Source organism: Papaver somniferum, chromosome 7, assembly GCF_003573695.1.
Source record: "Papaver somniferum cultivar HN1 chromosome 7, ASM357369v1, whole genome shotgun sequence".
Taxonomy (NCBI): Eukaryota; Viridiplantae; Streptophyta; class Magnoliopsida; order Ranunculales; family Papaveraceae; genus Papaver; species Papaver somniferum.
This window is the reverse complement of record NC_039364.1, coordinates 174,754,354-174,826,442: the sequence shown is the minus strand read 5'-3', so window position 1 is coordinate 174,826,442 and position 72,089 is coordinate 174,754,354.

Genomic DNA, 72,089 nt, shown 5'->3' with positions numbered 1-72,089 from the left:
TTGTATGTATGTTTTAGAATTGTTTTGTTTGAGTCTAAGTGTGGGGGGATTTGATAGGTGTTGTAAACGACTTAATATTTATCTATTGTTTATGCTTTCTTTGCGATTTTTCTTGTGAATTATTATCTTATATTTTCTTTTGAGTGTTATAGGTACTTTGGAGTCATTATGAGCAAAAGAAGGTGAAAAAGTCCATTTTGAGCGAAAAGGGAAAAGAAGGTCAATTCACTGGCGAGTGGTACTAGAACCAGCGAAGGTTATGCAACAACAGAGTAAAGAATGAATTGCCAGTTCTGTGAAGCCGACAGGCCAATTGAAATATGGGCAACCCTTATCTGATGAGTGGGTGTCTGGAGTAATTTTATTTCCTACAAAAAACTTAGAATTCAAGAAGATATTATTTCTTTCATCATTAGCCGTTATCTCTCCTTCTCCGCCTGAAACTTTGAGGGAGGCACCATGACTGATCAGAGACAGGAAGGGAGGAATTATTCATGTGAGATATTGAAGACAGAAATCAAACAAGAAGGAAAGATGGGTTACAGCCGGTGTTGTTTCTTAGTCGAGATTGAATCTGAGAAGTAAAACAGAACAAAGAACAAACCAGGAAGAGTTAGGGTTTGTAGAAGTGAATCTGTGGCTGTTGTAGGTGGAAAGATGATTGAGATGGAGAATTAGAAGGAGATGTCGGATTTTGTGGTTGTTGGGATGAATTTATGAACGGGTTTTGCCTGAAATTGAAGTATGGAAGAGGATGATGATTGAATTTAAGTGGGGGTTTCTATAACTGAAGAATTTTGTGTGTTTTGCTGCTGGTATATGAGCTACAATTGAAGAACAAGGCAGTAATTGGTTCTGGATTTGGCAAGCAGAAATGGGTTTGTTTGAGGCCTGAGCTTGTGAATCGAAGATGGAAGTTGAGGAGCAATTTTGAAGCTACAGGGGTCCTGTGATGTTCATTTCAGTTGTGGTAGAAGATGGCTCCGGGGTTTGTGGCAAAGGGTATTGCAGGGACCCATGGAATTGAAAAGAAGATACGAGTGGAATCGATGCTGCTTAAGAATGAACTGAAGTTATGAAGTTTGTGAATTTCAGAATGATGTGCAAGTGAAGTTATGGTTGCAGCTTAAGGAAATGTATATCGCTGAGCTATGGAGGGAAGTTGTTGTGATTCGAATGAAGGGATGAGTGAAGCTGCTGAGATATGGAAATTGCAGAATGAGCCCGTGCAACTGGACTGCAGTGAGGTTCTGGTATTAATGAGCTGAGCAAGGAAGTTACAGTGGTATATAGGCGCAGATGATGGGGTTTGTGAACTAGTGTGCAATGGATCTGATGTTGTTGTGCGGTGTTAAATGGGATAAGCTGAGAAATGGATTAGCGACAAAGAAAAGTGTACTGTTGGCTTGAGGGCTTGAGGTTATGGTGATTTTGGAACCGAAGCAGGTGGTTTAGTGATGTTGCAGTCTGTAAATTGAAGTTGCAGGTGCTGTTGTGTTGTTGAAGTTGAAGCTGAACTATTGGTGATGCTGTAATGAAATGGATTTGAGGGCCCTGGTGGTGTTGTTCTGATGGAATGGATGTCTGAGAAGATGCCAGCTGAAATCAAGGTAGATGGATGGTTGTAGGTCTTGGTTTGGTATTGCAACGAGATGCAAATGAAGGCTGGAGTTGTTGGAGTATGGCGATGAACTGAAGCGGGTAGGGAAGTGACAAGTTTTGTGTTGCCATGAGCTGCATATGTATGAGCTAGATATTTTAGCTCTTCCGCAGATGAGGAAGTGATGATGCTATGGAAAAAACAAGGCGGTAGAAGGCAGTGAAGATTAAAAAGAGTATGGACTGAATGGAGCTGATTGTGTGTGCTGGTGTCGCAACGAGAAGGAGAAATTCAAGAACTGAAATTGCGGAATGTGTTTCAGCTTAGTCATGAGATGGTGGTGCTAGTAAAGGGATTATAATGTGCAATTGTAAGATGATGTCACTGGCACTGAGAAGGAAAAATCTGTTTGTGGCAGCAGAGAATCGAACTGGGAGTTGCAGCTGCAGAAAATTGGTGATTCAGTGAACAAGAAAATGGCAGCCAAAGCAATGGCTTAATGGCGTGAGCTGGTGCTATAAATAGGAGATTCTATTGCGAATAAAATGTGGTACAAAGAATGATTGTTGCAATGAATAATTACAGTGAAAAATGTTTGGATGAATATGCAGGGAAGGAGCTGCTTATTGGCGGAAGTATGGGGTGCTAGCTCATGGTAAGTTTGCTTGTCAGTTTCACTGGCACATCAAGTCATGGACCTGTTTTGGCTGGGCTTGACTCAGTGGGCTGTGAGAAACTAATTTCGGCGATAGGCTTACCTAGATTTGGAAATTGGCCGGACAACACAACAAAGGCTATTCATATAAAGAGCTCTACAGATCCGATGGGAGACATCTCTTGGAATCTTCTCTTCTATTTTTTCCTAGGGTTTAGAAACATGATATGTTTTCTTTTCCATCTTATTATGAATTCCACTCACATGTTTAGATAATTCTCTTTTGGTTAAGAAATAAGTTGGAGTTCCAATCATGATATTTATGAAATGAATTAGTTTTGTCTCCATATTTTGTTGATTATGATTCACTTTTACTATTGTTATATGATTTGAATGCATGTTTAGTCGAGTCGCGAATCGATTGAATTAGTTTTCATCTCTATTGCTAGATTAGGGTTATTATGCGCAAAAGTGATAATTCCTGATTGCAAGTAGCATAATTGTGAGTATTGCTTGTAGTGATACATCCTAGTAGTCACAAGTGGATCATAACCTTTGTTAAAACGGATTAGTGCTTTTACACGTTCGTTTGCATTGATTAGTCTTATTTCATAGAACTTAGTGCTCTTAGGGAGTTCAACTTAATTGTGCTTTTACACTTTAGGTTGCTTTCTATGAAGAATTCACTTTCGCATCTTTTAATGTCTTTGTTGATGACAAGAGGAAATTAGCGGGATATTCTTGCTATCAAGGTATCCTAGGACTTTTGATAAAAGTTGAGATTAAATATCAATTCTAGTTATTGTTACAAATTCATGTTTGTGAATGAAAACTAATCCTTGACCAATATCTTCATCTTATTGATTTGCTTGTTTATTTCGTTATTTGCTTTTAGTTTATTTTTCCTTTACTTAAAAAACAGAAATCCCCCTTGTTTATATAGGAAACTGAAACAACTTGACAACCTAGATCCTCTCTGTGGGAACGATCCTTTCTTTCCCTAGCTATATTTTATATATTGAGTAGTGAGAAAGTAATTTATTTTTGACGCATACGACAGCGATCATTCTACATGGTCTTTCATTCTTCTTCTATTGTGAAATTTGCCTTCCTTAATATTTTCTTGAATCAACATACATAGAAATGCAATTTTTACTAGACATAATGCTTTAGAACATATAATTTGTGATTACAATACATTTAACAAACTTTTTCTGTTAAATATGAGTTTATCTAGTTTACGATTTAGTCTCAGAAATCAATTTCCGACTTATAACGAAGTGTGTAGACTTTTTTGAGTCAACGTATATAAATTTCAAAAAATTTATGAACTCTTTCTTTTTGTGTTGGCTTTGTCTTACTATTTGATTCAAGATAGATGAAATTTATTAGGATTTGGATTAGTTCTGCATGGTCTTTCATCCTTCTTCTATTGTGAAATTTGACTTCCTTCATATATTCTTGAATCAACGTACATAGAAATGCAATTTTTACTAGACGTAATGCCTTACAACATATTATTTGTGACTATAATAAATTTTTCAAACTTTTTATGATAAAGTTGAGTATATCTAGTTTACAATTTAGGTTCAGAAATCAGTTTTAGACTTATAACGAAGTGTGTAGACTTTTTTGAGTTAACGTATATAAAATTTAACATTTTTATGAACTCTTTCTTTTTTTGTTGGATTTGTCTTTCTATTTGATTCAAAATAGAAGAAATTTTTTAGGATTTGGATTAGTTCTACATGGTCTTTCATCCTTCTTCTAGTCAGAAATTTGACTTCCTTTATATTTTCTTGAATCAACGTACATAGAAATGCAATTTTTACTAGAGATATTGCCTTAGAACATATTAATTGAAATTACAATACATTTTTCAAACTTTTTCTGTTAAAGATGACTTTATCCAGTTTAAACTTTAGTCTCAAAAATCAATTTCCGACTTATAACGAAGTGTGTAGACTTTATTGAGTTAATGTATATAAAATTCAAAAATTTTATGAACCTTATCTTTTTGTGTTGGCTTTGTCTTTCTATTTGATTCAATATAGATGAAATTTGTTAGGATTTGGATTAGTTCTTCTTGGTCTTTCATCTTTCTTCTATTGTTAAAACTTTTGATGTAGATGGGGATCAAATGATTGTTTAATTAGGCATTATCTCATTAGTAAAATATGTGTCTCAAACTCTCAACCTTTTTATTTCTCTCAATTGCAGGGGAATGAAGGTCAAAGCTGATAAAGATGGGTCCTCGCCTCATGCTTCTATGCATGGCAGGGGTGTACACATTGGTGTACCTGTGTCTTTTCTATGAAAAAGTAGGTTTCTCGTGTTTTACAGCGGTGTACCTATGTAATTCCCATGAAAAATAGGTTTGTGTGTGATTATGAATGATCCGCTTTATGCATGTTTTGAAAGTTATGTTTTTTTTTTTTGTGGACGTGCATGTATTGAACTCTAGTATGTTCCGATTTGGTTTGCAGCATGTGACTGATTTGTCAGGAATGGAAACTTGGTTCGTATTTGTTGATATTAAGTTTGTGCAGTTAGACCCAAATGGATTGTGTCTCTTTAATTTATAACTGCCTAATTTTTTATTTTCATCCTTTTCTTTGCTTTGTTTCTTATGTGGTTGTCAGCAAAAGGTTATCACTTTTTGTTTTGTGGTTTCTTATGTTTTATTGTTTTTTCTTGGATTCAGGTTAACTGCTAAACCATCCAATGCAAATCGTACCATTATTTAGCAAGAGATTGGCGTGTTTGATATTTTTGTCAGTCTGTGTAGACTAGAGTCGCAGGCTGACTATCATGAATATTGAATGGTTGAGGTGTTGCAGCCGGCTATGAAGCAATTGCAGATGATGCTATGGGAAATTTGGAAGAATGGGTTTGCTTGAATGTTGCATTACAAGGAATGGTGCAGCTGAGTAAGTGATGCTAGAACTCTGAAGTGGTGATACAGTGAATAAATATGAAATGCCGATGGAATTGCAAAGATGAAATATGAAATGTGTGATGTTGGTGGTACTAAGGAGCAAGAATTTATGTTGTTGTTGGATGGGTAGTGTTGCTGCAGAGAAGCGCAGCTAAGATTGGAAAGTTACATAAACGGATAAAAAATTTGAGTTGAATAGTTGAGGTGCTCTAGTTGTTTGCAGCAGCAGGGTTAAGAGTGGTTGAGTGTTGGAGCTGGTGTTGGTAATGAGTTTGGGTTGTAAACAGGTTGTATTTTTGTAATGTGTACATGTTTGTACACCAATGTAAACTAAGTTTTTTAAAAACGTGAGAATTATATAGTCATATGGGTACTCTTTTTGTAGCTCTCGGAAAGAGCTTTCCGAATATATGAAGTTTGCGAATTTTGGACAAACGGTTTGAAAGATAAATTGATTTTAATTTTTTTTATACTATTTAAAATTGCTGACATCATCATGAGTCACTTTGGACTAAATTGCAAATATTTGGGCTAAATTGTAAACTAGAAAGGTTATTTATGTACTTTCCATAAAAAGGACTAATTTGTACCTAGTTGAATGGGTTAGGACTAACTAGTATATTTGGATGGGATTTTGGACTAAACCGTATTTTTCCCAAATTGAATTCTGTAATAATACTGCACTTGGCTCGACCTAGTTTTATAGAGGAAGAGGTGCCCTTAACAAACAGTAGTCTGTCTTTAGCGAATCTCTCATATGGATGCCCCTTATCCTCAACTGGGCTCCCGCACTTGCCTATGAAATGACAATTTTGCCTCTTTTCACCTAGTTCTTCTTCTTTTACTCCAATGACTCCAAAACACCTACAAAATGTAAAACAAAGCATAATACACAAGAAATAAAAGAAAAATAGTAAAGAAAAGCATAAAAAATTGATACTCAATAGATGTATTTTAGACAAGAATCAGTCTCAGGAGGGTTTACTAGAGATATACCCACAAAACCTTTACACCAGACCCTATCTATCTACACAGAACCTTGGAAGGCACTAAAGAACCTCCTTGGTTGGCATACTCTCATTGACTGCAAGAGGAAGTACCCTGATGCGAAATTACAATTGTTGTACACGAGTTTGCACTCAAGTATACTAAAATTCATATATAAGTGACAGAGCTCTACTCAGATAGTTGCACTATGGACATCAATATCCGGAGTCAACAAATCACATGGATAGATTAAGAAGATGGATATAGAGAAAAACATATATGGTTTTGATGTTGACTAAGGTGAACGATGTTTCCCATATCTGTCTGAAGGCCACTGCCAAGATGAACCTATCCTAATGGACTGAGATACTAGTCTGACTAATATCAACAGAACTGGCATATACAAGGGAACCAATGGTCGACAATCCTAATTCTAGATCAACTCGTCTGGCATATACAAGGGAACCAGCGGTCGATTTATTCATTGAATTCTTTTTTTTTTACAACATAATTAGATCTTTTGGATCCAAGCGCATGCTTATTGTCAGCAGATTACATGGTAATTCCCATGGATCCTGCATTCCACGCTTGTTTAGGCGACGGAGACAGGGAGAATACCCATATATTGCTATCCAAGTGTTAATTATTTCATTTGGTCTAATTGGTCTGGTCTTTTTTTTCCTTTTTTATTCTTTTTAGTAACTCAATCACTCTGCTTCATCCCAGCAGTGGTAACAACTCGATGCGTGTACCCCACCAAATCACTTAGAGAAACATATTTTAAAAAGAAAGAAAATAAAAACAGAAAGTGAAAAGGACTCAACGAGATATGGCGAAACTACCATGTTATTTCTAACACCTGAGCTCTGTTCTTTTATGAATAGACTCTATTTAGATGTTTCCATCTACTCAGATTGGTTCCTCAACTCCTACAACCAAGATGCCTCCATCCACTTAGATTGGTTTGTGCCATCCTTAATAAGCATAAATTTCTAGGCTCTGGAGTTTAATAATGCAACTAAAAATTTTCTCCCATATCCCCAAACTTAAATCTAACATTGTCCTCAATGTTCTAAAAATAAAATTAAAAGCATGAACAAGGAGAAATTGTTACCATTTGAAGCAAAAGAGTTAAGGAAAGATATTACCGTGTTGCATGGGCATGGGTTACCTCCCAAGAAGTGCTAAGTTTAACGTCTTCAGCCAGACATAAGAAATAATTAATCACCTCGAATCACATAGCAATAGCCGGAACAACTGTGGGTCGTCTGCGTCAAAAAATGTTACCTCAGACAAAAGGAAACTGCAACAAATCAAGAATAAACATAGTACACCCTTTCCTAGTTTCTTGTTTAAGACAACTACATCTAGTTGTGGTTCAGGCTCAGGTTCTATAACTGGGTCTAAATAAAATATTTTCATGGGCTGCACCTCCTCATAAGTAAGATCCGAAGGTTCAGGTTGTAAGGTATGGAAAAATTTAGAAGCACATAATAATAACCTGAATAATTGAGGATCCTCTAAGTCAATCAAGTTTGACTCAAACAGTTGACCGCAATGAAAGTGGTGGTCATTCTTAAGCATATGTGTCGTTTCGAATCTCCTAGAGTACTTAGGCTTAGTTTCAAAACTTAATAATTGACACATTTCAAATTCAAACATTCCCACATTTGGAAGAAAAATATTTGGTGGGAAAACAAAGTCAATATGGGTATCATATCCTGGGAAAACCACGTCAACCAGAGGATGGGTTTCTAACAACTGGACTTCTTCCTGGACACCATTAGGTTCAGGAAAACGTGTTTGAAGATGATATTTTGAAATGGTAGAGGTACATATGTCAATTACCAAGTGAGGGATCTATGTATGAGCTAAAGGTTAGGTATATGGAGAAAGATAATCACCCCCAAACTTAGAGTTTTTGGTGTCTCTAGATAGACTAGCTACAATTTCCCTAATTTCTAGATCGTCGGAATCCTGAAAATAGTTAATTGCTGCTTCTAGGTTATACTCAGGTGATGCATCCTCAGGAAAATTTAAAAGTTGTTCATCTTCTTTGTCTAAGACTATAGTTTTTAAATCATTGGACTCTGAAACAGTATTCTCAGAACAAACTCGTTCCTCTAAACCATCATCGGCTTCGTAATCAAAAGGAAATACTACATCGTCTAAAACGGGGGTATCCCTAGTTAAATCCTCGTCCTTTTGAATAGGTGAATAATTATTAAAATTATTTGGATTTGAACTAGAAATAATTTTATCATTATAAAGCTCAGTTGGAGTAACAAATTCCTGATCACTATGACTAAATATTTCAGATTCTTCATCAATAATATCCTCATCATAATCATCATTGTAATAAAATGAAATGGCCGAACCTCGTTTAAAAAAGTAGTGTTACCAATTCTAACCTCGCCATCTTGATTATGCAAATAACTATCCTCATTTTCAAGGGTACTATTGGAAACACTATATTGGAAATTAAGATTATTTCGAGCAGTTCTGTTCTGGGCCTCTAACAAAAGCTTTTGAGTCGACTCACATGACTTCATTATGGTATCGTGACTCAAATCACATGACTTCCTTATGGTATCGTGTATAGAAGGTTCACTCATGGGTGCATTTTGTTTATTCATTTCTAACACAAACCTATTTGTATTCTCAATTAATTGTTTGAGAGACTCTTCTAGAGGAAGAACAGGTTCAGAAGGATCATAATATGGACTAGTGTTAAACATTTTCATTATATTGTCCAAAGACGAGGAACTAGTACTATAATATTCCTTATTTTCTTGCTCGTATGACCGGTGCGTGTGTGGATAGTAATAGGGATCACCATGGTATGAGCCATAACCTTGAAAAGGTTGATGTTCCCAACCGCTATTCACACTATGGTCAAAGTAATTTCCATTTTGAAACTCAGTCGGATATTCATTGTATTGGCTATTGTAATACCAGTTCGATATTTTATGTGCTCGTGCAAATGCAAATGTTGGGGTTGACTATTTCGGGTAGGCTTGGGTTACCTTTAGAAGAATATACCTACAGTCAAATACTGGTCAAAGGTATGAGGCTAAGGATTGTGGTGTTTCGGATGATAACGCCCAAAGGGTTCATCGTACTATCCCACGTGTTTTCCTAATAATCGGTTCCAGACGATGCAATAATGTTGTGCACGTGTGTGTTTGTGTTCGTGCTTTCAAAGCTTCAATACAAAAAAAAACCTACTGACAGGGGATTCGTGGGTGGAAAGAATTTTACCTCCCATACTAGACGGGCGACGAATCGGTTTTAGTCGACTCAGGTCACCGACTCCTATGTCAGTGTACGAACCTGAGGAGCTGAGACAGTGTCTTAACTGTCGTCCTTCCCTGCAACAGTTTTATATTTAATCTTAACCCTTCCTTAGGGTTTCAAAAATAATATCCAAACGAATGTCCCAAAAATAAAGTCCAAAAAGTACAAGAATAAAAAGATTACAAAAAATAAAACCCTATTTACAGTTTCTAAAAATAAAATAAAATAACTGTATACAAAAATCTTCTTCACTCCTTTTGGATTCCTCTTTTCTTTCCTTCTTTGGCTTCGCTTTTCTTTTCATCACTTTCTCTCTTCTTTTTTTTTAGCTCAGCTCCAAATCTGAAAGCAAACAAGAACTACCAAAGCGCGTAAAAAAGAACAAAAATAATAAAAACAAAAACAAAAACAAAACCTATAAACAAGTCTGCATCGGCGGCGCCAAAAATTGATGTGATTTTTTATAGTGGTAAGTAGGATGTCGTTCGCTCGGACTTATAAAGATTGATTTTAGACTTAATATATATACAAGATTGTCACAATAATATCGAGAGGTACTGGGACTCCGGATTCCACCAATTTCCATAACATAAGGTTCAAATATTAATTCTTTTAAACAATTATAGCTCAATAAACAAAGACATGGACTCTTATTTTTGCCAAGGAAGATTCTCAAAATATTAGTTGTAAATCCTAAGCATGGGACATCAAAACATCTAAGAAAGCATGACCCATCAAATGAAATGACAACTAATTAATCAAAATCATAATTCAAGTTTAATTAGTGCAAAAGTCATAAATAGAACTAATAGAATTACCACAGTGATGAAAAAGGGCTTCCTCCGTCATCCCAGTGTTGGGTTTTAGCTCTTCATGGTGAAAACACACTCAAGATAATAATCCATAGCTCAAAAGGTGTTTTTATTGAAGAAATTAAATAACACGGGAATTTGTAACGCTGTAACAGTGTTACAGACGTCACTGTTACAAAGAATAGTTGCTAAAGGTTTCTGCAGTTTCTGAAGGTCTTTGGAAAGCACTGTTATTACACCACAGTTTCTGCAACAGAGTATTCTTGAGAACGAAACTCTGTATGTGTCGAATGCAACCTTCTTCTTCCTCTTCACCTGCTGCTGTTACTTCTCCTCTGCAGCGTTTCGTTCTTCACAGAAACCTCCCCGAACTCTCCACGTAACTTCCAAAATAAACACATGAATCCCAAATATTTCTCTTCTTCCCTGTATTATCTAAATCTTCTTTTTATTCAACTTTAATCCAACTTCCATCCCTGTTTTATCTCCACTAGTAAATCCAAATCAAATCCCGTGAAAATCTTCGATAAAAACTCACCATAAATAATGCAGAAAACTCCATTCTTCACGTAAATACCACCTCCCATGTTTTCTCGTGATTACACATATATCTTGTTTTTACTTCAAACTTCAACCTATTACCAACCCTGTTTAGTTGTCACGGGTTAATATAAATCGATGCCAGCTAAGAAATCCGAGAAAAACATGCCCAAAACAAATGCAGGGAAGTTCGCAAGTGAAAATAATATTCCGCCAAAATCCATGTTTGAATGGTGAATATGGGTTGCCTCCTAACCATACAAGGGGTGCAAATAGGCATGGGGTGTCCCTTATCAATTGGGTGCCCCTTATCCAAACCGAGAGTCCACAGAGTAGGTGTCCTCCGGGTGCCTTTACCAACTTTTCGAGCCGATTTCTCCAATAACGTTTATTTCTCCAAGAATACCTACAAAGACATAAAATACCAAAATAAGTACAAAATGGGTACTAAAAATATAGAAAATCGAGATCAAAATAGACACATAAATGTGTCTATCAATACCTAAGAGACAAAACGAAGCCAGGGGCAGAACCATCTCTCGGGACAAAAGATCAAAATACGGAGATGGCAAAGACAGAGGAAAAGGAAGAGAAGAGTTTGTAGATACAGTCTACACAAAGCTGAACACAACGTTTTCCCACATTCTAAGCAAGGAAGGAGAGAATCCGGGCTCTCCTAACCCTAATACTAGAGGAAAACAACCAGATAAAACAAAGGAGGCTAAGGAGTACTATGAGTACCACCAGTAATACGGGCATACAACTGACACATGCTATCACCTACGGAACACGATCCAAAGGTTCTTAGACGAAGGCAAGTTCATGGAAATATGTGTAAATACAACCATCAGATACAAAGGTAATACCCAAGAAAAGGGTAGAACTACCTCAGGACGGCAAATACATCTACATGATCACATTTTCCAGTGGAGGCCAGGAAGAACTACTCGAAGACATCCTCGAGTTGGCTCGGAACATAAGAAATCTAGAAGCTCACGAAGTGTTCAAGCTAAGTGGACCACCTACTAGCACATGAGAAGAATGGATGGCTACACCATTAACATTCTCAACAAGAGATGTCAACCAGGAAGTCGAGATGCACAACGATCCAGTTGTGATCACTCTTCCAATATATGGATGGAATGTTACAAAGGTCCTCATTGATGGGGGAAGCTCGTTGTATTGTTCTACGAACCATACTTACGTATGGGTTTGACAGCTGAGAAGATGGATTCATCCACTTGCATAATATACGGTTTGAATGGAGCAGTCTCTAGACCAAAAGGAGAAATTGTCTTGCAGGTAAGCGCAGGACCCTTAGTAACCAATACAAGGTTCTGCGTTGTGGAAGCACCTTCGCCCTACAACGTCATTATGGGACGACTATGGATCCATCGGTTAATAGGAACAACTTCGACCTATCATCAGTACCTTTGATTCCCTACACCCATGGGTGAAATGGAAATCAAAGGTGATCAACAAGACGCAAGGCTAGGCAATCTAGCAGAGGTCAGACTCAATGAAGAAAGAGTTGTTGCACAGCAACACGAAAGAAAAAGACGAAGGGCAAATGCCAACGAAGTAAAAGACGAAGGCTTCAAAGTCCCCGAAGCCCCCTCAATTCAAAAAACGAGCTCCTCCGCCACTCAGGTAGTGGAATTCTCCGCCAAATGAAAATTACAGAAATGCACTCTTCCACGACCTCTGAAACAAACCTTCTCACCGGTAGAACCAACAAAGGAAATCAACATCGGAATGGAGACGGAACCAAAGATGATCAACATCGAAACTTTACTAGAAGATGACGAGGAGATGAAACTACAGAGGCCACTACGGGACTATGCAGATGTATTTGCGTGGTCAACGGAAGACATGCAGGAATTGACACGAATTTAGTCTCCCACCACCTTCGGCTCAAACCAGAAATGCCACCATTCAAGCAACGTATCCGCAAGGTGGCAGATATCTACCAAGAGGTAGTAGAAAAGGAGTTTCAAAAGCTCCTAGCAGCAGGATTCATAAGAGAAGTCAAGTATCCCACTTGGATATCTAACATGGTCATTGTACCTAAGAAGAACGGAGGTGTGCGTATTTGCATCGACTTTAGCAATCTCAACAAAGCGTGCCCCAAGGACAGCTACCCGCTGCCAAATATTGACCAACTGGTCAATGCAACCGAAGGTCAACAAAGACTATCCTTCATGGATGGCTACTCCGGTTATAACCAAATCGCCCTTGCAGAAGAAGATCAGGAGCATACTGCGTTCTTTACCCCACGAGTCTTGTATTGCTATTCAAGGATGTCTTTGGACTAAAGAACGCGGGGGAAACATACCAGCAATTTGTAGACAAAATCTTTAAGCCATGGATATGGAAGATACTAGAAGTCTACGTGGACAACATGCTCGTCAAGAGCAATGTGACTAGTCGTTTTCCCGTAGTCTATGTAATGTGTACAACTCAGAGAATCAGTTACTAAGTAGTATTGATGTCTTTGTTGAACTGATAATGCTAAGTAATAAAAGGTACTCAAGATCACAATAACAACTAAGAACACAAAGATAATGTAAAAGATGTTAAGTTATTATGAGACACAAGAGATTACGTGGTTCGACTTTCGTCTACGTCCACGGGGTAATGAGTGATTGTTTTGTGTTAAGTTATGGTGGTTACAAAGATCTTAAATGCTTACCAAAGTAATAGAGAGAACCCAAGTTGAAGGCATGGTCGGCCGGTCGTGACCACGTCTCGTGGTGCCTTTTCCTTAATTTTATAATATTTTGATAATTTTTATGAAAAATTCATGAATTTTGAGAAATTTGATGAATTTTGGGAGTTTCCATGAATTAAAGGAGTTTTCATGAGTTCAAGGAAGCAAAAGTATTAAAATAATAAAACAAGGGCGTGTGGGACCGTGGAAAGCATGGCCGGCCGGCTAGGGCCTGGTTCCCACAAGTTTCCCTAATTTTATAATGATTTTATGAAAAATTCATGAATTTTGAGAAATTTGATGAATTTAAGGAGTTTCCATGAACTAAAGGAGTTTTCATGAGTTCAGGGAAGCAAAAAATATTAAAATAATAAAAAAAGGGTGTGTGGGACCGTGGAGGCATGGCCGGCCGACTTGGGCCAGGTCCCATGAGTTTTCATAATTTTTTTTATATTTTTTAGGTATTTTTGATGATTTGAGGGAATTTTTCCTAATTTGAGAGAAATACCATGAAATCAAGGAATTTGATGAATTCAAGGAAAACTAATAATAAAATAATAAAACAAAGGGGCGTGTGGGACCGGCTAGGGCATGGCCGGCCGGCCAAGGCCCGGTCCCACAAGTTTTCATAGTTTATATTATTTTATTATTATTTGATGATTTGTGCAAAAATACCATGAAATCAAGGAGTTTTTTTCATGAAATTAGAGAAATAATAATAATAATAATAATAATAAAATAATAAGGAACCGTGGGTGTGGGGCCGGTTGGGACCAAGGCATGGCCGGTTGGCCATTGGTCACGCCCCACACTCCTTTCCTTAATTTTATATTATTTTTTATGGATTTATTGAAGTACCATGAAATCGAGGAGTTTCCTCAAGACGAAGAAGATTTGATAAAATGAGAGAATTTTCATCAAATCATGGAAAATAATACAAATGCATTAAAAATATAAAACTGGCGTGGGATTGACCATGACACGGTCGGTCGGTCTTGTGTCCGTGCTCCCAGCACCCTGGTCAATATTTTTAATTATTTATTATTTTCTTCTCTATTTTGCATAGGTTCATCGTTTCGTTTTATTTTTGAAATACTCGTTCGTGCGGTGATTGTTAGTGTATCATCGTTGAATACACCTTCACCATTTGAATCGGGGCTTACTTAGAGGTAGCTCAGACGCCCGGTTGTTGATTATTTGTTACTAATTGTGGAACTCAATGGAGAATAATTCACAAAACTGAGTAATAAGATGTTTATTATTAATTCATAGGATCAACTGAGGATTCGACTAAGAATTCAGAATAATAAAGTGATCATTACCATTCCATGTGATCGTAGATTCGACTATAGAATCGGAGTAATTAAGGTTTATCTATTACCATTTATGAGACCAGTTGTGGATTCGATCATGAAATCGGAGTAATGAGATAATATAGTAATTGCTATTCTATGAGATCAAGTCATGGATTCGATCATAGAATCAGAACAATTGTTATTGTCATTCCATGGGACCAGTCATGGATTCGACCATGGAATAAGAGCGATTGCAATTAGGAATAATTAACTTTGTGGCTCTATACTAGCAGAGCAAGCTGTCTAGGAGCATTAATTATCCTGATACGAGCTTGCCGGTAAGTCATATCCTTTATATAGTTAGGGTAAACTTGTTGTTTGTTCCTGAAGACGTCATCGCTCTATACTAGCAGAGCAAGCTGTTTAGGAGCCGTCCATCTCGTGATGCTATATAGAAATTATCACTGAAAGTATTCAGTATTCATGAGATATGCCGTTGTCCAGTCGTGAGACTACATATCTACATGTACTCTGAGAGAAAGTACTCTCCGTTGAGAATTCGATGAGAGACTTGTGTCTCGATACTCACGTCTGATTGCTAAATCACAGCTTCGTATAATTATGAGTTTACGAATTTAGCCTTTGTCGAAAATACACCATCTACATTAAGTCCCCTGCTTACTGAGGAAAGCTGTGTTCCTCGGTCAGCATTAAATGGTGATTTTCCGGCCATAAATAATAATACCAGTAATTGAACTTAGTCGTAAGTTGAGATGTTACCGGATTTAGAGAGCATGAGAAAACCACGACTTGGTGAAGGCTTCAATGTCATGATTGGAGCATCGTTTGATGAGCGTAAATTGGCGTTGGACCGCTGGTTTGGATGACGAGTCCGTGGTCGGTTAGGATTCACGGGTCGGGCCCAATAAGGAAATCCTTGTGAAATTAGGTTTTGGAAATAAAATTTGGTATAAAAGGAATTAATCCTTTTTTTTTATTTCTCCTTCACACACGGACAGCACCTTCATCACCTCTCCCTCACCTTCACGTCAGCAGCGAGTGGAGGACTTCCCGCCGGAGCCGATCGCCGCCACCGTCCGGCCAGTTTCCGGCCGGCGCCGACCATGTGAGAATTTTTTTTTTTTGATGTTTTCAGTTGTTTACATGAATTTCATGAAGGGATCATGTTAAAATCATATACATGTGTATACAATTGATGTGAGTTTTATGAAAAACCCTTGGTTTTTGTAAACGTATGTTTGTTCGATCGTTAGTTTTGCAAACTAACTATAATCCCTGATTTAGGAGAGATTTTTTTTTAATATGAACCTAGGTCCAGTGATAAAACTTAGTGTGTGAGCTGTCATGTATACCAGGGTTTCATCATAAAAGAAGTGAATTTTCATGAAATTGGAAAAATCCTTTGTTTTAGAGACAAATAATGATGACACGAAGGAAAATATGTATGATGAACTTGTGTCCAGTGATAAAATTTTGCTTATGAGATTTCATGTAAATAAAAAACTTTATCATATGTATTAGATGTGAGCTTTCACAATATTTTTTGAAATAAACCTTCGTTTTAAAGACAAATAACGACGATACGAAGGAAAAATAATTTTTATATATATATATATGCAGCCGTGACATATATTGTGCAAAATATGATGATATATTTTATTTTCATGAGTTCGTTTTCATTAAATAAAATCCTTGAGAGTTTATGTATGCAAGTTGCATTAATTGTTGTTTTTTCGAAAAATCAGAAACGTGGGTTTTGAGGAACCTTCGAAGATAGACAATATATTTATGATGAAATATTTATTGTTGTAAACTTCATAGGTCAGTTGTGTGAATGTTCACATTATGAAAATTGTGTCCGTGATTTTATGAAAAATCAGTTTTGAAATTAACAAAGTTTCGTTCGTTTTTGTAGTTTTCGAAAAGACGAACGATTTTGAGGTGTTAACTCTAGTATTACTATCACCATTGTTAGTGGAAGTATAAAGGTAAGAGTTAAGAGTTACCATTTTTGCTTGTATTTCCTTGATTTATATCTGGACGGCATACTGAAGTAGAATGTAGTGTGAACCTTTTCAGCTACTTAGCAAAGATGTCCAATTCCCAAGCTGACGACGCCTCGAGGGAAGAGATGTGCGTTGATGATGGTATCTCCAGAGATGAGACATGCATGGATGAAACTTCCGTTGGGGGAGACGAAGACGAAATCCCTGGGATTAAGAATGTCCCGAACATAGATGATGCATTCTTTGAAAAAGATATCCCAGGAGCTGAGCAACATTTGAAATCCCCAGTGTATCGTCTTTTGATAAATCCCAGAACTGTTACTCAGAAGAATTGGTGACTCCTAAGACAGTGATTCGATTTTGTCTTGAACGAGGGGTCTTCGCCTCATCAATCATAGAGTTTAAGCTTTCTCGACGACCTTTGGAGAAATTTGCCGGCTGGGCGAGGCATATTGGGTTTTCCTCATGTGAGGACTATGCTCGACCAGGCGCAGGTGACGAGAGCTATTCAAGCTTCTGGAGAGTTGTTCATTTATCATGACGCAAGTGGTATTGTGGCTCTGTTTGCTCGCTGGTGCATTCCCACTCACACTTTCATATGTAGATGGGGAGAGTTTACCATTACCTTGGAAGACGTGGCGGCTCTGATGCATCTCCCGATCACGGGCAATCTTCCTGGGGATCTTTCAGATGAGGAGACCGTCGTTTCTCATGTCTTGACAGCTGCAATGGAGAAAGCGAATAAGGCTGGTAGTAAAGGATGCTATGCTTCCTGGTTGACACACTGGTGGCCCAAAGACGAGGTTTCTGATAAACCCATCGACGGTATGTTACCCATTGCTGCTTTCTTATGTTTATGGTTGTCCAGAGACGTTTTTGAAGACAGTGGAAACTTGTTGAAGCCTTTTGTGATTCCCTTTGCTATTAAGATGGCTCAAGGTGAGCAACTTCCGATAGGTAGTTTATTCTTAGGCTCCTTGTATTAAAACCTGGACTCCCTGATTATAGACTCCAGTGTGTCGAACGGCTCTATGAAGATTAAGTGTTATGCCAACACGATGTTTCTTCAAGCTTTGATGTGGGAGCATTTTAAGAATTATGCACCTACTCCGTGTAATGTTCTGCAAGGACCGAATACTGATGCGCGCCATACTTTCCCTGAGAAACATAATGCTAGGATCATGCGTTGGTCCACCAAGCAGCCTCGTTCTAAAATACGTTTTATTGATATGTTAGATGAAGAATCTGAGTTCAATTTTCGCCCCTGGGTGTCAGTCCCTGATTATGTTTCCCAGCCAATGACTTTCAATACTGGAGAAGGCACGAGTTTGACGTCTGGTGTGCATCTGAGTGATGGAGAAAGATCTTTCATGTTGAGTTGCACTCCTGGTCATTTGCTATCAGTCACGTTTGGAGAGCTTTTAGTGGACGAGTACAATATTGACAGAGCAGCTCGACAAATGGGTATGGATCAGTGTGTTCCAACCATACGGAGAAGGAAGCCATCAATTGAGCAACTCAGGACTCATTTGGATCATACTCACGTGGAAGGGAGTAGCTAATGGTTTCCTGGTTCTGATAGATTCGCCTATGTAACCCCAGGTTATGTAGAATTCTGGGACCAGTAACTTGGGCATTTGCGTGGCTTTGTAAGATTCCACAGACCTCCATTCAAGGATCTTCCTTCGGCTGAGATGATTTCCAATCGACCAAGATTGAAGTATCTTTCTGGTGATAAACGAGAGTCGTCTCCAGGATGCTCTCAGGTATGTTTCTTCATATAATCTTCACGAAATCATAAGAACTGTATTCTGATTATATTACTGGATTTCACCACAGGACGGTCGTAATATACGACCTCGAATCGGTGTAGATTTCTCAGAGACCGAGGAGGTTATTCATGGCGGAGAAGGCAGGCATAAAGGTTATAAGTTGTTACCTAATACCGTAAAGTCCCCAGTTGGTTCTTTGGTGAGTTCCCAATATTTCTCACTGTCTTTCATTGCTATTAGCATTAGAATCATGAAGCCAACGTTGTTAATTTTGTTGCAGAATTTTACTCCATCAAGTCTTGAAGGTCTTCAATTTTCTGCTACTGAACAAGCAATTGCTGATTTGAGTGACGAGGAAACTGTAAGTATTTATTCACATGTTCAAATGTAGTGCTTCATGGATGAAAATATTGATTGTAAAGGACGTGTACAGGAGGATGTCGTCATGGAGATGGAGAATTTTGGAACTCAATCATCCTCTGGGAAGGGGAATGGAGGCAATTCCCAAGATTCGGAGCCGGATGGAAGTGATGTTCCTCTTGTCGTTGATGTGGACAATTACAACCCCTTGGACACTTTGGAGACTCCTCAAGTAAGTATATATCCTGTATATTCTTCATAGAAGTATGAAAGTGCTGACTTGTGAATTAATGAGAACCCATGTGAATATATGAAAACTTAGTCGAACTTCGTCGTCAGAAAATTCAGAACCCAGCTTTTAGCAAAAACGCTGTAGAATCTTCGTCCGGAGTCGGGTTTTGATGATCTGCATGTGCAAATTCAAGCCCGGAAATTTCCAAGCTTTAGCAAATGAAGTTTTTTAAGTTTTGAGCATGTTAAGATATTGAAAAAGGCGAAATAGTAAACTTCCAGGAGACTTCCAGAACGTTTTCAGATTGCGCATCACTTGATATTTTGGCCACATCTACCCGCTCGTTCATCGGATTGTCATGAAATTTTGATAATTCATAGAGGACATCCGTACGAAGAGAGTGGCATATGATCCATCCTAAGATTCCTTGTAGATTTCTCCCAGTACGTCTGTTAGTACATGGCAGAGTTTAGTTTCTTCAGACAGACTCATCGTAAAACGTGTTTTCATGACTTTCATGTTATTTGCTCGTGTCTTGAATGTATTATGATGAACTTTGATGATATTTCCTTGCGGGTATACTGTGTTTCATAATCTCTTTTGGCTTCGTGACTCTAACCTCATGTAATCTTCGTATTAGGTGTTAAATACCGAAGTTGAGGATACTGGAGCCAATGATGATAACTCTAACCCTTCCGAAATTATTGATGAAGAGACGACCATCCCTGCACTTCGAGGCTATGAGAAGGTCGCTGCTGATGTTATGGAAATCCAGATGGTTGTTTCCTCAGTGATAGTAGAAACCGAGATAGCAGTGGAGAATACCGAAGGAACTGTTGCTTTGGTCGTGGAAGCCACTCCAGTGATTGAGAACCGTATAATAGTGTATGAATATAAAAATGCAGGGGTTACTTTCGATCCTCCCTTTAACACTTCACTCCCGTATCATGAACTGGTTGGTGGATTCAACGTTCCCATTGGATATGCACGTTTGTACGAGACTATATGGAAGAAGTTCGGCCACATGATCGTTGATAGGAACCCTGGGCGTGCTTATGCTTTAACCATGCAAGTAGGCATTATCTTGCGTGTCGTGAGTGATATGCATACGAGACCCAGGAATACCGTGACTCCAGATATACTCTTTGATTGGGAGTTTAACTTGGAGAATTCAGAAAGACTTGGCCTCAACGTGAAATGGCTTCGTAAGCAAATAAACGTTTTCAAGGATTCATGTGAGAAGAACATACCCTTTCCAAACGATGCTGTGAAGGAGAAGGAGGACAAGATTGCCAAGCTGACCGAGGAGTTGAACAAGGAGAGGGCGGCTTTGCAAATCTTGAAGGATGCTGATGAGCGAAAGCCTTTCTTGCTGATTTCTTGAACTTCTGAGAGATGTGAGGTTTATACTTGGGTTTTGATTATTTAGATGGTTTTGGATTGACGGATGGTTAAGGATTTTCTTGTAGATTTGATAGAGATTTTATTTTACGAAATATGAACTGAATTTTGATAAATTGCTGAATTCAAATACTGATTGCAAGTATTGCAAATGTTTTGGAGGAATTGAAATACAAATGAAAGAAAATCCTAAGTGTTAAATCCCAGTGCCACGAGTGCTTCAAACGCCCAATACCTTAAATATCCAATAATTTCAGATAAACGCCTTGAGCCAATTTTCGTGAATTACTGGTAGGGTTCTGCCATCTATGTTGGTCAATTTGTAGTATCCTCCGGCCACGGACTCAGCGACCATGAATGGTCCTTCCCAATTGGAGTTCCTTGTAGAATGAAGACCGCGCTGAACTGCTTTGAGAACCAGGTCCCCTTCATGAAACTTGTTGGGCTTGGTCGATCGCGCCTTGAATATCTTCCGTTGATTCGGAATTCCTTGTTTGATGGAATTCCTCGATTGTGCCCCGTATGGGCACTCGCGCCGAAGAGAGTATCCAGCATAGTGTTGATCATGCTTAGCCAAGTCTTCAGTAATAAACCTCTCGATGGAGTGACCGATTTGAAGAAGTTCTGAACCCAACCATTGAGTGTAATATTGCTGAGGTGAAGTTACCCACTCGTAGCTTTTGATGACTGCTAAATTATTCATGGGGAGAAGTCCCTGGACCATAGTAGCGTATTTGAACATTGGTAATATTGGAGCAAGAGGAGGAATAAGACTTTCCTGAGCTCAAAACCTTCTGACAAAGGTGTATGGATTATCTCCAAGTTCCTGCGTAAGTCCCATCAGACTCGGAATCCTTGTCGATGACAGGATGTGTTGAAGGCATCGTTGTCCTTTCAGTATGAATCCAAGTTCTCCCAAGGACCATGTCGTATTCAGGGTATTCCCGAATTATGAAAAACTTGGCCTCAGTGCAGATCGATCTTTCCGTAACTTTGAGGGTGATGAAGCCTTATGCGTTTCTGGATATTCCTTCGTGGTCCCTGATTTCTATGGGAGCGTGGGTGGCTTCCCGTCGAGTAATACCAGCAGCTCTGAGAGTTTTCAAAGGGATGATGTTGATGGCGCTACCAACATCGATGAACGCCCTCTTGAACTCATTTTCTTTAATGTGCACTGTGGTGAGCAGTCCCCAGTCATACATTTCTATGTCGGTGGCTGAAGGCCGGTGGTAGTCTCTTGGCTCAGCGGACATCTTCCGGACACGATATGGTTCAGTGCAGCAAACATGTCTTTCCTTTGATCTTTCGAAAGATACAACAACTCACAGACATGTTCGATCAGAGATTGGACCGTTTCCTTGACAGGAGGTCGGAGATGGTAAAAGTTCTGACTGGGAGGGGGTTTTGTGCACCCCCTCAGTCCCCAGGTTGAGCTCTCCTGATTCGACCCTTTCTTTGAATATGCGCTTCAAAATTTTGCAATCACTCGTGGGATGGCTGACGTATCTATGAAAGCGACAATACCTAGGATTTTCCATGGCCTCTTTAGTTGGTTCCTTCTTGATATAAGGCAATTTGATTGCGCCATCTTGAATCCAGGCATTGAGTAGTTCATTAACTTCTTCCATTGAACAGGGAAATCAGGTGCTTCTGGATCTTCCGTATGCTGAATAGGGATTTTCGAATTCTCCTTCTTGTGTGACTTTGAAGGGGTGGAGGAAGTCTGCTTGTGTTGTGATTCTGCTTTTCGCTTACTCCCTTTCGCGACAGTATTTGTTGAAGGTTGCAGGTTATATTTCTTGTTGATCAGACGCCTGCTTCCTCGAGTGTCTTTGTAGACTTTGCTCTTTCCAGAAGAGCGGGTGCAGTGGTTACCGGCCTCTTCGCAGCTTCGTGAATCTCTGAGAAAGTCTAGAATCGAAGGTTTTCTAACAAGGCCCTGTAGACCGGGAGCATGCCATTGATGCACAAGTCCACCAGTTGTTGTTCCGTGACGTTTAGGTCATGACAATCCAGGGCTTGGACTCTGAACCTCTTCACATAATCATTGGGATTTTCACTGACCCTTTGAAACATTCTTCTAAGGTCGGAGAGGGTGACTTTTTCTGACACGAAGAAGTATTTCATGTAAAATGCGTTAATCATTTCTCCCCAATTATTGATGGTCCCTGGTGTGATGTTGTTATACCAGGTGTATGCCCTGCCTTTCAGAGATTTCGAGAATTCCTTGAGACGGACGACATGATTATGTTCATGTTCTCCCAAGGCTTCAAGAAAACGAGAGACATGTTCCCGAGCATTGCCAGTTCCATCATACAAGGTGAAAGTTGGAGAAACGTAACCTTTGGGGAGTGGAATCCTCTGCGTAGTGGCAGGATAAGGAGGTTGATGGAAATGGTCATGCGATGTCTTGCCTTTTTCATGGTTCTCTAAGAGGTGATCCAGATCCTCGCGAGTGATGAAATTCGGTGATCCCTTCCATGGTTCTCTTTCCGTCGTCCGAGGATTTCTCCTTCTCCTTTCCCTTATCTTGAGTCTTCTATGACATCTTGTTAGTAAGAGTTTTGAGATAATTACACAGCTCCTTCTGTGTAGCTGCCATGTCAGTCTGGTTCTTTGCAAGAGTCTCTTGCGCTTTGATAAGATCAGCAATGGTAGGCGATGGACCTCTTCTGACTTCTTCAGGGTATCGTCCGGACAGTGGATGACCTTCGGCATGAGGAGGAGTAGTGTCACCACCATCAGTGTTGGAGGTCGAAATTGTCTCCGGGATATTCTGATTATTTTTGTTGCTAGTGCTAGCACGGTTTGTGTTAGGATTCGTAACTTAACCTGACCTGAGATCAACCATCTTGTTAAATTGTGAGATTGCAACCAAGATAATGATCTCCCACTGTGGTCGCCAATCTGTAGATGGGGAAAAACGATTTGCTGGTTTTTAAGGAATTGAGGAGACGATCGTACGAAGGAGACTCCTTGAACCGAGCGAAATGTTAAACCTCACACAGATGCAACGCTGCAAAGGGGGTGCTTTAGATTCGAGAGATCAATCTGTAGTACTCCGGCCTAAATCAAGACAATGACCGTTCCAGAGTAAATTCGGTCACAAGAGGGAGATGGGTTAATCTGTAGGAGAGAAGCTGAGAAATGTGTGGAATCAATGGTAATCAAAGATTGTGGGTGTGTGAATTTTGAATATGATAAGCTCTGAGTGATTGAAATTGCTCAATTAAGAGTATTTGCTCAATTGATGAGTTGATGATCTTGTGTTGTCAGTTTGACGTGAGATTGATGATACCGCTGATGCCGATTCAATCATGCTTCAGAGACTTATTTATATTGCTGGAATTGTAGACACCATGATTCCATGAAGTGTGACAGTTGATGGAATCAAGGAGTGGGGAAGTGGAGATCGTGTTTGAAACCAGTTGCTCAACGTGTGGAGACTTGGTCGATTCTCCACCCACTACCTCGTGAATTTCTTCAACTGATTGCACGACTTGCTCACATTCCATCGTGTGTTTGAACACACGTGCCGTAGACCGCCAGACCAAAACCCTAAGTGATATCCCCCCAAGTGACACGATTGAAGTCTCGTGGTTTGTTAGTCAATTTATGACTTCTTGGTTTGATGGGACGATGAGTCCATGTAGTCGTTGAGTTGAACATGATGTTCTGAAACTCATGAATTGAACATGTCATGAGACAGAGGTATAGTTCTTACGATGAAGTGAGAAAGTATTGCTCATATGGATCGTTGAATATTGATTGTTGAACCAATATTGAGCAAATATTCCTCATCTGAGCAAGTGCTGCTCATGTGATGAATTGTTGAATATTTGATCGTCTGAGAATGTGTTGCTCATCTGATGGATTATTGGCAGCGTACCAAAAATATTAATTAGAATATTGGTCGTTGAACCGAGCATAATTAATAAAATTAATGACCATGAGGTCGTCATAAAATTATTAAGGTTAGAATCTGGAATGATGATCCTTGGATTCAGAAACCTTAATTTGATCGATTGATGATCAATTCATGGTTCGTCAGAATTTCAACCATGGGACGAAGGAGGGAGTGACTACATGGGACCGTGGATCAACCATGTAGTGTCCATATGCTCATGTGAGCAAATACGAAAAACTCCTGAAGAGTTGACTATTTGTTGGTGAAAGAATGATTAAATGCTTTCGAGCCCCACGGTGGGCGCTGTTTCTCTACCCGGCAATGGAACTTTGTTTCAAGCCATTTCTTAGCCGATGTGCGATTTTTTCTCTCCGAAATTTTTTTTGGCGTTTTTTCTTAGGGTTTCAATTTTTTCCTTCATCCTTGATCATCTTTTGGTGATTTAGGATGGGGGAAAACCCTGTTTCTTCCACGAAATCTAATGGGGTTCATAAGGATACGTTTGCTGATTTAGTCAAGGGGAAAAAACCATATATGTTCACAGATTCTGATTTGTTATCCCTTCCAGAGGCGTCTTCATACCTTGAAGAACCAGCGTTAGTTTTACCTTTAGAACTAACAAAAGAAGGGAGGGATATTTTCCAGTTTAGTCTTATTGGAAGACTGAACTTTAAAGGTTTGAAACTTAATGAGGTCCAAAAAAGCTTGGAAGAACAATGGGGTTTTGGTGATGGAAGATGCAAGCTTGTTCCTATGACTAAGGGGTTTTTCATCATCAAGTTGATTTCTGCGGAAGATAAAGAGCGTGTATGGCATGGAGATTCATGGAAGGTTCAGAACCAAACCCTTAGGGTTATGAACTTTTACCCTAATTTTGATCCTGAAAAGCAAACCACATCTCATGCTACAGTTTGGGTGAGTTTCCCTGGCTTATATGGACAAAACAAATTCTTCTATCTATTGCAAAAATTCTTGGTAAACCAATTGCTATTGACCAGAAAACGTTGGATCATGATGTTGGTAATTATGATGCTGTTCTTATTGACATTGATTTTGCAAAAGAGATTCCTAAAAGAATATATCTTAAAGCCAATGGTAAGGAGTTCTGGCAATATGTGGAAGTTCAAGATATGGAGAATGTTAAGTTTTGTTCTCATTGCAAATTTATGGGTCATAAATTTGAGAACTGTCAGGCAGCTCGTAAGATATTAGGGAATTCAGTTATGGATGGGAAACGAGTTTTGAATGATACAGCAGATAGCAATCCAAAAAAAAAAAAGATGGAAAGTTAAAAAATATCAAACTGACGATATTATTTCCCATGAAAATCATGCAGATAACGTCTGTAAAGAAGATATTGCAGCAAATACAAAAACTACAGTAGACAATGTTCAAAGAAATATGGTGAGTAATGGTAATGATAATGAGGTTATTGATCAGTCTGGGAAGGAGATCATTGATCTAGTTCATGAGAATGCTGAAGCTAAGAAGTTGGAGGAGCAACTAGATAAAGCCTTTATTGATTATCGTGAGGCAAAACTCAATTTGATTCGGTGTAAGAATGTTATTGCATCAAAAGCAGACGTTGTTGTACGTAAAGTTGCAAGTTCTGGGACGTCAAAAGACACCAGTTTGGATTCATTGTCTGGGACTAAGAATGATACAGCTCCAGTTCCAAACCAAAACTATGAACACAATTCCGTGTCTAAGAAAAATTTGGAAGGCACGTCAGTTGTGGTTTTGGAAGGAATATCCGTAAATCCTAATATGGCAGGAAATTCTAAATCTGGAAATTCCGTGTCAGTGAACAAGTCTGAAAATATGTCCGTGTCTAAGCAATCTCAGGCCAAGCTAGTGGATAGACAGTCCGTGTACAACAAGGATTATGATCGTACATATTTGGATACTTCTTCAAAGCGTGAATCTATGACCAAGAATAAGTCCAAGAAAACTGATCTTCAGGCCGTTATACCAGGGTCTATCTCAGTTTTGAATTCTACTTCTGCTTCTAATTCTAAACCAGGATCATCTAAAGAGGATTGGAAAACAGTAAAGAGTAAAAGCTCTCCAAACAAAGGTACTCCTTTTAAATTTAAATCTTTTGAGACTACATTTGTGGATGATATTTTTCAAACAGATTTAGTGGTGAATAACAAATATGGTGCCCTGGCATCTGAGTTAGGCCTTGCTAATGATTCTAGTAAGGCTGTGGTGGAGGAGGAACAAGATGGTTCTAGTGACTCGGATATTAGTATAGGTTCAAAAGATTGAGATGAAGTTGATGCAGATATTCTAGCAAGGAAACAAGCTAGAAAAGTGGACAAGCAGGCTGCGAAAATCATGGCTACGAATTCTAGGTCCAATGAAGAAAATCCTAGCCTAATCGGGTTGGACGAATGTGTTTTTGATATGAATAATATTTTGACAAATGAGGAACTAGAGGAGGCAAGCACCATTCAGATTGATGAAGTGCGTGCTAATTTCATTAAAGATTCAACCTTTAGAAAAGAGTATTTCAAGGAAAAAAAGAGCAAATGGATAGAATGTCAACTAAGAAGAAGGCACAATCTCCTATTAAGCTTGTTCCGGGTGGTAATTATGCTTCAGATGAAAATGGAGAGGATTATGACTATGATGAAACCTATGATGATTATGAAGATGTTTACAAGGAGTCTTATGGAGACTATGATTTGACTCAAATTATTGCTGGTCTCATTCCCAAGAAGAAGAAATTTAGAGTTGGTAACAAGGGACGAAAACGTTTTTAATTTTCTAGTTTTCTTCTTTTTGCATGTTTTTTTGTGTTTAGGGGCTTATTTTATGAGTTTTTAGAGTTTTTTTTCCCCTTTGGTTTATGGGGGTGGGGAGGCCTAGAGCCTCCTTTTTTGTAATTCTTGTAATTACGTTTTTTTTCTTTAATAAACCATTTTGACCTAGCAAAAAAAAAGATTAAATGCTGGTTTAATCATTTATTCGAAAATGCTCGTCTGAGCCTTAGGTGAGAAAACCTAATTAATTATGACGAGGAAAGGGACCGACCATGGAGTCATGAAAACCGGCCCTAGGTTGTCCCGTGACCGCCTGATGATCACTTCATGAAAATCCAAAGTGTTTGGGAGAGTTTTGGACCTAATACGAGCAATTGTGCAAATTAGGTCAAAACTGTGAAAATTGATGGGACCGGCTTCCGTGAGCCAAAGAGACAATCTTGGTCGGTCAAGATAACGTGCTCGTGTCCCCAAGGCGTTCGCGTCTCAGTCCTGAGAATTTTGATATTTTCTGGCGTGCAATTGAGCATCCATTTGAGAAAATATGCCCAAAATTAGGGTTTCGACGAAACTGAGGAAAAACACCATGAGATGATGAAAAATAATTATAAAATAAGGAATGAGGAGGCGTGGGACCGTCGTGGTCAAGGCATGGTCGGCCAGTCGTGACCACGTCCGGTGGTGCCTTTTCCTTAATTTTATAATATTTTGATAATTTTTATGAAAAATTCATGAATTTTGAGAAATTTGATGAATTTTGGGAGTTTTCATGAGTTCAAGGAAGCAAAAGTATTAAAATAATAAAACAAGGGCGTGTGGGACCGTGGAAAGCATGGCCGTCCGGCTAGGGCCTGGTTCCCACAAGTTTCCCTAATTTTATAATGATTTTATGAAAAATTCATGAATTTTGAGAAATTTGATGAATTTAAGGAGTTTCCATGAACTAAAGGAGTTTTCATGAGTTCAGGGAAGCAAAAAATATTAAAATAATAAAAACAAGGGCGTGTGGGACTGTGGAGGCATGGCCGGCCGACTTGGGCCAGGTCCCACGAGTTTTCATAATTTTTTAATATTTTTTAGGTATTTTTGATGATTTGAGGGAATTTTTCCTAATTTGAGAGAAATACCATGAAATCAAGGAATTTGATGAATTCAAGGAAAACTAATAATAAAATAATAAAACAAAGGGGCGTGTGGGACCGGCTAGGGCATGGCCGGCTGGCCAAGGCCCGGTCCCACAAGTTTTCATAGTTTATATTATTTTATTATTATTTGATGATTTGTGCAAAAATACCATGAAATCAAGGAGTTTTTTCATGAAATTAGAGAAATAATAATAATAATAAAAAAATAATAAGGAACCGTGGGTGTGGGGACGGTTGGCCAATGGTCACGCCCCACACTCCTTTCCTTAATTTTATATTATTTTTTATGGATTTATTGAAGTACCATGAAACCGAGGAGTTTCCTCGAGACGAAGGAGATTTGATAAAATGATAGGATTTTCATCAAATCATGGAAAATAATAAAAATGCATTAAAAATATAAAACTGGCGTGGGATTGACCACGACACGGTTGGTCGGTCGTGTGTCCGTGCTCCCAGCACCTTGGTCAATACTTTTAATTATTTATTATTTTCTTCTCTATTTTGCATAGGTTCATCGTTTCGTTGTATTTTGAAATACTCGTTCGTGCGGTGACTGTTAGTGTATCATCGTTGAATACACCTTCACCATTTGAATCGGGGCTTACTTAGAGGTAGCTCAGACTCCCGGTTGTTGATTATTTATTACTAATTGTGGAATTCAGTGGAGAATAATTCACAAAAATGAGTAATAAGATGTTTATTATTAATTCATAGGATCAGCTGAGGATTCGACTAAAAATTCAGAATAATAAAGTGGGCATTACCATTCCGTCGGATCGTAGATTTGACCATAGAATCAGAGTAATTAAGGTTTATCTATTACCATTTATGAGACCTGTTGTGGATTCGATCATGAAATCAGAGTAATGAGATAATATAGTAATTGCTATTCTATAAGATCAAGTCATGTATTCGATCATAGAATCAGAACAATTGTTATTGTCATTCCATGGGACCAGTCGTGGATTCGACCATGGAATAGGAGCGATTGCAATTAGGAATAATTAAATTTGTGGCTCTATACTAGCAGAGCAAGCTGTCTAGGAGCATTAACTATCCTGATACGAGCTTTCCGGTAAGTCATATCCTTTATATAGTCAGGGTAAACTTGTTGTTTGTTCCTGAAGACGTCATCGCTCTATACTAGAAGATCAAGTTGTCTAGGAGCCGTCCATCTCGTGATGCTATATAGAAATAATCACTGAAAGTATTCAATATTCATGAGATATGTCGTTGTCCAGTCGTGAGACTACATATCTACATGTACTCTGAGAGAAAGTACTCTCCGTTGAGAATTCGATGAGAGACCCGTGTCTCAATACTCACGTCTGATTGCTGAATCAGAGCTTCGTATAATTATGAGTTTATGAATTTAGCCTTTGTCGAAAATCCACCATCTACACCACGCCAAGCCCTAATTATTCCACGGAGAATTCTTCCACGGGGCTAAACCCTAAGTTTTGCTACGGAGTCAATTTTTAGCTTTGGTCATGCCGCAACATCACTGGCATACCAATATACCACGGCTACTAGCATGCCGCTATGCCACGGCTACGCCACTGGCATGTGGCCGACACCACTTCTCTATACAACAAGATGTGGCCATAATCAGTGGCTATCCTTCTTCATGAGATGCAATCTCAGCCATCCAAGTTCGCCACTGAACCGGTAAGCTCGCGACAAGTTTTAGGCGACTAGACAAAACGAGCCTAGCATCACATGCTATTTACGTGCGGCAAGCCTCTCGATTTTAACTTGCCACACGTTGAAAAGTGCTACATGTTTTCCACGAAAACACTCGAGATATCAAAATATGTCATAAACTGGGGATGCTCATCAGGGTATTGGTCTGGCGGTTTACAGCGGGCAGCGTGCAATGTGCCTGTTACAAGAAAGGGACATGAAATGGGATAATTAGTGGTTGTGAAAAGTAACGGTGTAAACAATTCATTTCCTTCATCATGGAAGTGTAATGAATGGCGGTTACACGAATTCACTTCCCTTATTATGGAAGCATAACGTCTGACAGTTACACGTTACTCTTTTATTCCACCACTCAATCGTTTCCACTTCCTACGAGACCAGGGTACGTTTCACTATGACTATTATAAATAGGCCTCACCTATTTCCACCAAACAACAAGTTTTGGTAAGGAGAACAATACAACATCCAGAAATCATCTGATAGCTTTTTCATTCATCTAGCCAGTTCAACTTTCTGATACAAGTCACAAAACGCCCACACTTCCAGAATCAACTATTCTGGTCTCAACACTTTCTTCGCTTTCCTCCCTAAGACCAACCCTTCTCCTTCACTTTGTGACCGAAGCAAGCTTGGAACGGTCATTTCTTGGTTTAGGCCAGGATTGTACAGATTGATCTCTCGAATCAAAAGTACTCCCGTGCAGTACATTGTTTAGGGTTTAGATTCATTTCTCACCCACAAACCCAAAATTACCAAAATCAGCAGAGACGTTTTCACCCACAAACACAAGGGTCCGACAATATCAACCCCCCACTTGACAAATGGCCAAGGGCTGATGACTGAGTTGAGCTCCGTTGCTGGTGCTTTAATTTTCCTGGCAAAGCGTTGCATCTCTCACAGCGCTTAGCCACGTTTTTTTGAATCTTCGTCCATGCTTAGCCAGTAATATCCTTGCATTTTGGCTTTGACTGCCAAGTACCTTCTTCCGCTGTGATTGCTGGAATCTCTGCGATGCGAATTTTTCTCTCCAAAAAATTGGCGAATTTTTTCTTTAGGGTTTTCAACTTTCATCAACGTTTTTCCTTCATTCTAGATCATCTTTGGTGATTTAGGATGGGGGAAAACCCTGATTCAAACGTGAATAATCATGGTAACAATAAGATATCTTTTGCTGATTTGGTTAAGGGTAAAAAACCCTATATGTTAACAGATTCAGATTTCTAATCTCTCCCTGAGGCATCAACATATTTGGAAGAACCATCTTTGGTTTTGCCTAATAGTCTTCTTCAAGAGGGACGTGATATATTTCAGTTCAGTCTCATTGGGAGATTGAACTTTAAGGGCTTAAAACTTGCTGATGTTCAAAAGAGTTTGGAGGAACAATGGGGTTTCAGTGCTGGAAGATGTAAGTTAGTTCCAATGACAAAAGGGTTCTTTATCATAAAGTTAACTTCAGCAGATGACAAAGGAACGTGTATGGCATGGTGATACTTGGGTTATACAGAATTAACAGCTTAGGGTTTTTAATTTTTACCCAAATTTTGATCCAGAAAAACAGCAAACTTCAAGAGCTTCTGTTTGGGTAAGTTTCCCTGGTTTGTACATTGAGTTATGGACTAAGAAAATTCTTCTTTCCATTGCTAAAATTATTGGAAAACCGATTGCTATTGATCAAAAGACATTGGATCATGATGTTGGAAACTATGCTGCGGTTCTGATTAATATTGAATTTGCTAAGTTGATTCCTAAAAGAATTCGCTTGAAGGAAAATGGAAAAGAGTTCTGGCAGTATATTGAAATTCAAGACTTAGAGAATGTCAAATTCTGCACTCATTGTAAGTTTATGGGCCACAAATTTGAGAATTGCCTTGCTGCAAAGAAAATTTTGGGAGGTTCTAATGCTGAAAAGAAGTCACCTACTGTGAACATTAAGAATGGCAAAGAAGGAAAATCAATCAAATCTGTTTGGAAAGAAGTTAGTGAAACTTCTCATGCAGGCCATGCAGTTAACGTCAATAATGTGCAGGATGGTAAGGAGAGTATAGTTATTGTTTCCCATGAAAACCATGCAGATAACATTAACAATATTGCAGCAAGGGAAGGTGTTCAGTCCGGGAAGGGGAATGTGACATAAGTGGAAACAAATAGTAACTTTGTTTCTAAGGATACTACAGTTCAAGAGTGCGATGAGGATAAACTGTTGGAGGAAGATCTTAATAACTCTTTTGTAGAATATAGGAAAGCACAACTCAAACTGATCAAGTGTAAAAATGCTATTGCTGCGAGAAAAGATATTGCTGCACGAATTAAATCTGCTACTGAAGTTAATGTAGCTGTTACGCAAGTTCAAACCGGGATAAGGCAAGAGTCAGAAAATAACGTGGAATCTGGCTTGGAGATTCATCCAACTTCCGTGCCCAAAAAGAACACTGAGTCCTTATCCAAGCATAATCAGGTAAGTTTCGTATCCAACTTGGTTATGGAAACTCAGCAACAACTCGTGTCCAATGAAAACTCTGAGGTTATGTCCGTGCAATGTCATACTCAGGCCGTGAATATCTCTCATGGTCTGAATACAAATCCAGGGTCCTTAGAAGACTCGGTTTTAGAATCTTCTTCAAAACAAGAGTCTGTGAATAAGAATATTCAGGCCAAGCAAGCTGATAATCAGGTCGTGAATAATTCTCAAGGCTTGATTACTAAATCAGGGTCATCGAAAGAGGATTGGACAAAAGTAAAGGGTAAGAGTTCCCCAAACAAAGGTACTCCGTTTAAATTTAAATCTTTTGAAACTCCTTTTGTGGATGCGCTTTTTCAAACAGAATTAGTGGTGAATAACAAATATGGTGCCCTGGCATCTGAGTTAGGCCTTGCTCATGATTCTAGTAAGGCTTTGGTGGAGGAGGAACAAGATGATTCTAGTGACTCGGATATTAGTATGGGTTCAAAAGATTGGGGTGAAGTTGATGCAGATATTCTAGCAAGGAAACAAGCTAGAAAAGTGGCCAAGCAAGCTGCGAAAATCATGGCTACGAATTCTAGGTCCAATGAAGAAAATCCTAGCCTAATCGGGTTGGACGAATGTGTTTTTGATATGAATAATATTTTGACAAATGAGGAACTAGAGGAGGCAAGCACCATTCAGAATGATGAAGTGCGTGCTAATTTCATTAGAGAGTCGGCCTTTAGAAAATAGTATTTCAAGGGAAAAAAATGAGCAAATGGATAGAATGTCAACTAAGAAGAAAGCATAATCTCCTATTAAGCTTGTTCCGGGTGGTAATTATGCTTCAGATGAAAATGGAGAGGATTATGACTATGATGAAACCTATGATGATTCTGAAGATGTTTACAAGGAGTCTTATGGAGACTATGATTTAACTCAAGTTATTGCTGGTCTCATTCCCAAGAAGAAGAAATTTAGAGTTGGAAATAAGGGACGAAAACGTTTCTAGTTTTCTTCTTTTTGCATGTTTTTTCGTGTTTAGGAGCTTATTTTATGAGTTTTTAGAGTTTTTTTTGCCCCTTTGGTTTATGGGTGTGGAGAGGCCTAGAGCCTCCAATTTTGTAATTCTTGTAATTACGTTTTTTTGCTTTAATAAACCATTTTGACCTAACAAAAAAAAAGCTGGCATCTCTGCTGTGTATATCATGGAGTATCCTTATGCCCTCAGTTCGTGAGAGGCACCGCATCAGGGGTCTAAGAAATGACCTTCTATACAGTATCCCATCACGTAGGTTGTACATTGTTGCTTTCGATTCGATCTTCCAAGCTTCCTTGACATCTGCTGGTAAGGTACCTTTGTCAAGGTATTGGTTAATTGGAATCCTCCAATCAACTTCCGCTTCGTCCTCGATGTCTTGGTTGTCTTCTTCCGACATAGGTTGATCTTTGTCAGATCCTTCGACTTCGTTATCTGGATCTTCTTCTTCCTCTTTTCCTTTTTCATCTTCTCTCATGGCTCGAGTTTGAACAGCCATAGCCTCCCCAACTCCTGAGATTGGTCCTTCTATTGAAGGCTCATATACCCTTCCAATTTGCACGGAGGTGGTATTTCTGTCCCTTAGCATCATGATATGAATGCTAAGGCATCTGCGTGTCTGTTATCTTTTCGACAGACATGTCTGAATAGTAACGTTGTTAATTTTTGACGCATGCTCCTGTGCTAGCTTTAGGTACGAAGATAATACCAGATCCAAAGTTTGATATTTGAGCTCGATTTGTCTAATGACTAACTGTGAGTCACTAGTCAAACGAAAATCTGAAAAGCCTAGCTCCCGTGCCAAGCGTAGACCATGTATGACCGCCTCGTATTCTGTGATGTTATTAGTGTACTGTTCGAATTCTAACCTGAACGCATAGATGAGTCGGTATCTGGCAGGGGTTGTTATTACAATACCTATGCCTGCGCCTTCTCCATTGGAGGAGCCATCTAGGAATATCTCCCACCTTCGTGAATTCTGAGGTTCCAAGAGGTCTTCTGGTTCTTGCTTGTCTTCCTCCATTCCTGGGATGTCATTTATCTCCGCTTCGTCGTTGAGAGGCAGGTCCCATAGGAAGTCTGCTAAGATTTGTGATTTCTCATCCTTCCTAGTTTCAAAGATTATGTGGAACTGCTTGATCATGGCGTTTCACTTTGATACCCTTCCAATTTTCTCCGTGTTGTCGAGGATTTAATTTATTTGAGCCTTTGTGAAGACTCGAATGGTTTGTGCGTCGTAATATATCCTTAGTTTATGTGTTGCCACTACTAAGGCATATATGAGCTGCTCCACCTTGGTATAATTACGCTCCGCTGAACTGAGTGTTTTGCTGATGTAGTATATGGGCTTCTCTCCTTGTCCTTGGTCTCGTACCAGTACTGCGCTCACAACATAGCTTGTTGCTGCTAAGTACAAGGTGAGAATGGCACCTGGCTCCGGCTTCTGTAGGATGGGTACCGAAGTCACATATTCCTTGATTTTTTGGAAGGCTTGCCCGTACTCCTGGTCCGCATGAACCTGCTTCCCTTCCTTAGTGTATCAAAAAATGTTTTGCATTTATCTGATGATCTTGCTATGAATCTTCCCATGGAAGCTAAGATTCCATTTAGCTTTTGTACTCCTTTTAATGTCTGTAGAGATGTCATTTCAATTATTGCTCGGACCCTTTCGGGATTCACTTCTATTCCTCGCTTAGTTACCAAGTATTCTAGGAATTTTCTTGAGGTTACTCCGAACGTCTATTTCTCCGGGTTTACCTTCATGTGGAAACTTCTCATGGCTTCGAATATTTCCCTTAGGTATGATAGATGGTGTTTCACTTCTTTGCTCTTGACAAGCATATCGTCCACGTAGACCTCCAGTATCCTGCCTATCCATGGTTTAAAGATTTTGTCTACCAATCGCTGGTATGTTTCCCCCGCGTTCTTTAGTCCAAAAGGAATCCTTGTATAGCAATACAAGCCTCGTGAGGTAAAGAACGCAGTATGCTCTTGGTCTTCTTCTGCAAGGGCGATTTCTTTGTAACCTGAATACCATCCATGAAGGATAGCCTCTGGTGACCTTCAGTTGCATTGACTAGTTGGTCAATGTTTGGAAGCGGGTAGCTGTCCTTGGGGGAGGCTTTGTTGAGATTGCTAAAGTCGATGCAAATGCATACACCTCCGTTCTTCTTGGGTACGATCATCATGTTGGATATCCACTTGGGATATCTGACTTCTCGTATGAATCCTGCGGCTAGTAACTTTTGTAACTCCTTTTCCACCGCTTCGTGGTAGATGTCTGCCACCTTACGGATGCGCTGCTTGAATGGCGGTATTTCTGGTTTGAGCCGAATGTGGTGGGAGACCAAATTCGGGTCAATTCCGGACATGTCTTCCATTGACCATGCAAAGACATCTGCGTAGTCCCTTAGTAGCCTTTGTAGTTGCATCTCCTCTTCCTCTTCAAGTAAAGTTCCGATGTTGATCATCTTTGGTTCCGCCTCCGTTCCGATGTTGATTTTCTCTGTTGGTTCCACTGGTGAGAAGGTTTGTTTCTGAGGACGTTGATGAGTGCTTTTCTGTAATTTTCATTTGGCAGAGACGTTCGCCCCTGGAGTGGCGGAGGTGCTTGTCTCCGGAGCTGAGGTGGCTTCGGGTACTGAGAAGGCTCCGTCCTTCACCTCTTTAGTGTTTGTCTTTCGTATTTTTCTTTCGTGCTGCTGGGCGGTAGCTCTTTCTTTTTTGAGTCTGACCTTTGCTATATTGCATAGCCTTGCGTCTAGCTGGTCACCCTTGATTTCCATTTCACCCATGGGTGTAGGGAATCGAATGTACTAATGATATGTCGAAGTTGTTTCTCTTAATATATGGACACATAGCCTTCCCATGATTACATTGTAGGGCGAAGGTGCCTCCACCACACAAAACCTTGTATTTGTTACTAAGGGTCCTGCACGTACTTGCAAGACGATTTCTCCTTTTGGTCTAGAGACTGCTCCATTGAAACCGTATATTGTGCAAGTGGAAAAGTCCATCTGTTCCACTGTCAAACCCATGTGTAGGTAGGATTCGTAGAACAATACATTTAACGAGCTGCCCCCGTCGAAGAGGACCTTCGTGACGTTCCATCCATGTATTGGAAGAGTGATCACAAGTGGATCATTGTGCATCTCGACCTCCTGATAGACGTCTTTTGTTGAGAATGTTAATGGCGTGGCCATCCATTCTTCCCAAGTGCTAGTTGGTGGTCCGCTAATCTTGAACACTTCGTGGGCTTCTAGCTTTCTCTTGTTTCGAGCTAACTCGAGGATGTCTTCGAGTAGCTCCTCCTGACCTCCGCTGGAGAAGGTAATCATGTTGATGTATTTGCCGTCCTGAGGTAGTTCTACCTTTTTCTTGGGGGATACCTCAGTATCGGCTGGTTGTATCTGCACGTACTCCATGAACTTGCCTCCGTATATGAATCTCTGGATCGTGTTCCTTAGGTGATAGCATGTATCAGTTGTATGCCCGTAGTACTGGTGGTACTCGCAGTATTCCTTAGCCTCCTTTGTTTTATTTGGTTGTTTTCCCCTAGTGTTGGGGTAGGGAAAGCCTGGATTCGCGCCTTCCTTGCTTAGGATGTGGGAGAATGTGGTGTTTAGCTTTGTGTAGACCTTATCTACATACTCTTCTCTTCCTTTTCCTCTGCCTTTGCCATCTCCGTATTTTGATCTTTTGTCTCGAGAGCTGGTTCTGCCCCGGTCTTGCTTTGCCTCTTAGGTATCTCCAGAATTGGTTCCAGAGAGTTGGTTCGTTGCGGACCTGTTGTTGTCTTTGCTTGTGCCCTGGGGTTGTCCTTCTGGATTTCTTAGAGTCTGATGTAGCGGTCTTGGACAACCCTGAGCTCTCCTTCTGAATCAAGGGCTCGGTTGTGAATCTCCACGAAGATGGCTGAGGTTCTGTCAAGCCCATACTTATAGCAATTAATGCTAATTTATGGATTGACTTTCCCTATTGCTTGGCATGTCTTTTTCCATTTGTCTGTGTACTACATCAATGTCTCCCGGGGTCCGATAGCTAATGAAAATAGCCTATCTAACCCTGCCTTTGTTGACTTGTTGTACATGTATGTCTCCAAGAACACCGTAAATAATTGCTCAAATGAGTCAATTGAGTTCGCTGGTAAATTGTCATACCATGCCAATGCTGATCCCGTCAAGCTTGCCGGGAAGTACCTGCAAAGTACTACCTCATCTCTTTCCCAATGGGAAAGGACACGAGTGTAGTACCATAGGTGGGATGCGGGATCAGATGTACCGTTGTATGCTTGAAATGTAGGAACGGGACATTTCGGAGGGATGGGTTCCCTCAAAATGAGAAAAGACAAAGGAGATGTTGTCGCTTCTTGTATGTACCTCTTCTAGTCTTGCGCCTGTGTGGCCTGTTGTTAGTCCTTGTATCTCCTTCCGCATTTTTTCCATTTGCTCCATAACCATGCTCACGTTGTGAGCATCTCTGGAAAATGTCTCATCGTAGTAGGACTGGGAGGGCTTGTATGTTGGATCCGTCTCATCTGGATCATGGCGTGTTCTTCTGGCTCTCCCTGCTGGGTTAGCCTTTGGTGGGTTGAGATCCACTCTTCATCTTCCTGAGATAGCTCAGTTTTCACGCCTCTTTAGTGGAGGGTGAGTTTGGGAACCTTCGATTTGCACGTCTAGCATGTCCTTTAGGTTCTGGTTTTCCTGAACCATCACGTGTATTGCATCCTCATGCTCCTTGTTTCGTAGTAGCAAAGCTGCTACTTGTGCTGCTATTTGTTCTTTGTTGTGGATTCCACCACCCTAGGGAGTGCTGTCGCCCGGATCCTCAGAGTTAGCCATTCCTTCTTCTATGATCGGTGCGTCTGGATCTATCTGGATTGGAGTTAGGTTTCCCAACCCTCGTCCTGTAGGAACTAAGGTTCTGGGTAAACCTGTGTTGGCTGCAGGTGGCTGCCTGATATTGGGATGCTCTGGTAACGGCATGTCGTAAAGTGGTTGAGCTCCCGATGTTTTCCCCATCCCTTCAGCAGGAATAAGTGGTTTGTTAGCGATCGTCCTTCGTGCTATTTCACTTTGCCCGTCCTCTGCTTCCATTCATTGATCTGCCTGAGATGGCTTTTGAGATCTTCCTCGTGTGACTGTTGGTCGTGAGCTTGGTTGTATATCACTTGGTTTCTGCATGCCTTCGGATTTTGTTATCCTGCGGTCACAGAAAAAACGACAAAAATCTGTTATTTGGGTGCCTTCGTCAAAAGTGGCAATTAATGCTTTGACGGGTAAGCATCTTTTTCACAAAAATGGCTGAAATGACGTTAGGAAGACGGGTATTAAATTTTTATGACACCCTTGGAAGAAACAACCTTAAACGTTGAAAACCAATAAAAAAAAAGGTGTCAGATCTTCCCAAAAAACAGGGTTATTAAATGCTTTAGAAGATATTTTTTCGTTAAACTTTTACTGAGATTCCTCTGCAGTCTGAGGTACTCAGATCTAAAGGATGCTTTGTCGGAAAAGGATGTTTTAGTAGAAAACAAAAGTTTTAGCGTTTTGTGAGTGGTTTTTTGTTTTTATTTTTGAAAACTTGCGTAGATCTGTGAGATTGCTAGTCTTTAGAGGCTATGAACTCAAAGAACTTGCGCAAACAACGGACGAACCCATCACTAGAAAGTGAGATTCATCGCTGTTGAGCTCAGATATCTTCGTTTAAAGAAGATGCATAAGTAAAGTAAATGACGAAATATAAAAACTCAAGCTGGTGAGCAAAACTTTACAGCGCCAAACTGTGACTACTCGTTTTCCCATAGTCTACGTAATGTGTTCAGCTCAGAGAATCAGTTACTAAGTAGTATTGATGTCTCTGTTGAACTGATAATGCTAAGTAATAAAAGGTACTCAGATCACAATAACAACTAAGAACACAAAGATAATGTAAAAGCTGCTAAGTTATTATGAGACACAAGAGATTACGTGGTTCGACTTTCGTCTACGTCCACGTGGTAATGAGTGATTGTTTTGTATTAAGTTATGGTGGTTACAAAGATCTTAAATGCTTCCCAAAGTAATAGAGAGAACCCAAGTTGAAGTAAATACTTAAGTTCTAAACATTAAAGAGGTATAATCTTAAGACTAGATCTTCTCTCCTAGATATTGAATGCCCTTAGTTTGTTGGTGAGGCTTGGTATTTATAGCCCCTTCTGCTCCAAGTATATATTTGCTTCCTCTGGGGCCATCGTTTCCTGATATACCTATTAGTACAGATGGTACCTTCATTCGCCGCGTGTTCTCTCCATTCGAACTCTGCCACCTCAGCTGATCCACGTTCCTTCGGGAACTGCCCAACCTCAGTACAGATTGTACCTTCATTCACCGCCAGCCTCTGCCAATATGGTTCTGCCACATCACCCCTCTCTACGTGCCTTGATTATGCGTGTAGATAACAGATTTGTGCATTTAGATATGTCATCTACCTCTGTCCCTTCGCCAGCTGCTCTTTCATAGATTAGGCTTTTACTTCTTTCATCTTAGTCGTCGAGGCATTCTTTTTTGGGACGAGATAAAGTATATCTACGAAGGTATCCTCTGTCACTTGGATTCCTCTGTATAGCGAGGGCTACACAGTTATCTTGTATGCGACCACTGAGATCGTGACACGTGCCCCGCGGAATATTGGTGTTCACAAGCAAAGAGGCGAAAATGTCAGACCTAAGGGAGATATTTGAAGCCATGAGAAACTTTCACATGAAAGTGAACCCGGAGAAATGCACGTTCGGAGTAACCTCAGGAAAATTCCTAGGAAACTTGGTAACTAAGCGAGGAATAGAAGTGGACCCCGAAAGGGTCAGAGCAATAATGGAGATGCCATCTCCGAAAACACTAAAGGAAGTACAAAAGCTAAATGGAATCCTAGCCTCCATGGGAAGATTCATAGCAAGGTCATCGGACAAATGCAAGGTATTTTTCGACACACTAAGGAAAGGAAACAGGTTCGTATGGACCACGGAATGCGATCAAGATTTCCAAAAAATCAAGGAGTACTTAGCATCAGTACCCATCTTACAGAAGCCGGAGCCAGGTGAAATACTCACTATATACTTAGTAGCAACAATCTACGTTGTATGCGAAGTATTAGTACGAGACCAAGGGAAAGGAGAAAAGCCCATCTACTACATCAGCAAAACACTCAGTTCAGCGGAGCGTAACTACACCAAGGTGGAGTAGCTTATATATGCCTTAGTAGTGGCAACACAAAAACTAAGGATATATTTTGATGCACATACCATCCGAGTCTTCACGAAGGCTCAGATAGGTCAAATCCTCGGTAGCACGGAGAAAATTGGAAGGGTGGAAAAATGGAATTCCATGATCAAATAGTTCCACATAATCTTTGAAACTAGGAAGGCTGAGAAATTACAAATCTTAGCAGACCTTCTGGCAGACCTACCTCTCAGCGACGAGGCGGAGATATACGACATCCAAGGAATGGAGGAAGACAAGCAAGAACCAGAAGATCTGCTGGAACCTCAGAATTCATGAAGATGAGAGATATTCGTAGATGGCTCCTCCAATGGAGAAGGCGCGGGTATAGGGATTGTAATAACAACCGCTACCGGAGACCGACTCATCTACGCATTCAGGTTAGAATTCGAACAATACACCAATAACATCACAGAATATGAGGCGGTCATACATGTTTTACGCTTGGCACGGGATCTAGGCTTATCAGATATTCGGTTGACTAGTGACTCACAGTTGGTCATTAGACAAATCGAACTCAAATACCAAACCTTGGATCCAGAGCTATCTTCGTACCTAAAGCTATCTCTGGAGCATGCGTCAAAAATCAGCAACATAACATTCAGGCATGTGTGTCGAAAAGACAACAGACACGCAGATGACTTACCATTCATATCCTCTATGCTAAAAGACAGAAATACCACCGCCGTGCAAATTGGAAGGATATACGAACCTTCGATAGAAGGACCCATCTCAGGCGCTGAGGAAGCTTTGGTCGTTCAAACTCAGTTCATGAGAGAAGCAGACAAAGGAGAAACAAACGAAGAAATAAAAGAATCATATGACGAAGTTGAAGAATCTGAAAAAGACCAATCCATGTCAGACGAAGGCAACGAAGACGAAGCAGAAGATGATTGGAGGACTCCAATCCACCAGTACCTTGACAAAGGTACCTTACCAGCCGATGTTAAGGAAGCTCGGAAACTCGATTCAAAAGCAGCAATGTACAACCTTCGTGGTGAAATACTATATAGGAGGTCATTTCTCGGACCTCTAATGCGGTGCCTCTCACGAAGCAAAGGAAGGAAAATACTCCACGATATACATAGTGGAGATGCCGGCAACCATAGCGGAAGAAGATCCTTGGCGGTCAAAGCCAAAATGCAAGGATACTACTGGCTAAGCATGGACGAAGATTCAAAGAACGTGGCTAAAGCGATGTGAAAGATGCCAACGCTTTTCCAGGAAGATCAAAGCACCAGCAACGGAGTTCAACTCAGTCATCAGCCCTTGGCCATTTGTCAAATGGGGGGTTGATATTGTCGGACCCTTGATAGAGGGAACCTCGAAAATAAAATACCTTACTGTGGATACAGATTACTTCACCAAGTGGGTGGAAGCAAAGCCTTTGGCAAGAATTGGGGACACAAATGTCTTTAAATTCTTGTTTGAGCAAATCATATGCAGGTTTGGAATACCAGCCACCATAGTCTCAGAAAACGGCAAGCAGTTGCAAGGAAAGAACATCGACATGATGTTTGATACCTTCAACATTCAGAAGAACAATTCCACTCATATATACCATAAGGGAAATGGACAAGCGGAGGCGACCAACAAAACCATAGCAATGAACTTAAAAAAGAAGCTAGGAGCATACAAGAAGAGGTGGTGCGAACAACCGCAAAACGTCCTATGGGCCTATCGAACTACAAGAAGGTCAGCTACAGGGGAAACTCCATTCTTGCTGACCTACGGATCCGAAACAGTCATCCCAACGGAGATAATACTCCCAACGACGAAAACGGAAGCATGAGAGAAGAATCTAACAACATACTTGATGTTAGAAAAGATGGATGACCTTGAAGAAATAAGGGAAGTAGGTTTGCAAGGGATGGTAAACTATCAACGAAGGCTAGCTCGGGAATACAACAAGCGGGTCATCCCTCGAAACTTTATGGTCGAAGAATACGTACTACGTCAGATACCGTCATATCAAAGAAAGAAGGAGTAGGGAAAACTAGCTCCGACATGGGACGGGCCCTACATCATACATGACATCGCCAGGAAAGGGTCTTACAACCTAAGAACCCCCAAAGGCGAAGTACTGCAGCATCCTTGGAATGCGATGTACCTAAAAAAGTACTACCCGTAAGAGAATGGTGATTACTCAGGAGAAGAGAGGAACGGGCAATAGCCTACCATGTTCTATCCCTGATATAAGGTATTACAAACCTTACTAATCAATGAAAGAAACTTTTTGCTAAGAAAATTAGTATTGATTAAATTGGGTTAGAATAGACACCCTCCGTCAGGATTGACGACGAGGCAAGGCAAGGCATAACTGCGCATATGTCAATCTCGGATCCTCGGGGCGACATCTCCTTTCATAAGGCATAAGAAAAAAATAAGATATCCCCTATAGAGATACCTTGTCGAAGTAAAGTAGTTTCCGCGCTGAACGCGTAGGGTTACAGGAAAATTATTGCCGATCTAGGGACCTTCGCCACCATGATATCTTATGGCCAAAGGATATCAGGGTAGGACGTTGAATGTTCCACCAAAGGTTAAGCATACCTTAGCACCTTGTGATAAGTTGATTGTGCTATCAATTAGACACATTACGTCTAAACAAAAGATACACGCAATAACATAAGTGAAATAACAATTTTACCAAAATATGTCTAACATGTCTTAAAAGTTGCAGATAATAAAGGTTCAAAACCTCACAAAGAATTGTTTCGAATAAGAGAGACATCAAATCTAAAGAAGATACCTCAGTTGAGGACATAAAACAACAAAGAGTTTACTTAAACAAAGATGGAAACGACAGAATCAAGGATAAGGAAGACGAGGAAAGACGACTTCGTCATCCTGGCGTTCAGCTTCAACAAAGGCATCATTGATGTAATCAATGGCCGAGTGCTCAAATTGCACCTTCATCCGAGAGGCCTGGGTCTCCAAATTAGAGGCCGATTTTTGACGAAGCTCCATCATCTGGGCCCTGAGCTGGTCATTGGCCTTCTGAAGTGCCTCAACTTTAGACTTGGCAGCAACATCAAATTGACTAGCAATCTCCAACGAAGATACTTGAGCCTCAAGACGGTTAATCTTGGCATTCACTCTTACAATATGCTCCTGGAGACCTGTGGATGTAAGAAGGATAAGTAAAGAAAATAGGCAACAAGGGGCACAAAGAATGTTGCGGGAATAAAAGAATCCCTAAGTTACCTCCATCATGGCTAAGGGAGTCTTCTAAACTATGCTGGGATTCGGCAAGATCCACCTCAACAGCATTAGGATCCTCCATAAGGGTGTCTCGTTCGGTCTGGAGATCCTCAACATCAATCCGGAGCGAAGCATTCTCAAAGGATAAAACCTGGTAAACATTCTCTAACTCTTCCAATCTCTTAACCAAAGATGCATGGGACATGGAAGAAGGCACGGAACCATCCTCAATAATTTATTCTTAAGAGAGCATACCTCAGAAGACAAAACGTTACGTTATGCAGTAACCATAGCTAAGGAAGTGCATGCATCTTCGAAATCCTTCTTACGGATAATTTCTTGAGCTGAGAGGCATTTCTCAACTAAGGAAATATCCACCTTTTTCTTTAAAATGAAACCCTATTTCCACTTAAGGGCTTCGTCACATTATTTATGGAGCGAAGCCATCTGCTTCACGAGATCTGCGTTATGAGCAGATTCAAGAGAAATTTGGTCCTCGTTATGAACAGTCACGTTCATCAACCTGTCAGACTTCTTCTGATAATACCAAACATCGGAGGTCAACTTGGCTACCTGCTCCAGGAGATTTCTAAGCTCACTAGAGCTACAAGCTGACAGGCGTAGGTTGTCTCAGGACTATACTACCAAACAAAAGTGAAGACAAAACCGAGGAAAAGAAAAAACGAACCTATGGTTTTGGAGGATTCAGCAGCCAGAGGGGAATCAGAGGCCTTACGACCATCCTCAGCAACTTTTGCAGCGTTATTTGCTCTCTCAAGGGCCAACAAGCAAGCCTCTAGGGACCTCTGAGTTCTCATCAGATCGCTCTCTAGCAAAGATATCTTGGCAGCAGGTTCAGCATCACCGGATGAAGGTTGTTGTGCGCTAGCAAGGGCATGATCTTGGAGGGTACGCTCCAACAGAGCACTCAAGTGAGTACACTTATCCCTATAAAACTTGAAAAAGGTACAACCAATGTTGATTTGTTTGCAAAGCTGCAAACAACAGAGCATAAGAACAAACGGAGGTTCAAAACAATGCATAAAACAATAAGGTAAGAATCACTTACTGAGAACAACGAAAGACGAGGAAGGAAATCAGCGTAGGTGTCCATAAAGGCCTCCATATCTTGGATGCTACGCCTGCGGATTTCATCAAAGCTTTGGCTAGAGTGAAGGCAGTCCGGGTTAAATAATAGATCGTTGGCCAGACGATACTGAGCAGACAAAACATCTAACTGTGAAGCAACCTCCAAAGAACCAGCCAGTTGATGAAGATCAACCTCGGAAGAAAAGGTACCCTTTGAATCCCGCAGTATGGCTTCAAGGATGGCATCGTCAGTACTCCCAAGGCTCAAGTTCTCAGGTAACTTACCCTTCCCAAGATCCGTAAGAACCCCACCAATCGCCTGAGAACGAGCGTGGGGCACAATTATTGAATCCTCACCACGACGAAGAGACGGCATGGTGGATGAGCTGGGAACGGAAGAGAAGGCTCGGCTAGAAGTACCACCTAAGTTCATATCACCAGCAGAGGGAAGATTACCCAGTACGGTCCAATCTGGATACGAAGGTGGAGGTGAAACAACTTTGCTAGCATGGGAAGTAGAAACAGATTGAGTGCTTCCCAAAGAAGCAGGCGTAACGTTGAAGGAGAAGCTACCAAGAGAAATCACAACCTTCTTCCTCGAATGAGAGTCTGATCTACCAGCCCTCACCACAGGAGCAACACCTTTCACAAACGAACCACTCGAGTGGAACGAAGTAGCAGGAGATGATGGAAGACTCTTGGAAGATATCACTATAGCACTGGTAGTATCCGAGGTAACAGGTTGCAGATCACCAGGAGCAGAAAGCGAGGGTACCTTTGGCAACGAAGTAGGAGTTACAGATTGAACACTAATTGGGCTCACCAATGAAGTATCACCACCAACTGGTAGGTTGTACCTTCCATAGAGACAACACGAAGGGACTAGGACTATCTTTGGAAAAATCTTCCTCAATATAGTCCAAGTGGGGACTAAGGGCAGTATCCTCGACGTCCTCCATATCTTCGTCATCTTGTTCTTCCGCAGCAGCCTTAGGATCCTCATCGGATTCCTCAACATCAATCACAGCCTTCAACTTGCCTTTCCTCTTGGAAGACTGTAGAAGAACAGATGCGTCATCTAAGGATCATCGGCAAAATACTAGGAAACCTAAGAGCACAAAGGTATGGCTATAATCCTTACCTCCGCAGGTGTTGGTGTAGCTGCTTCAACCAAAGCCTTTCTTTTGCTGGTCCTGGTAGCTACGAAGTTACCAACAGAGACCGGAGCATCCCCAACAGAAGAAGCAGGGGCAAACAGCAAAATATCCATCAGAATACCGAACAAAGGCTGCAAAATAAAGAATAAAATGAAAAAATTCCGTAGCAAGCGAAGGTTACCTCATGATAAGCAGCAGGGTTGAAAACCCAAGGCTGATATCCATCATACTTAGCAGGCAAAGAAAAAGTTGTACGAGGGACGCTGGGATCTGCGGTAATAAAACCATAGGCCCATGGACCCACCACACAAAGAGGAGTACGCGCCCAGCGATCATCATGATCAAGACGGATGCGGTCAGGCTTCAGCAAGAAAAGCTTAGCAGAATAAGGGATGACAGTCATACCAGTCTTGTAAATCTACTCCAACAGAAGAAGGTTGTTACCCTCCCTAATCTTCTTAGCAGTAACATGAATACGGCGGCGGCCAACACTCCAAGGAAGAAGGTTACTTTTCTGAATGACATCAGCATAGGTAGCATTGAAGTTAGCAGGGGTATAATCCTCTTGCTTAGACCTCCCATGAGCAAAAGGGTCATAATACTTCAAAGTAGTCTTGCCCTTGCTACGGTACCAGCACTCACGAAGGGCACGCCAGAAGTTACTAGTGTACTGCATAATCCCTCGAACCTGAGTTTTGTTCATCGGATCATCCCTGGTAGACAAACCTACTAAACAAAGGCAGGAGCATACCTGCGGAAAACTAGCCAACACTGATCAACATGTTTTTCTCATCATAAGGGAAGCTTCGAATCATATGGATTCGGTTAGAACGTCTGGGCCTTCAACAAAAGAGATATCAAATTTATGCAGACGGAAGGACTTGGAGATCTCAGTCAAAGACAAGTTAGTATAACTATCTTTGTCACGAAGCTGCAACCTTTGGAGCTAAAAATGAGGTGGAGGGGGAGGAAGATCCTCAATAGCAACTTCTTCTACCTCAGCTTCCACGGCTACCTCAGGCCCCTCAGGTATCTCAGTATCCTCAGGGGATGCAGAGGGCGTAGCATCAGGATTCATTCGCGGAGGTGGCTCAGTAGACGATCTAGGCTTCGGATCCCTACGCACAGGCTTCTTCGGGAGTCTCATAATCCATAACACCAACAGAAAGAAAAGCACATCAACAATGGCGGACCGAAATTGCAGTCGACTCAAAAATATGATTGGGGAAATAATATTAGTACTTTGGGCATGGGTTTAACAAAACCAACCAAAGGAAATGATTTCATCCTCCTAAAAACGAAATGGAGTATGATTAATCGCCACATTCAAAAATTTGCAGGCAAGAAACAATCACGATATATTCATGGTGAAAACGCAAAACAGATACAAACCCAAGTTCTCATATAAAACGGAGAGACATAGAAGAATCGAAATTCTCGCATGCAAACACAACAACAACTTCAAGCAACCAAAGGAAGAACAACAGAACCGAGTATGGAAAACATGAAAAGCTACCTCAAAATCAGAAGGCAGGAATGTGCTAACCTGTTAGATGAAGAACGAGCAAGAGATTTGGAAGACAAAGAGCAAACCAACAGTTGGAAGAAAAGGAGACGAAAAATCTTTGAGAAAGGGATGGAGAGCGACAGTTCGAAAAAGGAAGAGCGAGTTAATGTAATTCCTTCTTTATTCTCCTCTTATATAGGCGGCTAGAGAATCCAAAAATTTGGATGTCCCGAAATTCAAAGGGAAGTTATTGCATGAACGAACACATGGGGACCACCCAACCAGTACATGCAAAAATGGCGGCGTTACGAAAGTTTTTTCTTCCAATCCTACCAAATGGTAGAATATGAAAGAAAAGGGGAAAACTGTGAATATCAATATTTTGCGGAACACGTGTCACAATTTCAGTGGTCGCATGTAAGATAATTGTATAGCCGTCGCTATACAGAAGAACCTGAGTAGCAGAAGACACCTTCGCAGATATACTTTATCTTACCCCAAGAAGGATACCTCGACGGCCAAGATAGGAAAGTAAAGCCTAGTCTAGAGAGAGGCAGTTGGCTTAGGGACAGAGGTAGATGACATATTTAATCAGCATTAAATGCACAAATCTCTTATCTACACGCTTAATCAAAGCACTTGGAGAGAGATGATGTGGCAGAGTCTAACTGGCATAGGTTAGCGGTGAACGAAGGTACAATCTGTACCGAGGCTGGGAAGTTCCCGAAGAAACGTGGGTCAGCTGAGGTGGCAGAGTCCGATTGGAGAAAGCACGCGGTGAATGAAGGTACCATTTGTACGAAAGGTATATCAGGGAAAGATGGATCCAAAGACAACAAAGATATACCTGGAGCATAAGGGGATATAAATACCAAGCTTCACCAACAAACCAAGGGCATTCAATATCTAGGAGAAGGAGATCTAGTCTTAAACTTGTACCTCTTTAATGTTTAGAACTTAAGTACTAACTTCGACTTGAGTTCTATCTATTACTTTGGGAAGCGTTTAAGATCCTTGTAACCACTACATCTTAATACAAACAATCACCCATTACCCCGTGGACGTAGACAAAAGTCAGACCATTAATCTCTTGTGTCTCACGATAACTTAGTTCCATTTACGTTATATTTGTGTTCTTCGTTATTATTGTAATCTTTAATACCTTTCATTACTTAGTATTATCAGTTCAACAGAGATATCAATACTGCTTAGTATCAGATTCTCTGAGTTGTATACATTACGTAGACTATGGGAAAATTAGTAGTCACAGCTTGCTTCTATCACCCTTAACTTCGTCATACGACGTCGAAATGACTCCATTCTTTCGCAATTAACTTCGTATTTCATCCTCTTCGAGATGATAACAAGAACTCTTGGATTCGGACGATCTCCCCTTGGTCTTTGGCTCTTCTCCACTTGTAGCTAACTTATTTTATTGCACAAATATGTGCCAGTTCACTTCTTTTGGATGATTCACCTAGCGAAACATAAATAAGACAAAAAAACGTAATATACAAATAATTTACAAGAAAATAGCAAATACTAGCATGGAATCAACACTAAATATATGAAAAATATGCACTTAACAAATTCCCCCACACTTGGCTTTTGCTAGTCCTTGAGCAAACTATCTAAAATACAACAACTCATTGTCGTCGAAGTCACGGTCGCACATGTGCAATAGGCCTTTAAACCCCTAGGTGTTCCTAGTGGATGATTTATAGTCTCGTGAGGGTTTTCAAGAGGTATACCCACAAAACCTACTTTTCCATCTTACTACTTCTCCCAAATGATAGCATCCAGTGCGCTAAGAATACATAGAGATTCTGGACACTAGTCATAAGAAGTTAGACATATATATGAACACAATCTCATCCTTAAAAGTTGAGAGAGAAATAACCATCCCTTATCGAAAGAATCCGGGTTCGAGAGTGATCGAAAGTCTCGACTCTGCCTCACCAGAAAGGGTTTTATGAAGTTTCTCTCAATAATAAACAACTTTTTTATGGGTCACACATGTGTCCAGGTAGGAATGAAGAGAGGGTCATGTGACACGTTGAATAGTAGGAAGGAAAAACCGTCTGAATTGTTTTGAAAACCCACATTTTTTATCATTTTGAAAACCCATTTTTTCTGACGATCTCTAAGAAAGGAAATCAACCACTTAATGAAGGTGGGAATATGCTTACTTACCTCGTTATTCGTACGACGTGCAATTAGCACCACTCTCACAGCATCCATAGAAACGTCTTCGGTCTTCAATTATTGTTGATAACTCTTGACCTTCGTAGAATCTTGACAATGTAACTCTTTTTCTTCAAACCCTTGTTGCTTGAAACTTCATTTAAAATATTTATTCTTCCATTGGCTTTATTGCAATAACAAAACTAAAAACAAATAACAATTTGATACAACGAATTTTTCTTGTCTTTTTATATATATATATATATATATATATGAGACAAGAAAAATAAATTAGATACAAAAAGAAAACAACACAAAATAATAAAACTAGTAATGAACCCAAAGAAATTTTATCTTGACTTTTTTTTTAAGACGAGAAAATAAAACAAATACAAATAAAGATAAAATATAAAATTGCACGTACAAAGGCCATGGTGTAAGTACTTTACCGCTTGATTCTTCACAACTTATATGTCTTGATATCATAAACTTCTTGAACTCTCAACTTGATAATCTTCGCTCTTGTACATAAGTCTTCAACATGTAGAAATTCTGCTCCTTGTTTTGTTGTTACTTGAATCTGAAATCTGCTCATATTCTGTACCGTTGCCTGTAAACCTTGAACGTATTCAACTTTCCTTCGAATTTGTGATGCTCCTCTTGTTGATGATGATGGTGTTTCTATGGACTTGTTGGTGTAGACAGAGATAAAGTGGATGGTGCTAACTGCGAACAAGATTACAAGTGGTATGTAAGTTAGCAATTCGATGTCACCATCATGATTGATAAAATAGCACTCAAGAGATCAAAGTAATGCTTCTATTGGTGGGAGGTTGGGTAGCTCACCATTCTACCCAGAATTAACGCATGGTGATACACTCTAAAAGCACATATTTAGACACGTACAAAGAATTGAAGGTAGGTGCCTCACAAAATCTAACAATAGGTAGTTTCTACTATAGGAGATCACAAGTCTAATACCGAATTCAGTCTGCACCTCATTTGCCACTGGCATGGTTAAATCCATCTTTAACTCTCAAACAAGCAAGAAACCCGATCACGTTCTCTGGCATCTTTAAGTTCAGTCACTCTTGTGAGAACTTCGATGTAATCTTAGCGACATGTATACTATGTGACTCTAAACTAAATACAAGTTGGATTTTCTCATACAAATATGTACGAAAAAATGAAAAATCTGTATGCAAAATACTCCCCCACACCACATTGTCCTCAATGTGTAAAACCGAAAGTTCTGAATTCATATGTAACAGCTGATAAAACGCAAAACTGTGCAAATTGATAAGAAATTTGGAAAAACTCCATTTCACAAAAGTTGCTCATATACGTGTTTTATACAAAGTGTCAAAAGGGAATAGTGTTTCGACAAACGTTAAGACAGTTATGATCTCTGGACTGAAATACGTGCAGTCTGAATTTTTCTGACGAAAAGGTATTCGTCTTAATCTTCTAAAATAGATTCCTCACTCAATGAAATTAAACATGGGGATGCAAATATGATATGAAAACAATAAAAACAAAAATAAAATGGTTTAACATACAAAACCTATGGGTAGCCTCCCATTTAGGGTTTGGTTTAAAGTCATCAGCCCGACTTGGCATTCTCCTTACTACTCCTCCAGAGGGAGTAAATCTTGTTAGATCATTGCTCTGTCGAACTCGCATGCGTTGCTATCTCAAGCATGTTTGTCAAGTTTAGTTGTCAAAACTATATGTCTTGATTTCTAGACTACTTATAGCTAAGTCTCGGTTTAGGACAGTTTAGTGTAGTTGAGCTCCAGACTCCATGGTGATCATCTTACGAAGACGAAGAACTACTCAAGGAACCAGTGGAACTTCATCCGAACAAAAAGTATGTGGATACTTGAACTTATATATCACTCAAAATTCTATCTTCTCTATCTCCTACTCTTGAGACAAAGTCGTATAAGTATGATAGTTTTCATACATACACATTTGTTATTTCCAGCCGAGTTTACTCGCCTATCTTTTTCTTGAAATATGTGTTGGTAAACTTTCGCTTTAAACACTTTTCATCTTAACCTGTGATGAAAGTCATGATGACGTTTCAATCTTGAAAATAGCTTTGATGACGATAGTTGTGAATAATAATTGTTATAACATTATAGAAGAATGATTCAATGATTGAAATGTATAGTTGAGATTACGTAACCAACTATGGATATAAGCATATATAGTGTGTTCGCACATTAGTGTATAAATCCATCTGTCGGAAACCAAGTGTGTGCATATGTGGGCATACGATATTAGTGAAGGAGACAGGTTGGGTACGCGTATGGGCGGAAGTTTTCGAACCGAAAATTTCTGCTGAGTTTGTAAGTTTGAAAACTGTTAAACCAGTCACCTTAGGTACGCATACCCGTACGCGTACCCACGGAAGTTTTCGAACCGAAAATTTCTGCTGAGTTTCTAAACTCAAATCCGGTAGCTATGGTACACGTACCCTAACGCGTACCTAAGATGGTTATATTTCTCAAATCGGAAGTTCATGAACTTAAACAATAAATCATGAAGGAATGCAATCTTTCCAAACCGTGGCTATATTGTTCATGAATTGATTCAAGTGATACCTAAGAAGTTGAACAACTCTTCAACTAGTTCTTATGAGTCATTTGAACTAGTTATGTGAAGAAGAAGATGAAGAAGATGAATATGGCTAATACGGAAGTTCACATATGGCTAACCATTGGTTAAGTATTTGTGAACCAACTAAGTGTACACGTTTATGTACGGTTACTCAAACCTAAATGAAATACATTTCATTTGTGTGTGACAAGCTAAGTTTCGATCTAACGGTTGAAAGATATTAGCTTGGTTAAATCAGGTTTTTCATCTAACGGTGAATATTGAATGCTTTGTTACCAAGGTAACTTGGATTGCAAATCCTGATTTGAAAACTATATAAAGGAGATGTCTAGCAACTGGAAAATCTAATCCCCACACCTCCTGTGTGATACTAGTTGGTTTTTTAGAGTCGATTCTCCTTTAACCTTAGGTTTCTTCTCGAGACCCTGTAGGTTAACGACTGAAAGACTTCATTGGGATTGTGAAGCCAGACGAAACTACTTCTCTTATAGTTGAGCGATCTGATCTTGCCATTTTCTATCTTACGAGTTCAATTGAATAATTGACTTGAGAGTATATCTCCGATATGTCAAGATAAAAATAAATCACAAACATCTTCGTCTCATCGTTTGTGATTCCGCAATATCTAGTTTCGCTACCATACGATTTAGATTATTGTGAAGTGATTGATAATTCTAGGTTGTTCTTCGGGAATATAAGTCTGGCTTATCAATTGGTTTCTGTTCACCTTGATTTTATCAAAAGACGAAACAGAACTCTTAGGTTTATCTGTGGGAGACAGATTTATCTATCATCGTAGACTTTTCTGTGTGATACAGATTTGTTTATTAAAGTCTTCGACTTTGGGTCGTACCAACTCTTGGTTGTGGGTGAGATCAGCTAAGGGAATCAAGTGTGTAGTATCCTGCTTGGATCAGAGGCGTAAGGGCCGCAACTGTACCTTGAATCAGTGTGATATTGATTAGGGTTCAACTACAATCCAGACCGAAGTTAGTTTGTAGTAGGCTAGTGTTTGTAGCGGCTTAATACAGTGTGGTGTTCAATCTGGACTAGGTCCCGGGGTTTTTCAGCATTTGCAGTTTCCTCGTTGACAAAAGTTTTTGTATCTGTGTTATTTCTGAAAAGGCGGGGGTCTAACAACACCACCCAATATTTCGATTAGCAATCTGTATGGACTAACTCCGAAACACTTTGCTAGAGAATCAACTAGACAGTCAGACTCAATCTAGATAGAAAGTATCTCAAGGAGTTATTATCTCAATCAATCGATTTGATCTTTACTCAAGCAAATAGAAATCTACGAGTCTTTATCAAAGAGAGATAACTTGGACGGTACCAAAGACCAATGTCCAAGGATCAATCAACTACAATCAACAACCAAAGGTTGGATTAAAGAAGTTGATGATCACGATCGCACAACCTGTATTATTTCAATTATATAAAATATAATGCGGAAAAGAAATAACACAGACACCAGAAGTTTTGTTAACGAGGAAACCGCAAATGCAGAAAAACCTCGGGAGCTAGTCCAGATTGAATACACACTGTATTAAGACGCTACAGACACTAGCCTACTGCAAACTAACTTCGCACTGGATTATAGTTGAACCCCTATCAATCTCTCACTGATACAAGGTACATTTGTACTCCTACGCCTCTGATCCTAGCAGGATACTGCACACTTGATTCCCTTAGCTGATCTCACCCACAACCAAGAGTTGTTGTAACCCAAAATCACAGACTTGATAATAAACAGATTTATCTCACAAAGAAAAGTATATAAAAGGATAAATATGTTTCCCACAGATAAACCCTAGGTTTTGTTCCGTCTTTAGATATAAAATCAAGGTAATAAGAACCAATTGATAATCCGGTCTTATATTCCCGAAGAACAGCCTAGATTAATCAATCACCTCTATACAATCCTTCCTGACTACACAAGTGGATTGTCGAGGAATCACAAACAGTGAGACGAAGATGTTTGTGACTTCTTTATCTTGCCTATCAGAGAACTCTCACGATCTCAAGCCAATCAATCGATTGTACTCGTACGATAGAAGATGCAAGATCAGATCACACAACTACGATAAAGTAGTATCGGTCTGGCTTTACAATCCCAATGAAGTCTTTAAGTCGTTAACCTTATTTTAGAGAAGAAAATCAAAGGTTAATGGAGATCGATTCTAGCGGGCGCACTAGTAGCACACATACGTGTGGGGATTAGTTTTGCACAATGCTAGATGTCTCCTTTATATAGCCATCAAATCAGGGTTTTTCCTTAGTTACAAAGCAATCCTTATTCCCTGTTAGATGAAAACCTGATTTAGATTCAAAATAATATTTCTCAACCTTTAGATCGAAAACTTAGCTTGTCACACACACTTGGGTAGACGTTTACTGGGTTCGTGAAAACCATGCCCAAACGTGTACGTGTATGTTGGTTCAACATAGTAACCCAAAAGGTTAACCATATGAGCATTTCATATTAACCTTGTTCTTCTTCACCATAACTAGTTCAATTGACTCAAATGAACTAGTTACAAAGTTGTTCAAATGCTATGAGATCTTATGTAACTACACAAGACACAATTGAAGCAAAGATGACTCGATTCGACTGAATCAGCTCATGAACATTATATCCACGGTTTGCACAAAATATTCCTTAGTAATTTAATGTTTCATGTTCAGAGCACATTTTTAGATCATAACGTCTTAAGTTCACAAACAAGTTCGCGGACTTAAGTTAATCGGTTGAGTTTTCCAGACTCAGCAGAAATTCTCGGAAATATAACTTCCACCAGTTCGCGGACTGAGTTCGCGGACTAAGCACACAAACGATTATTTGGAAAATCCCAGCAGAAATTCTCGGTCGAGAACTCCCGACAGTTCTCGGACTGAGTCTACGAACTAGGTTCACGGACTTGGAAAGCCAATTCCACAATCCTCCCGATTTTTCTTGATCAACAAAGTTCGAAAACTTCGGTTCATGGAATAAATGGATATGTAATCTAAACTCTCATTTCAATCATTGAGACATTCTCAGAGGACGCTTTGTAGCCGTTATTCACAGACCGATTCACGTCAGAGCAATTCTCAAAGTGATTGAAACTTTCCATGACTTTCGTCACTAGGTGAAGATAAACTTGATCAAAGTGAAACGCTTTACCAACACACGATTTTGAGATAAAAGATAAGCAATGAATGCTCAGCTCGAAATGTCAAATGTGTATGATCTAGTCTATATAGTATACGACTTTTGTCTCATAAGAAGTAGGAGATAGAAGAGATAGACTTTTGAGTGATAGATAAGTTCAAGTCTCCACATACCTTTTTGTTGATGAAGTTCCACGGTTCCTTGTATAGATCTTCGTCGTTGTATGATGAATCGCCATGAAGTCCTTGAGCTCAACTACACTTTTCTATCCTAGTCCAAGACTTAGCTATGTAGGCTAGAAATCAAGACTTATAGTTTTGATCACTAACATTGACAAATATGCTTGAGATAGCAACGCATGCGAGGTTGAACGATCTATGCTCTAACAATCTCCCTCTTTGTCAATTTTAGTGACAAAACTATTAATACATATGGAATACAAAAAAGATAAACTTTAGTGGCTCCTGTTCCATAGTCTAATCTTCAACGTTCCTTGAAATCTTCGTCCTTCCAAGTACTCCAATGATCCCAAAGGTTGTAAGTTTAGCACCATCGTTGTTGAAGATCCGTAGCTATAATAATGAGAGAAATCGATATTCTCGATCATTATTATACAGTGTCATAGTATTATTATATAACATCAAAGTCCAATTGTATCACGACTTTAACAATAATACTACGGTGATATGTATCACTCCCCCTTAGTCAATACTTCATCTCGATCATGGAAACCACTCCCCCTTACACAATGGTCCGAAAACCATATGTATTTTTAGTGTGAACTACAATATTTCTCCCTCTTTTTGTCAATAAAATTGGCAAAGGTACAAGAATGGGATCATAATGAAATTTCCACAAGAGACATTTCATGACCAAAAGAAAAATACATACCAACTTAATTTAGATGCAAGATAACCCCTATAAAATTCCACAGCCGCACTCCCCGCAAGATATTACCATTAAGCACAAGTTCAAAAGAACTCTCCCCCATTTTATGTCATTCCCGAGAGAACAACAAGAGCGACCTTAATTTCGAAAGAAAAGAAGGATTTTTTAAACACTAAAGGGATACTAAAAGGATAACAACAATAATCCTACAAAAACTGAACTGAAAAGTATCTACTGGGGTTTTAGACTCAATTGCCCAAAAGATAAGGATAAGCATAGGGGAAAGAGTCAATGAAACGTTTTAATGAACCAAAACAACACCAATAGACTGCCGCAAATGTTGAAAGGTTGCAGTGTCTAAGAGTTCGGTGAGAATATCAGCCAATTGTTATTCGGAAGGAACAAATTCCATATTGATGATACCATTTTCATAAAGATCATGAATAAAATGGTACCTTATGTCGATGTGCTTTGTTCTTGAGTGCTCAACAGGATTCTCAGTAATTCGAATCGCACTGGAGTTATCACAAAAGATTTTCACTATCCCAGTATCAATTCCACAATCAGGAAGCATCTGTTTCATCTATAGGAGTTGAGTACAACATGATCCGGAAGCAATATATTATGCTTCACATGTAGACATGTATTGAGAATTTTGCTTCTTGCTATGCCATGCTACAAGATTGAGACCTACATAGTAGAAGCCCCATGATGTACCTTTTATGTCTTCTACATAACCTGCCTAATCAACATCAGAATAAGCAGAAAGATCAGCATTAGTATCAAAAGTATACGAGAGACCATACCCAGCAGTGTGATTTATATATCGTATGATTCTCTTTGCAGCTGCAAGATGAGATTCTTTTGGATCTTCCTGAAACCTGGCACAAAAACCAACACTAAAAGCAATATCAGGTCTAGTAGCAGTAAGATACGAAAGGCTACCTATAATGGATCGATATAATTTTTGATCCACTTTTTCTCCTTTCTCATCCCTGTGCAATTTACCAGTAGTAGGCATAGGAGTCAGTTTAGGAGATGACTTATCCATACCAAATCTTGATACAAGATTACGTGCGTACTTCTCTTGGAATAAGTAAATACCCTCCTTATGTTGTTGAATCTGTAATCCTAAGAAATTTTTTAACTCACCAACATTGCTCATTTCGAATTCTTTAGCAAGGGAGACTTGAAAGTCTTTCGCAAATTTTTCAGAGGTTGATCCATAGATGATATCATCTACATAGATTTGAGCAATGACAACATCTTTCTCACTCCATTTGGTAAACAATGTTTTATCAGCTCCTCCTCTTGAAAATCCTTTTCTAATAAGAGAGGTAGTTAGTTTCTCAAACCAGGCTCTTGGTGCTTGTTTCAATCCATATAACGCCTTTTTGAGATTCATCACATGATCAGGGAAATCAGGGTTTTAGAACCCTTTAGGTTGAGAAACATAGACTTCCTCTTTTAAAATTCCATTCAGAAACGCTGATTTTATGTCCATCTGAAACAACTTAATCTTGAGAAAGCAGGCATGGGCCAATAAAAGTCGAATGGACTCAAGACGTGCCACAGGAGCAAAGGTTTCGTCAAAATCGATTCCTTCAATCTGTGAATATCCTTGAGCGACAAGTCTAGATTTATTTCTGACAATTGTGCCATACTCATCAGACTTGTTCTTGAATATCCATTTGGTACCAACAATATTGACATTTGGAGGACATGGTACACGTTCCCAGACATCTTGTCTTTCAAATTGATTTAACTCTTCATGCATTGCATTCACCCAAAAGGGATCTTTCAGAGCTTCATCAATATTCCTTGGTTCCACCTGCGAAAGATAACAACCAAAATTGCATATATTTTGAAGTTGACCTCTTGTTTTGGCTGTAGAATCCCTTCCCCTAATAATGTTGTTGGGGTCATGATTCCTTTGAACCCAAAGAATTCGTGGAGGAACACGTACTTGTTCATCAGGAATGGCTTAATCAGTGCTCTTCTCCTCATCACTAGAAATGTCAGGATCAGTAACAGTTGGGATAACTTCAACTGATTCTGGAATTTCTTTGACTTTCTCAATTGACTCTGTTGGAGGCAATTCAACAGGAGGATTATCTTGACAAAAGTTACTAATGTCATCGATGATAACATTAGCAGATTCCATCATGACTTGAGTTCTGAGATTAAAAACTCGAAAACCACGACTATCAGAAGCGTAGCCAAGAAAGATTCCTTCGTCACTTTTGGTGTCGAATTTTCCTTTCTGTTCTCGATCTTTCAGAATATAGCACTTACTTCCAAAAACCCTGAGATAGTGTAGATTGGGTTTTCTTCCATACAATAACTCACAAGGAGTGTTAAGGGTTTTAGACCGCAAATACACACGGTTGATCAAGTAGCATGCTCTAAAGACAGCTTCTCCCCAAAATCTTAAAGGTATGTTTTTGTTGTGGAGCATTACCCTGGCCATTTCCTGAATGTTCCTATTCTTTATTTCAGCAACTCCATTAGCTTGAGGAGTAATTAGTGGTGAGTATTGTGGAATGATCCCCAGTTCGTCACAGATTCGAATACCTTGGTGTCTTTGATTCAGTGCCATGATCTCTCCTAATTTTCTTTAGTTTGCGACCTTGTTCGTTCTGGATCCTTTTAACAATAATCTTGAATTCACTCAGAGTTCATTCTTATGAGATAGGAATGCAACCTAAGTGAATCTGGTGTAATCATCTACCATAACTAAAGCATACTTCTTACCGGCAACAGTGGGTTGTTGAATTGGTCCGAAGAGATCCATATGAATTAAATCAAGTGGAGCTTTAGTGAGAATATCTCGTGATGATTTGTGGTGAACTTTCGTTTGCTTACCCTTTTGACAGGCACCACATACACCTTCAATATTTGCATTTATTTTGGGAATACCTATAACAAGTTCTTTGTAAATGATCTTAGTTAGAAGGTGATAATTGATGTGACCAAAACGCTCATGCCAATGATGTATAGATTCCACCTTAGTCAAATTGCAGTGGTTGCTAAACTGAGTATCAAGAAGATAACAGTTGTTTTTACCACGAGTTCCTTGAAAGATTACCTTCCCAGATTTGTAAACAATGTCACATCCATTCACATTGAAGACAACTCGATGGCCCTTGTCGCAAATTTGACTAATAGAAAGAAGATTAGCAGTCATAACTTTATTGTATACCACATCATGGATTTTTGGAACATCGGGTAGCTTGATCGTTCCCTTTTTGCTAATGTAGCAACAACTTCCATCTCCGAACATTATAGGACCTCCTTCGTAGTCAATCGATGATATAAACCAAGTGAGATCTCCTGTCATATGTCGACTACATCCACTATCAAGAAACCATTGAAAAGAAGATGTAGATCTTAAAGCAAAGGCACCCATACTACTAGTACTTCTCGATTTAGAGTTTCCTAGTAGAGTTGTATGAACTTTAAGAGAGTCATACAGTTGTTTAGCTTTCTTACAAAGATTACTTGCAACATTAAGACTCTTTTGAAAGGACATACAAACTTGTTGTATATGATCGGATGGACCACAACATGAGCCTATGCTTTGAAGATTGTCTGACTAGTTCCTTGTCATATCAGTTTTCTCAACATCCTGCCGTTGATTACTATCTGACTTATGACTTTTCATGAGAGAGGAACAACTGAGATTTTTCAACCTTTCAAGGGAAGTATTTCCGGATATCAAATCCTTAAGAATCGCAATTTCAGCAACAAGACCATAGTTGATCCGTATTTGTTCATCCAACCCTTTTTGAAGAGATATCAGTTTGTCAGACCTTTTCTTGCGGTTGTTTTTCAAACCTGGTGAAGCGTTAATTGAGACTTTATAATCCATAGAGTCAGATCGCTACAAACACAGACTGATGAGGTCTTAAATGTGTTTTCCTGCTCTAATACCAATTAAAAAAGCGGGGGTCAAACAACACCACCCAATATTTCGATTAGCAATATGTATGGACTAACTCCGAAACACTTTGCTAGAGAATCAACTAGACAGTCAGACTCAATCTAGATAGAAAGTGTCTCAAGGAGTTATTATCTCAATCTCTCGATTTGATCTTTACTCGAGAAAATAGAAATCTGCGAGTCTTTACAAAAGAGAGATAACTTGGACGGTACCAAAGACCAATGTCAAAGGATCAATCAACTACAATCAACAACCAAAGGTTGGATTAGAGAAGTTGATGATCACGAACGCACAACCCGTATTATTTTAATTATATAAAATATAATGCGGAAAAGAAATAACACAGACACCAGAAGTTTTGTTAACGAGAAAACCGCAAATGTAGAAAAACCTCGGGACCCTAGTCCAGATTGTATTAAGCCGCTACATGTACTAGCCTACTGCAAACTAACTTTGGACTGGACTATAGTTGAAACCCTATCAATCTCCCACTGATACAAGGTACAGTTGTACTCATACGCCTCTGATCCCAGCAGGATACTGCGCACTTGATTCCCTTAGCTGATCTCACCCACAACCAAGAGTTGTTGTAACCCAAAATCACAGACTTGATAATAAACAGATTTATCTCACACAGAAAAGTCTATAAAAGGATAAATATGTTTCCCACAGATAAACCCTAGGTTTTGTTCCGTCTTTAGATATAAAATCAAGGTAATAAGAACCAATTGATAATCCGGTCTTATATTCCCGAAGAACAGCCTAGATTAATCAATCACCTCTATACAATCCTTCCTGACTACACAAGTGGATTGTCGAGGAATCACAAACAGTGAGACGAAGATGTTTGTGACTTATTTATCTTGCCTATCAGAGAACTCTCACGATCTCAAGCCAATCAATCGATTGTACTCGTACGATAGAAGATGCAAGATCAGATCACACAACTACAATAAAGTAGTATCGGTCTGGCTTCACAATCCCAATGAAGTCTTTAAGTCGTTAACCTTATTTTAGAGAAGAAAATCAAAGGTTAATGGAGATCGATTCTAGCGGGCGCACTAGTAGCACACATACGTGTGGGGATTAGTTTTGCACAATTCTAGATGTCTCCTTTATATAGCCATCAAATCAGGGTTTTTCCTTAGTTACAAAGCAATCCTTATTCCCCGTTAGATGAAAACCTGATTTAGATTCAAAATAATATTTCTCAACCTTTAGATCGAAAACTTAGCTTGTCACACACACTTGGGTAGACGTTTACTGGGTTCGTGAAAACCATGCCCAAACGTGTACGTGTATGTTGGTTCAACATAGTAACCCAAAAGGTTAACCATATGAGCATTTCATATTAACCTTGTTCTTCTTCACCATAACTAGTTCAATTGACTCAAATGAACTAGTTACAGAGTTGTTCAATTGCTATGAGATTTTATGTAACTACACAAGACACAATTGAAGCAAAGATGATTCGATTCGATTGAATCGGCTCATGAACATTATAGCCACGGTTTGCATAAAGCATTCCTTAGTAATTTAATATTTCATGTTCAGAGCACATCTTTAAATCATAACCTCTTAAGTTCACAAACAAGTTCGCGGACTTAAGTTAATCGGTTGAGTTTTCCAGACTCAGCATAAATTCTCGGAAAGAGAACTTCCGCCAGTTCGTGGACTGAGTTCGCGGACTAAGCACACAAACGAGTATTTGGAAAATCCCAGCAGAAATTCTCGGTCGAGAACTTCCGACAGTTCGCGGATTCTAGGTTCGCGGACTTGGCAAGCCAATTCCACAATCCTCCCGATTTCTCTTGATCAACAAAGTTCGAAAACTTCGGTTCAAGGAATACATGGTTATGTAATCTAAATTCTCATTTCAATCATTGAGACATTCTCAGAGGACGCTATGTAGCCGTTATTCGCAGACCGATTCACGTCAGAGCAATTCTCAAAGTGATTGAAACTTTTCATGACTTTCGTCACTAGGTGAAGATAAACTTGATCAAAGCGAAACGCTTTACCAACACACGATTTCGAGATAAAAGATAAGCAATGAATGCTCAACTCGAAATGTCAAATGTGTATGATCTAGTCTATATAGCATACGACTTTTGTCTCATAAGAAGTAGGAAATAGAAGAGATAGACTTTTGAATGATAGATAAGTTCAAGTCTCCACATATCTTTATGTTGATGAAGTTCCACGGTTCCTTGTATAGATCTTCGTCGTTGTATGATGAATCGCCATGAAGTCCTTGAGCTCAACTATACTTTTTTATCCTGGTCCGAGACTTAGCTATGTAGGCTAGAAATCAAGACTTATAGTTTTGATCACTAACATTGACAAACATGCTTGAGATAGCAACGCATGCGAGGTTGACCGAGCTATGCTCTAACAATTTCTATTCCGCATTATATTTTGTTATATAACTGAAATATCACAGGTTGTGCGCTAAGATCAATCAACTATAATATCCGACCTTTGGTTGTTGATTTAAATTGATTGACACTTGGATATTGGTCTTTGGTACCATCCAAGTTTATCTCTCTAGTATTTGATAAAGACTCGCATATTCCCATTTGCTTGAGTATAGATCAAATCGAGAGATTGAGATATTAACACTTTGATATACTTTTATCTAGATTGAGTCTGACTGTCTAGTTGATTCTATAGAAAGTATATTGGAGTTAGTTCATACAGATTGCTAATCGAAATATTTGGTGAGGTTGTTAGACCCCCGCGTTTTCAATTGGTATCAGAGCAGGCAAACACGATCAAGACCTCAAAAGTCTGTGTTTGTAGCTGTTTGAGGGTGAAAACGGTTTCTGCTGATTTTGGTAATTTCGGGTGTGTACGTGAGAAACGAATTTAAACCCTAAACAATGTATTGCAAGGGAGTACTTTAGATTCGAGAGGTCAATCTGTACAAATCCGACCTAAACCAAGAAATGGCCGTTCCAGACTTGCTTAGGTCACAAAGTGAAGGAGAAGGGTTGGTTTTGGAGAGGGAAGCGAAGAAAGTGTAGAGACCAAAATAGTTGATTCTGGAAGAGTAGTTGTTTTCTACGACTTGTATCAGAAAGTGGGAAGCTAACAGATGGAAAGCTAGCCAATGTTTTGAGTGTTGTATGCTCCTGACCTGAACTTGTTGTTCGGTGGTAATAGATAATTCTTATTTATAAAAGTCGAAGTGAAACGTACTCTGGTCTCATTAAGAAATGGAAAACGGGTGAGTAAATGGGAGGAGGTGGTAACCGGTAACGCATGGAATTGATGTTCCATAAAAGAAAGCGTTTCACCATTACTCCCTGTATTTACTAACCGCCTCATCCTTATAATACTTTCTTATAACGAGCGTAGTGTACCCCGCACGTTGTAAACCACCAAACCAATACCCAATGAGCATCCCCCAGTTTGTGACATGCGTTGATGTCTCGAGTGTTTTCATGGAAAACATGTAGCATGTTGTTGTCGTCTGGAAAGTCGAGCTTGGGAGACTTGACGGCTCGGTGACTTTCGACGGTCAAGATTTTGCATCTTAAGACGAAAGGTAGCCGTTGGTTATTGCAACCCTTCGTTTGGTAGCCAATGGCATGAAAGCATGCTCAGTATGGCTTTAATATGGCCTGGTTTAGGTGCGGCCAAAAGTTAGGGTTTTGGCTTTGTTTAGGCGCGACCAAACTAGGGCAAAAAGTTGCCATGCATTAGCTGGTAACCTTAGACGGCTAATATCTGCATCTTAGATGAATAGGTGGTCGTTGATCGTTGCAGACCTTCGTTTTGGCATCTGCATAGGGAAGGCCGGTATGGCGTGGCGCGGCAAGGTGGTTGGCATGCCATTGGCACATGTGGCATGGCATGCCTTGGCACGGTTTGGAGTGGCCAAAACTAAGGTTTGGGGCCAAAGGTTACCGTGCGTTGTTTGGCAACCTTGGACGGCTAGGATTTGCATCTAGGATTGAAGGGTGGTCGTTGATCGTCGCACGCCTTCGTTTTGGTAGCTGCATAGGGAAGGCCGGCATGGTATGGCGCGGCAAGGTGGTTGGCATGCCATTGGCACATGTGGCATGGCACGCCTTGGCGCGGTTTGGCGTGGCCAAAACTAGGGTTTTGAGCCAAAGTTTATCATGCGTTTTCTGGTGACCTTGGACGGCTAGGATTTGCATCTAGGATTGAAGGGTGGTTGTTGATCGTCGCACGCCTTCGTTTTGGTAGTCGCATAGGGAAGGCCGACATGGTATGGCGCGGCAAGGTGGTTGGCATGCCATTGGCACATGTGGCATGGCATGCCTTGGCGCGGTTTGGCGTTGCCAAAACTAGGGGTTTGGGCTAAAGGTTACCATGCGTTGTATGGCGACCTTGGACGGCTAGGATTTGCATCTAGGATTGAAGGGTGGCCGTTGATCGTCGCACTCCTTCGTTTTGGTAGCCGCATAGGGAAGGCCGGCATGGTAGGGCCAAGGCAAATGGTGGGGACGGCTTGGCATAGTGGGGCCAAGGCAGAATGGTGCGGACGGCTTGGCATAGTGGGGCCAAGGCAGAATGGTGCGGACGACTTGGCATAGTGGGGCCAAGGCAGAATGGTATGGATGGCTTGGCATAGTGGGGCCAAGGGTTTGGACGGCTTGGCCTGATGGGCCAAGGGTTTGGCATGCCATTGGCGCATGGTGCAGCCAGCATGGCTAGGGCCAAGGGTTTTGCATGCCATTGGCGCATGGTGCGGCCAGCATGGCTGGCATGCCTTGGCGCGGTAAACGTGGCTGTCATGGTTTGCCATTGGCACAGTGGTGCGGATGGCATGGTTGGCATGCCTTGGCGCGAAGATGTGGCTGGCATGGTTTTCCATTGGCACAGTGGTGCGGCGGGCATGGTTGGCATGCCTTGGCGCGAAGATGTGGCTGGCATTGTTTGCCATTGGCACAGTGGTGCGGCTGGCATGGTTGGCATGCCTTGGTGCGAAGATGTGGCTGGCATGGTTTTCCATTGGCACAGTGGTGCGGCTGGCATGGTTGGCATGTCTTGGCGCGGAGATGTGGCTGGTATGGTTTGCATTGGCACAGTGGTGCGGCTGGCATGGTTGGTATGCCTTGGTGCGGAGATGTGGCTGGCATGGTTTGCCATTGGTACAGTGGTGCTGCTGGCATGGTTGGAATGCCTTGGCGAGGAGATGTGGCTGTCATGGTTTTCCATTGGCACATTGGTGCGGCTGGCATGGTTGGCATGCCTTGGCGCGGTAGCATGAGAATTAGGGTTTGGCATGGATGATGTTAGTCAATATTAAGGGTTTTGCCGTAGAACATGACCCATGTAAAAAAAGGTACCCCGGTAATTCTTACATAGGCATGCTGACTGATTCAATAAATGTGCTAATGGTCATAGTGACGTCATGTCATATGTGCAGTTTTACGATTTTAACCTTAAGCTAAAAACCACCATCAACATTAAGTCCCCTGCTTAGCTCGGAACAAGAGCATTGTTGCGAGGTAAGCATAAGATGGTGACTGGCAAGGACAAAATCGAAATGAGAAGTCGTGAACATATGGTCAAGAAGACCCGGCTAACCTTTTTCGAGAGGTAAGGAGAGTTCGTGATTCTCGTGTTAGCGGCCTTGCATAGATTCTACTTGTGGTGTTGCTGGCTAGACCGTGAAGTGGTGAGATGTAGATTGTTGGCTTGGAATAGGAGCCGCAGGCGTTGGTCGGCTGGGAATGGGAGCCGCAGGCGTTGGTCGGCTTGGAATGGAGGAAACTGGCTTCGGTCCGCGAAATGGTGGAAACTGTCTTCAGTCCGCAGAATGGTGTAAACTGGTTTCGGAACTTCGTCTACCAAACGATGGTGATGACGATGGAACTTCGGTTACCAAATGGTAGTGATGGTGCCTGGAAACTTTGTTTAAATTAGGGTTCGGTATGCGAAACCCTAATTAGCGCCCCTTACTAGAATCGTTGTAGAATTCTCGTACGAACTCGTATTTTGACGGTATGCCCCTCCATATGACCGGAAACGAATTTCCTATCTCCCTACGAGGGAATATTTAGGTTTTAAGCTCGGTTAAGAGGTGAAAACGGCCCTACAGTGAAACTCATGAAGAATTCAGGAGGGATGTTGCGGGCCCGTGGAATGATGTCGACTGGATTCAGTTCCGTGGAAGGATGATGACTGGCTTCAAATCCGTGGAAAGATGGGAGCTGGTTTTGGAACTTCGGCTACCAAACGGTGGTGATGACGCTTGGCAACTTTGTCGAAATCAGGGTTTGGGATGCTGAAATCCTAATTAGCGCCCCTTACTAAAATTTTTGTAGAATTCTCGTACGAACTCGGATTTTGACGGTCCGCCCCTCCATCTGACCGGGAACGAATTTCATATCTCCCACGCGGGAATATTTAGGTTTTAAGCTCGTTCAGGAGGTGAAAATGTCCCGACAGTGAAACTCATGAAGAATTCAGGAGGGATGTTGCGGGCCCGAGGTGGTATAGTCGCGCCCATTCATCTATTCCCGTTCATGGAGCAAGAAGGAGTCTTCATTCTGTTCAAATTCTAGAAACTCCGTCCGCATGAAAAAAGGTATCGATCCTCTTTTGTTGCTCGTCTGGATCCGTTCTTTCGTCTGCAGTGTCTCTCCAGTGGATTCCAAAATTTACCAAAACTCCATTGCATTCTTGGGATGAATGGATGAAATATATGCTCGGCAACAATCATGTCAGGGCTAATCTTGGATATTGTTGTTGCGTTGTCGGCCATCCTTGACTTCAGGTTGTTCAGTGTCTGGATCCTTTGATCGCGATGATGATATGTTGTGGATGATTGTATGGTAGAAATCTTCTGAAGACACAATTTGAAATATATGAGTTGGGAGACATTCTGTCGTTGTTTTGCTGCTATCAAGGCTTCAAGGACTTTGTTCCAAGAGACATCCTTCGAACCAGCTTCTGAATCTTGGACTATCGTATGGAATGGGATGCGGTGAACAGTCCCCAGTTATACTTCCGTTTGATTCGATGGTCATGGCCGAATATGTGAATGCATATTTGTGGCGTACTTTTGGAGTCTTAGGTGCATATGTACGGCTTCATGTTGAGAAATTCTTGCGTAAAACTTCGACAGTGATGATGTTGAAATTAGAAATAACCTGGTTGAGGGGAGTGAAAGCGTCCCATATTGGTAATCCCCATGTGTAGCGTACTTTCATTGCATCGCCTTGAATCCACGTCCACCGGATTTGATGCAAGCTTATTGTACTCTTCTGGATGTGATGCCGGGATGCTCAGAATATCAGATGGATGAAATATTCTGGGTAGCGAAGAGGTATAAAATGGTAGAGTTATGTTGTTTATCGTGGCTCCCTCAGTTTCTTCAGGAAACTGTTTCTTCAAGAAACTGTTTCAGCCGTATATCTGGAGTTATCTCACGAATCTTTCATGGTCGTCGGGATGGACTGCGATGATCAGTGCCCAGTCGCGCTTTTCTTTAGTTTCTGAAGTTGTTTCCTCTGGGAAGGCTTGGGATCCACCGCGGACTCGTAGAGTGTAGAAGGCTTCTTCTATACAGAGAGGTGATGATATTCTTACGCTGCACCCTTGAAGAGCAGATGACTTTGTTGTGGCTATGGCCTTTTGGATGACTGCGTCTTCTGAGCTTTAACAGTGAAGGGATTCCGTGTATATCCTCAGTCCCCAAGTATGGTTTACATGTTTCCATCTTTGTAGTGATTGCTGCTGTGGTGAAGCTCTGGCTGGTATCAACAAATGAGCGGTAACAGTTCTTGGTAGAAGATGTAATCAGAAGAGACTGCATTGTTGTGGTAACAAGGTAGGTTGGCTTGAATTTTAAGGGCATCCATGGAAGTAAAAAGATTGGTCGGATGCGTTAGCGAGCAAACTGTCCATGATCACGAGTTTTGGCGGGGTGGATTAAAGGGAGGCCATGACTACGAATAATGGCTGGCTGTGATCATGATCCTTGACATGGGGAGCGTGGTGGTATGACCCTTTCCAGGAAGAAGCGGCGTTGAAGCAGCTTCGGCCCTTGGAGAGGATGTTGAAACTTAAAAATCCAAACGCTGAAGATTTGGCTTCGGATCTTGGAGCAGCTTATGGAGAGAATGCTGAAGCGGAGCGGCTGCTGGAGCGAGCGTTGAAGCGGAGCAGCTGTCGGAGTGAACGTTGAAGCGGAGCGGATGCGTTAATCATTGTGTTGTCAAACTAGGCACCCTTCAAGCGAACAATGGTTAGGAGTCCCTAGTTACATTTATCAATCGTGCTTTCCAGGAGAGGTTGGGCTTTGGGAACGACTTCTCTGGTTAGAAACAGCTGCTTCCCTGATGCAGTGCGGTTGAGGGATGCAAATATGTCTTGACGCTGCGCCTTGGGGAAATACATAATCTCACATAAGTGTTTCATCATAGACTGCACGATTTTGTGGGCGAAGTCCCCGGAAATCATGCAGCTCCTGACAGGAAGAGAGTCTTTGTGAACTCAGGGGGTTGATGATCTTCTTTGCCTCGATTTTGGAGAAGTCATTCCTGATCTTTACATGTGATGAAATTAGATTGCTGATTCTCTTCTATTGGGCGTTCAAGAGCAACGCTGGAAGGATGCAAGCTGCTGGCGCTGGGAAGATGCAAGTTGTTAGTGCTGGATCGGCTTGGAATGGGCGCTGGCTTGGCGTGGACGCAGGCTTGGCAAGGCGCTAGCTTGGTACGGCGCTGACTTGGCGTGGCGCGGTAGCAATAAAGTGGGCAAGAATATTCCATGTATGTACTCCAGCGTTTCTCTTTCAATTTGTTTTCTTGTTTTTTTTGTGTTGGTGCAAACCCTAGCCATAGGTATGCCTTCCATAAATCTGTAGAACTATTGTTCTTCTGAACTGGTGTAAACCCTTGTCGTGGGTATGCCTTTCATAAACTTATAGAAATACTTCATCATAAACAATTCCTTTTCGAATATCACCGTAGTAACGTCGACTACCTCATGAATAGTGACGGGTAATCATTATTGTGCAAAGTAGGCACGTACGGGTAGGTGACTGGTTGTTTTTTTTTTGACATACAAACAAAGCGCCTGGTTTATGGTTTGATTTGAATTGATAGATAACTATTATCTATGAGGGTTTTGGATTATTCTTTTGGAATGAATTGTTTTGGAATGATGTTGTCTTGGTTACGATTGCAAGTGACGCAAACATCCCAGGAAAACCATGGAACCGTGAGCATTGCGTGTCGGTAGATGACATGGGGTGAAACATAACATGGTTGTCAGTTTTATCATTCCCGTGAAAACTTGAAATAGTAAACCATGTATGTTGTCCAGGCAAGACTTACTCGGTTTTTCATATCTCCTGATGAAAAAGGAATCTTCCGGGTGTAAGACCGAGTTTTGTGGGAAGCACCGCCGTGATTGTGGAAAGTTATCAGTCGTCTCTGAGTCATCTGATAATCGACTCGTCGATCCCTGGTCGGATCGTTCTCTTTTAACCTCTATGCAGTCCCCAGTCATCCCTTGTCGTGTCAAGACTGATAATCGGGTCGTCTGGTAACTGAGTCGTCGATCCCTGAACGGATCGCCTGCTTCTACCGTCTTGATGTCTAGGTCGAAGCATGAGATCGATGGTCGAAAACTGACATTATAACCATAATATCAATCTCCCACTGTGGTCGCCAATTTTTTGAGGGTGAAAACGGTTTCTGCTGATTTTGGTAATTTCGGGTGTGTGGGTGAGAAGCGAATTTAAACCCTAAACAATTACTGCAAGGGAGTACTTTAGATTCGAGATATCAATCTGTACTAATCCGGCCTAAACCAAGAAATGGTCGTTCCAGACTTGCTTCGGTCACAAAGTGAAGGAGAAGGGTTGGTTTTGGGGAGGGAAGCGAAGAAAGTGTTGAGACCATAATAGTTGATTCTGGAAGAGTAGTTGTTTTCTACGACTTGTATCAGAAAGTGGAAAGCTAACAGATGGAAAGCTAGCCAATGTTTTTTGAGTGTTGTATGCTCCTAACCTGAACTTGTTTTTCGGTGGAAATGGGTAATGTCTATTTATACAAGTCGAAGTGAAACGTACTCTGATCTCATTAAGAAATGAAAAACGGGTGAGTAAATGGGAGGAGGTGGTAACCGGTAACGCCTGGAATTGATTTTCCATAAAAGAAAGCGTTTCACCATTACTCCCTCTATTTACTAACCGCCTCATCCTTATGATACTTTCTTATAACGGGCGTAGTGTACGCCGCACGCTGTAAACCGCCAAACCAATACCCAATAAGCATCCCCCGGTTTGTGACATGTGTTGATGTATTGAGTGTTTTCATGGAAAACATGTGGCATGTTGTTGTCGTCAGGCAAGTCGAGCTTGGGAGACTTGCCGGCTCGGTGACCTTCGACGGTCGAGATTTTGCATCTTAAGAGGAAAGGTAGCCGTTGATTATTGCAATCCTTCGTTTGGTAGCCTGTGGCATGAAAGCATGCTCGGTATGGCTTTAATATGGTCTGGTTTAGGAGCGGCCAAAAGTTAGGGTTTTGGCTTTGTTTTGGTGCAACCAAACTAGGGCCAAAAGTTTCCATGCGTTAGCTGGTAACCTTGGACGGCTAAGATCTGCATCTTATATGAAAAGGTGGTCGTTGATCGTTGCAGGCCTTCGTTTTGGCATCCGCATAGGGAAGTCCGGTATGGAGTGGAACGGAAAGGTAGTTGGCATGCCATTGGCACATGTGGCATGGCATGCCTTGGCACGGTTTGGCGTGGCCAAAACTAGGGTTTGGGGCCAAAGGTTACCGTGTGTTGTTTGGCAACCTTTGGCGGCTATGATTTGCATCTAGGATTGAAGGGTGGTCGTTGATCGTCGCACACCTTCTTTTTGGTATCCGCATAGGGAAGGTCAGCATGGTATGGCGCAGCAAGGTGGTTGGCATGCCATTGGCACATGTGGCATGGCATGCCTTGGCGCGGTTTGGCGGGGCCAAAACTAGGGTTTTGGGCCAAAGGTTATCATGTGTTTTTTGGCGACCTTGGACAGCTAGGATTTGCATCTAGGATTGAAGGGTGGTCGTTGATCGCCGCACGCCTTCGTTTTGGTAGCCGCATAGGAAAGGTCGGCATGGTTGTTGGCATGCCATTGGCGCGGTTTGGCGTGGCCAAAACTAGGGTTTTGGGCCAAAGGTTACCATGCGTTTTCTGGCGACCTTGGACGGCTAGGATTTGCATCTAGGATTGAAGGGTGGTCGTTGATCATCGCACGCCTCTGTTTTGGTAGCCGCATAGGGAAGGCCGGCATGGTAGGGCCAAGGCAAATGGTGTACGGCTTGGCATAGTAGGGCCAAGGGTTTGGACGGCTTGGCATGATGGGGCCATGGAAGAATGGTGCGAATGGCTTGACATAATGGGGCCAAGGCAGAATGGTGCGGACGGCTTGGCATAGTGGGTCCAAGGCAGAATGGTGCGAACGGCT